Source organism: Coptis chinensis, chromosome 9 (genome assembly GCF_015680905.1).
Source record: "Coptis chinensis isolate HL-2020 chromosome 9, ASM1568090v1, whole genome shotgun sequence".
Lineage (NCBI taxonomy): Eukaryota > Viridiplantae > Streptophyta > Magnoliopsida > Ranunculales > Ranunculaceae > Coptis > Coptis chinensis.
The window spans coordinates 9,065,463-9,137,551 of record NC_141464.1 but is presented as its reverse complement, the minus strand read 5'-3'; the positions used below and the strand labels follow the sequence as shown (position 1 = coordinate 9,137,551).

General features: G+C 37.4%; 1 protein-coding gene and 2 long non-coding RNA genes across 11 annotated transcripts; all 3 read left to right on the top strand.

Annotated features, from left to right (window-relative positions):
- The first annotated feature begins 21,695 nt into the window (after positions 1-21,695).
- On the top strand, positions 21,696-22,712 carry LOC147474694 (uncharacterized). The gene is made up of 3 exons (XR_015207339.1): positions 21,696-22,080; positions 22,238-22,264; positions 22,542-22,712. It is a non-coding gene; the product is annotated as an uncharacterized LOC147474694 (long non-coding RNA).
- A 17,389-nt stretch (positions 22,713-40,101) lies between these two features.
- Positions 40,102-42,793, top strand: LOC147474693 (uncharacterized). Of its 3 annotated transcripts, none has more exons than XM_086584548.1 (4): positions 40,102-40,548; positions 41,574-41,800; positions 41,981-42,163; positions 42,277-42,793. In XM_086584548.1, exons 1-4 carry the CDS (start codon positions 40,161-40,163, stop codon positions 42,670-42,672), a joined length of 1,194 nt encoding a protein of 397 aa, XP_086440674.1. In that variant the 5' UTR covers positions 40,102-40,160; the 3' UTR covers positions 42,673-42,793. The 3 variants fall into 3 exon arrangements, 2 of the variants coding, with proteins under 2 accessions (XP_086440674.1, XP_086440675.1); XM_086584549.1 differs by having other exon boundaries at positions 40,106-40,548; positions 41,574-41,650; XR_015209145.1 differs by lacking the exons at positions 41,981-42,163; positions 42,277-42,793 and having other exon boundaries at positions 40,407-40,636; positions 41,574-41,950.
- Positions 42,794-49,569: 6,776 nt separating this feature from the next.
- LOC147474692 (uncharacterized) lies at positions 49,570-57,419 on the top strand. 7 transcript variants are annotated; one of them, XR_015208215.1, is made up of 8 exons: positions 49,570-50,233; positions 50,513-51,058; positions 51,182-51,290; positions 51,852-51,893; positions 52,249-52,306; positions 52,409-52,492; positions 53,375-53,508; positions 56,609-57,419. It is a non-coding gene; the product is annotated as an uncharacterized LOC147474692 (long non-coding RNA). The 7 variants fall into 7 exon arrangements; XR_015208216.1 differs by lacking the exon at positions 56,609-57,419 and adding an exon at positions 53,613-53,935; XR_015208218.1 differs by lacking the exon at positions 56,609-57,419 and having other exon boundaries at positions 50,644-51,058; positions 53,375-53,935.
- Positions 57,420-72,089: the final 14,670 nt, after the last annotated feature.

The window sequence follows — 72,089 nt, the reverse complement described above, 5'->3', positions numbered from 1 at the left end:
CAAAAAAAATTTAGACAACATAGTTTAAAAAATTTGTTTAAAAACGTAGATCTTTTAAAGTTAGATTTTCGAGACTTGCTAGATTACTATTACTATGGTTTTAATATTTTTTTTTTTTACTTTTTATGAATACGGATTAATATAAGGGAAAACAATAAAGCAATAAAGCAATAAAGTCATAATTCACACCATAGAGACACATGACTAAAAAATCGAGAAAACATGCAAGAGTGGAAAACATGAATTATATTAAACGTGGACTTAGGGTCCAGTACTTACAGCCACACACTCCAAAGGGAGGGCCCGGTTACCTGAATGGTGCACTTACAATTATATAGAAGTAAAAGGAAGTACACCAACAACAAAGGTCAATCCTCATAGACAGGCTCCTATAAAAAGACATCTTCCACATCAGGGGATATTAACTCGTGAAAATGTTTTAACCATTGGCCATTGACTTGAAAGGTACTATTGTCCTTGGAATTTACCAAGGTGATTTCCCCGTAAGGGGTGACTTCAGTAACCAGAAAAGGACCAGACCAACGGGTTTTTAATTTTCCTAGGAAAATATGCAAACGGGAGTTGTAAAGCAAGACCTTTTGACCAACTACAAACTCTTTACACAAAATTTGTTTATCATGAACACATTTTATGTTTTTTTTTTTTTTTTTGATTGGCAAGCGAGGTTGTTAACGGGGACCCCTACCCCTATTATTAATCATAATAAATTGTGTTTACAATCACTTCCTCACATACTCTCTTCCTATAGCATCATCATGTGCTATTTTGATTACATTTTCTGCTAATGTGCTAATTACAATTTCATGATAACTAACATTTGGGCAATTTGCCGCTATTGCATCTGCTAACATGTTTGTTTCCCTGTAGATATGTTCTATAACGAAATATTCCACTCCTGCTATCATATCATGGATATTCTTTATCTGCCTTCTCGCTCTCCATGGGTATTTCCTGGTCTTTATAAATGCAACCACATTTTTCTGAATCCGTTTGGGCTTCTATTCTTCCTATATTCGGCCCATAGCTAACTTTGATTCCATGTTCTAATCCTTGTAATTCCACCAAAGCTATATTCGGAATTCCGATACACCATCTTATTTGCTGCCACCACTACGCCTTCTTCTTTCATCTCATTATTCTTGCTCCCCATTGTCCTCTCAATCCTTTCACACTTCCATCCGTGTTTAAGGTGTAATTCCCTGCCACCGCCTTCTTCCATTTTGCATTTCAAGCTTGTATGCTCCACCACCTCTACCCGCCTGTTCAGTCCTCTTCAAACTTCGCCTCCGGTCCTTCCTCCATTGTTATCTTCATCGCGTGTACCTTCACTTTCACCTCTCTCATTATCGCTTCCACCGCTGCTGCTCACTACTCGCTTTGTGTTAAAAAATCCTCGAAGTTTCTTTCCGCCAAACCCAATATATGAATCCTGTAAATATCGGTTTGAGCATCTTGCTTTCCCCCTTCCCCCTTACTGCATTTTCATTATCCAATTCAATTCTTCCCGCCAAGTTTGCTCTCTTGTCTTGTGATAGCCTGCTCTCATCAGCAATCCCTCCCATACCACTTTTCGCGATATCAAGCACGGGGAAGAAGAGGTGCTTCTTGTTTCAACTCGAAGATTACCACAATACACACGACTTCGATTCGACTACATCCCATTCTTTTAACCTCTGCAATGTCTTTAACCCATTTTTCAAGATTACCACCAACTTATAAATGAGTACCTTGGTATTCGATTAGTGAACCACACCAACCCCAACCGGTTTACTCTTTGCTTTTTGTGTGCGAGTCCCTCATATGTGTCTTTCATGGTGTAATTTCCTTCCACCGTCATGAGTCAAACTATCTCATCATTCCCCTTATGCACCTTGACTTCTCTCTCTATGTCTTGTACTAATTAGTGTACACCGCACACTCGAACCTTTGTGGAATCTGCTGCCCATCTTCTATTAGACATGCAACCTTACTATTCTTGTGGCATTACGTGTATAGCGAGCATTAGGAAACTTATCTTTCAATATGCCCCGAGGGATGCCATGGATCACTCCATAGCCTTGTTTCTTCCCCTTCCCCATCCCAAATCAAATTGCCATCCCTTTCGCTCTCGACCTTTCCTTTAAGATGTTTCTCCAACTCCATGAACAGTCGTTTGGAATTTTAATATCCCATATATTCCTCCCTTTAATCTTATTCTTCTGTATCCATCTCACCCACAGTGTATTCTTCTTACTTATTACATTCCAGAGATGCCGTATGTTTGCTGCATGATTCGTAGTTTCCAAACATCTTATCCCAAGCCCTCCCTCACTATATGGTAAACATGAATCCTTCCAGCTGATCAAAGCATGAGATGTGTCCCCATCAGTCCCTGTCCATAGAAAGTTTCTACATAATCTATTGATTTCATCTATTGCCCTTTGAGGCAAGACAAACGATGATAACCAATACACGCTCAAGTTATTGAGCACTGCTTTCAACAATTGCAATCTCCCTGCATAAGACAAGAATTTACTCCTCCATCCTTGAATTCTATTTGTTACCTTTGTGATGAGAGGCATACAATCTGTAAATGTGAGTCTTGTGGTGATTAGCGGCATTCCCAAGTACTTCATTGGCAGCACCCCTTCAGAGAATTGTAATGTTTGTGTTGCTTCCTCAATGTTTCTTTCATCCATTCCTGTAAAGAATACTTGGCTTTTCTGTACATTTACTTCTAAGCCCGAGCACCTTTTAAAAACCTCAAGTGTGGCCTTCAGTGTGTTTGCTGTTCCCAAATCTCCATGCATGAATGCTATCAAGTCATCTGCAAAGGATAAATGGGTTATCATAGGATCATGACATTTATAATGAAGTTTGTAATCTCCCCTAACCACACTTTGCATCATAAGTTCTGAGAACAACTCCATGACCATAACAAATAAATATGGTGACATTGGATCCCCTTGCCTTATTCCTCTCTTGCCTAAAAAATATCCATAAGGCTCCATTCAAAGATTATAGAAGAAGCACGATTAATGCGAATACATGCCATAACCCATCCAATGAAACTAGCTGGGAATCCAAACCTTGTCAATGCAAACTCGACTGTTTCCCATCTCACTGAATCATATGCCTTTTTCAGATCAATCTTTGCTGCCATTCTCGAAGGTTCCTCATCTCTATGATAATTATGTAATAACTCATGAGACAATAAAATATTATCTTGGATGCTCCTTCCTGAGATGAACGCTGATTGATTTGGAGATACTACATTATGCATAATATTCCTCATTCTACTAGTCATGACCTTAGTAATGCTTTTATACATCACACTACAGCATGATATTGGTCTATAATCACTCAGCGATGAAGGACTCAAATTCTTAGGGATAAGAGTTACACAAGTCGAGTTTACCTCCTTCAATAGCATTCCAGAATTGAAAAAGTTCTTAATGGCCTTCACAAAATCATCTCCTATTATTCTCCATGCAGATTTGAAGAAGTGTGATCCAAATCCATCTCCCCCTGGTGCTTTATCACTATCAATTCCAGCCGAGCTTCCTCCTATCTCATCTCTTGTTACATCTCTCTCCAGCTCCCCTTTTAATTCTGCGTTTAATACATATCTGGGCTGTATTTCATCAAACATATTGAAATCTGGTCTTGTAAGGTTTCTTGGACTATACAACTCCCTATAATATTCTACACATTCTCTCCCAATCTTATCCACCTCTTCAATCATATTCCCACTTCCATCTTTAAGGCATGTTATCTTATTCGTCATTCTTCTTGCCTGCATAGACTTGAAGAAATATGTTGTGTTGTTATCCCCTAGCACTATCACTTGATCTCTTGAGTTCTGTTTCTTCATAGATTCATCATTTAAAGAAGCTCTAACATATCCTGTTATAGCCTCTTTTTCCTCTTGCATCAGTGTTACCTCCATTGGTTGTTGTTGTAACTTGGTCTGTACCTCATCTAGTCTTTTTTTCTCTTTCTCTAACCGAACCTCTACTTTCCCCACTCTTTCCTTGTTCCATTCTATCAAAGCTAGCTTCACATACTTTAACTTCCTCATGAATACATACATTGGATTCCCAACCACCGGAGTTTCCCATGCTTTTCGTATCAATTCCATGTACCCCTTCCTCGTTAGACCAGAAATTAAAGTATCTCGAATGTTCTTTTCTTCTTATGCCTTTGAACAACTGAGTACACCACCATGGCTGAATGGTCTGATGTTGCTCCCGGATTTAAGAACCCTGCCTCCATATCATTATTCTCATCAACCCATTCTGAATTCACCATAACCCTATCAAGTTTACACCATACTGCTGTCTTCTTGTTTGTTACTCCATGTGAGAAAATTACCCTTTGTATCTCAAATCTACCGCCAATTTGTATTCGTGCACTCTAACAGATCTACAAAATTCTGCGGTCTCTTTGGTAATCCCCACCTTCTCTTGTGAATTCAAGATGGAGTTGTAGTCTCCCATTACCGACCATGGCACTGTATACTATTTGACATACTTATTATATCATTCCATGTTTCTCTCCTCCCTATAATCTGTACTCGCATATATGATGGTAACCACACATGTTTTCCCATTATTCAAAGCTAACTCCAAGCTTATATACTGTACCTTCCTTATTATATTAATAATAGCACACATCGTTGGGTCTAAGCATACCAAAATCTTTCCTGCTTCACTCAACTCATAGTTATGAATCACTTCCCAACCAGCACATACTCTATCAGTGATCAGTCCCATGTTTTATGTTAGCTTTATAATCCTTTGCAAGATCATAAGAATCGCTACGGATTTCTTCAAGCTCATTTAATTGCAATTTGCGCTTGACACCTGCCTCATCAAAATTGAAGTTAAGGCGTTTTATAGCCCACATAGCATGGTGCTCCAATTTAACGGGCAAGTGAAAAGGTTTTCTAAACACAAGTCTAAATGGAGATATACCTATAAGGGTTTTAAAAAGTAGTCCTATACGTCCATAAGGCATCAGTTAGACGATTAGACCAATCTTTCCTATCAGGATTTATTATTGTTTATAATATTTTTTTAATTTCCCTATTAGAGACTTCTACTTGGCCGCTAGTTTGTGGATGATAAGAAGTTGCCACCTTATGGGTAACTCCATACTTTTTAACTAGAGAAGCAACAACTTTGTTGCAAAAATGTGTTCCGCCATCACTAATGATGGCTTTAGGAATGCCAAACCGATAAAAAATGTATTCCTTAACAAAAAACACAATTGTCTTATGGTCATTGCTACGGCAAGCCATGGCCTCTATCCATTTAGATACGTAGTCCACGACAACAAAAATATAAATAATACCGTGGGAAACAAGAAAAGAACCCATGAAATCAATGCCCCATACATCAAAAATTTCTACTACCATAATGGGATTTAACGACATCATCTTACGTTTAGTGATTCGCCCCAGTTGTTGGCAATGAACACACATTTTGCAATACACTTGGGCATCTTTAAAAAGGGTAGGCCAATAAAACCCACATTGAAGAACTTTAGCTGCTGTTTTCATACCACTAAAATGGCCACCACACTCTTTGTCATGATAGAACGATAGAACCTCATTATATTCCCACTGGGGAATACAACGACAAATAATCTGATCCGCACAATACTTAAAAAGGTAGGGCTCATCCCAGTAGTATAGCTTAACTCTGGCCAAGAACTTCTTACGTTCATTTCTTGACCAAACATCAGGAATAATATCAGAAGCTAAATAATTCACAATGTCAGCATACCATGGTGCAGAAAAAATAGCATAGAGATGCTCATCAGGAAAAGAGTCAGGTATGGACTCAGAATCACTATCATTGTCATTTGTTAGTCTAGATAAGTGGTCGACAACTACATTTTTGACCCCTCGTTTATCCTTAATTTTTAAGGTGAACTCTTGCAGGAGAAGAATCCATCGGATCAATCTCTGTTTAGCATCCTTTTTTGCGAGAAGGTACCTAAGGGCTGCATGGTCCGTGTAAACTAAAGTCTTAGTACCAACCAAATAAGGATGAAACTTCTCTAAAGCATAAACCACAGCTAAAAATTCTTTTTCCGTAGTTGTATAATTTCTTTGAGCATCGTTTAAAGTTTTACTAGCATAATAAATAACATTGGACTTATCATCTAGTTTATGTCCTAACACAACACCAATAACATAATCTCTAGCATCACATATAAGTTCGAAAGGTTTAGACCAATCGGGAGGCTGTATAATCGGTGCAGATGTTAAAGCGGCTTTTAAAGTTTCGAAAGCCTGTTTGCAATTATAATTGAAATCAAAGATGACATCATTGAAAAGCAGATTAGTTAAAGGCCTAGCTATTTTTGAAAAATTCTTGATAAAATGCCTATAAAAACCTGCATGGCCTAAAAAGGCTCTAATGTCATAGACAGTCCGTGGCAAAGGTAGAGATGCTATCTTATCTAATTTGGCCTTATCTACTTCGATGCCATCACTAGATACAATATGACCTAGCACTATTCCTTTTTTAACCATGAAATGACATTTTTCCCAATTTAAAACCAGACTCTTCTCCTCACATCGTGTCAAAACCTTAGACAGGTTAGATAGACAGTCAGTGAAAGAGTCTCCATAGATAGAAAAATCATCCATGAAAACTTCCATGAAGCGCTCTACCATGTCACTAAAGATATGAAGCATACACCGCTAGAAGATACCAGGAGCATTATAAAGGCCAAAAGGCATTCGTTTATAGGCATATGTTCCAAAAGAACATGTGAAGGTAGTCTTTTCTTGATCATCAATATCGATAATAATCTGAAAATAGCTAGAGTAGCCATCTAAAAAACAATAATAAGCATGACCAGCTAGACGTTCGAGCATCTGATCGATAAAGGGTAAAGGAAAATGATCCTTTCGTGTCATAGCATTTAAACGTCTGTAGTCAATATAGATCCTCCATTTCATAGGGACTCGTGTGGAAACATATTCACCCTTAGCATTACGCACCATGGTAACCCCTGATTTCTTAGGAACTACATAAATGGGACTTACCCATTCGCTATTGGAAATGGGATATATGATACCCACATCGAGTAACCGTAAGACTTTTTCCCTGACCACCTCTTTCATGCCAGGGTTCAAGCGACACTGAGGTTCGCGAGATGGCTTTGCATTATCCTCCAAATGGATACGATGTGTGCATACATTAGGGTTAATCCCCTTAATGTCGTCTAAGGACCAACCAATCGTAGAACGATGTTCCCTAATCAATCGTGCCTCTTCATCAGCAGACAACAGAGAAGATATAATTACCGGATGACTACCATATGGATCAAGTTGAATATATTTTAACTCAGAAAGAAGAGGTTTAAGCACAGGGGTAGGAGGAATGTCGATAAAGGCTTCTGGAGGTTCCTCATCGTGAACAGTGAAGACTTGTTTAGGTATCAAATCTTCAAACTCGGTAGAAGGAGCTACAGAGTGATCTACGATAGGTGTAGACTCGGAAAGGGCATTGACTTCCTCTACGTAGGAGTCATCGTCAAAATCTGAACTTCCAAAAGAAAGGAATTTATGCATCTGATTTTCTGGAAACGTGTTATTGAAATAATCTTGAGGTAAGCTCTCGATCATGCTAACCTCCCCATCTATAGACAAATCTGATAACTATTTCATCATTTTAAAAACATTTTTCTCAACAGAAAGATGACCAAAAGACATGAACATCGAACCATCACGACAGTTTATAAGCGCGTTGGCAGTTGCCAAGAAAGGACGCCCTAAGATGATAGGAATAGAGTCGTTAGCAACTTCTGTATTAAGGATAACGAAATTAGCTGGATAGTAGAAATCCTGAACCTTAACAAGCACTTTTTCAACAATACCCTTAGGATACTTAATATACCGATCAGCTAATTGCAACGTCATTTTAGTAGGTTCCATCTCCTGTAGACCTATCTGTTTATATAAATAATAAGGGAGTAAGTTAACACTCGCCCCCAGGTCTAATAGCACAGTCGTCGTATGGGTATCCCCTAAGGTGCATTGTACAGTAGGACGACCAGGGTCCTTGTACTTAATGATTTCATTATGTTTGGATAAAGTTGAAAACTGTTTAGTTAAAAAGGCATCTTTAGGAATACACTACTACAGAAAAGGTCATATACCACTGTGTTTTAGAGTGGTAAAAAGCCTTTTACCACTGTTTATAAACCGTGGTATTAGCTGGGGTGGTAAATACTTCTGGCAAAACCGTGGTATAAACTTATACCTATTAACCACTGTTTATTCTAAAACCGTGGTAATAAAATTTTCAAAACCGTGGTTATTGCCCATTACGAAGTACTAATATTTCAAGAAAATGTGGTATAAAATCACCGTATTTGCCAGGGTTCTTCCAAAACAGTGGTATATACTTTTTTTTTATTTAAAAAAAATCCCTAATTATTTAAATATTAATTCCAATTTCCAAATCACCTAATCAAATTCCACTTCAACACATATTCAAAACATTATGGTCCACATGACTAATTCTAAACATGATCTGAAAGCAATCCATTCCCAATTGAAAATCCAAATTCTAGTTTATATAATCAATACAAATATATTATAAAGAGCCTCCAAACCAATTTATTCCATCTTGTCATGTATTCTAAAAGTTATTGCAATGAAAAAATGCCAAAAGAAAAAAAAATCTCTATAACTTCACCAAGACCATTCTCCTTTGTGTTGGCATTCTCATCTCAAGAACATTCAGCCAAGAATAAACAAAGCTTGATCCCCCTATAAAAGAAATAGCTGTGATTAAAAAACAAAGAATTCATTCAAGGATCAAAATAATTAAGAATGGGTAACATATATTCATTCAAGGAATCCCCTATGGACTCTTTGACCAACAAGCTTACAAAGAAAATGTAACATTTGGCACCCTTCTAACAAATGAAGGTCAGTGAAGGCATGTTATGAATAAATATGATTTAAGTATATAGAACCCGGATAATATAAGCATAAAGAACCCAGATAATACCTTACACAAATAGCAGTGATGATCATCAGATTGGAGATCGAGCATGCATTTTTTTTTTCTTTTAGTCTTCTTTCTTTTCCCTCCTTCATCGAATTGATACCCTACATAGCACGCCCAATGACAACAAATTGATCTATCAAGCTAGGAAAAAACTTACCAATGTGAAAAGATTAATTTACCGTGCTATTCATCTAGAAGATTTTAAAATACTTTAGAAACAAAAGTAGCACTTCTACAAATCTAGGTCTGTCCAAAAGCAGGGGAACATGATAAAGTATGAATCAGGCCGACTTACTTGTACTAAGTGAAATTTCAACCTTCAAAGAAAAATTGTTTTATATTCCTATAGCTCAATACAGACATTCTTTCCACCAGCTTTTTAGTCCACATATAGGGATAACCAAACCTAAAGAGCCAAGAAACAAGAGGCCTATCATAGGAGAATGGAAGTGGATGCTCCAAAAAAAAGATGGCATTATTGGCAATATATTCTCTTTCCGTTTCATTTTGCATTTCAAGAATGACCAACCACTACCTATCAAACCAACCAAGGTAAAGAGATGAGCTGCACTAAATGAACCCGATATATAAACAACCAAAACATCCACCAAACTATGTGCCTCACCAATATACTTTATGTAAAATGAACTTTCCAACTATTTAGAAGTAGTACTAGAAAGTTCACCTTGCCACATAGCAGTGGATCCAGCATGAGCCTCAGACTGTAAGGGGCTAATTTGGTCATAAGCACAACAAGAAGAAAAAATATATATAAAAAAAATACAAAACAATAAACAAATAATGATAAATTGCAACGACATAACTACACGGACACGTGGTCGAGCCACGGTGCTTGTAGAGTTAGTATACTTCAGAGTGAAATCTCATGTAAAATTTCCAGTTAAAAGAAATCTTACATTTTTCTCTTAACCATAAAGAAACATATTACATGCTCTTTTGAAAGGAGGATTGCCGAGATCGTATTTAGGAATTTCCAACGACTGTACCAAGACCAAGACTTGCTTACACCATATTCATGCATCACCCATACATCAAGACACCGATCCACTAAAGAAATCAAACAAAGCTTTGATTTAAATGTTGTCAAGCTCATAAGGAAATCACAGTTGCTATATGTAGGCAATAACAACTCATACAATTCTTTTGTCCAAAAGCCGTAAGCAAGAATTAGTTTATTAGAAACATCAACTGTACTACTTGCTAACCAATGAAGAGCACCATTATGAAATAAACTCGGAGAACCATGGTTAAACCTTTAGTAAGGAATATTTTCATGGATTCTTCTCAACACCTTAGCATCAAAGGAGTACCCAATGACATTGACGACGTTAACATCAGCAAGCTCTAGCACTACTATGTTGTAATTATGTACTTAGCCATTGTACCAAAAACCAAAACCAAGTATGTCACTGATCCGCCGAAAATAGTTTACACCATTGTGACAAAAAGAAAAATAACCTAATAAGTTCTCAAAAATGCAAGGATACTAAGAATACATCAACTGAAATTTCCTTACCTCATTAACAAGTGAACAACCATCTCAAAAGAAGGTTATCTATCCGTCCTCAAAGACACCCACTATCCTCAAGAAAATCAGGTGGCATTTCAGTTTCACAACAAGATCAAGGATCTTCATATAGAGCTGAATCTTGATTTAGAAAACCAACTTCTCCCACACATATCAAATTTCTTCCGAAATTACCCAACACCAAACTTTAACCCCAGTGGTGTATCATCTCTTTCATCTTGCTACAATAGCAGAAAAATAGTTCTGCTTTCTTAGGAGCCCTTGTACCTGCATTAAGCACCACCAATCATTCAATTCAGTAGTGTTACACAAAATACTAAAATCTGGACATGCATGTCCACTTAAGTTTTGTTATTTACTTTTAAGCAATAAATGAGTACGGCATACCTTCATTTGATCAAGAGCAGGGTTCGCTCCAAGTGAAAGATACCACTTTTCAGGATGCTCCTTCACCCATTTTTCAGCCCATGTCGTCTTTCCAGACGCCGACAATGCGACCATCATAATCAATTCACAATATTTGGCATTGCCAAAAACAGGTCCCATTACAACATTTTCATGGGCAAATGCATAATCCCAATCCTTAAAGCCTACATCAGGAAGTCCATCTTCAACACTGAATTGCATCTCAACCACAACGTTCTTCAACAAAACATGCAGAAATATAGCAAACTCCCATTCTCTCTCTCTCATAGGAGAATCCACCACTCCTATACCCTTTACACCAGCATCAAACTCTTTTGCAATACCCAACCATATACCAATTCTTACAAATCTCAATCGAAACTAATAACCGCAATAGTATTCCTAACACCAAATCTCTCACCATAATTTAAAAACTTCCTCGCATTCAAAAACAGTAGCAACAAAGGCCATTTATTACAATAATATACCTAAAATTTCAGTCCAAATATTGCAAAGAACAAGTTCTTTAATTTCAATAATAGGAACGACCTTGCAATTTAGTCAGTAATGTTTAAGAAATGAAATCAATGAAAATAAGAACTTACTTGCATAAAAAGAGTAACCTTGCAACTTTATCCATGAGAGAGAGAGAGAGAGAGAGAGAGAGAGAGAGAGCAATCTTGTGCAAAATAATAAACTCGACTAGGAGAAAATAGGGAGAGATCAAGCAAAAATTGGGGAGTAAAATCCTTAGCAACGATTTTCAGGAAGTTGAAAGAGGGAGTTTTAGACTTTTAGCGAATAATTTTTGCCCATTTTTTTCCCAATTTTTATTATTATTATTTTTTTAACGAGTGGTTTGGGTAGACTGACTATTATCCACGGTAGGTGTAATGGTTCGAAAAACATAAACCACCTTTATTAAGAAACAGTGGGGTATACGAATATTTAAAACCAAATTAGGCGATATATTGTAATACCGTGGTATAAGGCATCTTATATACCACTGTGTCATGAAAATAGTGGTATTAGGTTGTACCAAAATTAGAAACATGAATTGTACAGTGGTAAATGACTATTAGCCACTGTTATTAAGAGCACAGTGGTATAAATCATTTGTCCAACCGTGGTTAATGACTATTTTTGTAGTAGTGATATTTGTTTTACGCCTAGTAGTGCACAACTCTTTGAGAAACTTAGCATGGTGAGATAACATTTTAATCGCTTCAAGAAAGGGTAGGTTTATCGTTAGATTTTTGAAAACTTCTCTAATCTCATCAAAATTCATATCCTTGGTTAACATGGCTAATCTATGGGGAAACTGTGGTTTCTCTCTATATTTTAGCATATGGATCAACAGGATGTTTAACCTTGGCCTTTTGTTGCTTAGGTTGTGGTTTAACTAGTACTTCTATAGGGGTAGGATCTTCAGTTTCTAGTTCGATATCTAGTAAGTTTTTATTTGTTATGACTACTGGTGGTGTAACAATGGGCATAGTTACGGCGTTATCAACCACTTTGCCAGAACGGAGAGTGGTGATGACATTTAACTCACCTACGTTTTCATTGTCATTACTAGTATTTCCATTTACCTCAAAGGCTATGTTTGGTATTTTAAGATTAGGTATAGCTTGACCTGGAAACACACTTTTTGGTTGTACTTTCTCTTGGGTTAACTGCTGTAAGAAAAGTTGGATGGACTATAAAATCTATTGTTGGGTTTGCATGAAGGCGTCGAAACGATCCAGTTATGGAGGAGTGGTTGTTACAGGTGGTGTGACAGGAACTATCTCATGTTGATTATTAATGGGTGGGTTGTGATAGTTATTATTAACCGGAATGATACCTCTATTAGCATTATAATTATTATTGTTATAATTATTATAATTATCTTGTCTTTGTCCTTGTCCTTGTCATGGTGGAGCTTGGCTGTAATTGTTTGCTGGCCTAATAGTTTGATTATTATACCCTGGAGGTGTAACTTGTTGATTATTTCTCCAACTGAAGTTAGGATTTTGTCTCCAAGGGGCGTTAAGAATAGGATAGCTATTAATGGAGCAAACATTATCTGGTTTTGATGGTTGTTGTTCATAGGCGAGAGGACAATAGGAGTCGGGATGCTCAGGACTCAAACAGAAATTACATGGAATAAAGTTGACATTCATAATAGGGGTAGACTTTTGTTGAACAGAAATAGCTTTTACCTAACTTTTTAGTGAGAGATTCGATTAAAGTGTTAATCTCAGGATCAGATTTAATCTTAAACATATCGGCAGCCTTAACTGTTGAAGAAGAACTAGCGGAGCGGAAGATATCGTCACTACCGCCCCCCAGTTATTCTTACGCTTTGTTTGATCTTCTAAAAACCTATAAGCCTCTAAGGCTCCTTTATTGAGGAAACTACCCCCATTCATTATATCAAGAACCTCTTTATGATGATGTAAAAGCCCCTTGAAAAAGGCACGAACTAACATATCTTTCGCAAGGTTATGATGTGGACACTCTATAAGAAGATCAGTGAAACGATTCCAGGCCTTTGAAAAGGATTCATGAGGATTCTGGCGGAAAAAATGAATCTTGTAAAGCATTTCATCTATTTTCAGAGGTGGGTAAAATTGTTCCATAAATAATTGAACAAGTTTAGCCCATGAGTCCACAGAATTAGGCGTTTGGGCAGTTAACCAAGACGCTGCCTTATCAACTAGGGTGAAAGGAAACACCCTCAGTTTAATTTGTTTTGCGCCTACCGTTGGGTGATGGAATGTGGTAAGAACTTGTTCAATCCTACGCATATGCTGATAAGGCTTCTCATGGTCTAACCCATGAAAAACTGGTAACAAATTAAATATATTTTGGGGGATTTGAAAATCCCCCACTGGGTCTACAAGAACGATGCAAGACTTAGGGCTATCGTTAAGGGCTTTGTAAAATTCAGAGAGAGGAGTCTCCCTTTCTTCAGCCATTGATTCAGGTGTAGTGTGTGGTATACTAGATAGGTGTGTGCGTTGACGTTCAGGATAGATCACGTTAGACGTTTTTTCCTTACCTGACCTTAATCTCATGCAAGGCTAAGTCCAATGTTAAAGAAACCCGACAACAGTCAAAACAACCCTGATATGCTAAAATAAATCCTCTAATAGGAGAGGCGAGGAGTGGAAGAAAGAGTACCTGAATGTCTTCTTGCTACGCGTTTGAATAGCGTCTTGTATACGCGATTTCAGTGTATTCAAGAAGATATCAACACTAAATAACTTGAACAAATGAAAGTTTGAACTAACCTGTGAAATCGGGCTTATTCAGAAGAGGGAGCGGGGCGCGCTTGGAATTAGCCTGAACAGGGTGCGGGGCACGCTCTTGCCTGACTCGAAGTCTAGGCGCTTAAGGGCGGGTCGTGCTCAAAATTTTCCTATGAAGGGGCGGGTCGCGTTCTTGCCTTTTCAGCAAAAAAATTTAGTTTCTGAACCAAACAAACACAGTTACATCAAAACAATGGTGGGTGGGTTTAATGGGATTTGTGTAGGATTAATAATACTAAAGGAAATGAATTTAAACAAAACGAAGATGGCAGCGGCGCCATTTGATAATTGTAAAAATGATAGTTTTACTTACTCTTAACTAGTTATGCTATGAATAAGTAAAACTAAATGATGTTTACACTATATGATCAAAGTTCTACTCTCATGAATCAGAATATAATTGGAGTAGAGAATTCGTTCCACTCCTAGCTTGTTTAGATGTAACGTTTCCTAGTTTATGTAATTCTAACAAAAATCGATGAGAGTAATGAAATGAAATTATGCTAAGACGGTGATTTAACTAATTTAGATGTTATGATTTAAACTACGACAATTCAATACTACGATGTGAATATGGGAAGGAATTAGGGGAATTTGATTCCACCTTGATTTGACTTAATAAACTAGCATAGAATTTGTTGTAATCCTAATCTTTACGTTTTTCTGTAAATGTTGGGTATTCTAATCCCTAATTTTTCATGGCAATCTCTACCAACTAATAATTAGCATGTGAAGCAATTACACCCATTCTCATGGTGAACTAATTACTTTCTAGAGTGGAATAGATTATCACAACTATATCTACACTAACACAATCAAGTTTTCATCAAAGCTTCCTTAAACCTCTCTAATGGAGGTTTAGCTTTGATTCATTAAACTATCATTAATAAATGAATAAGAAGAAGACATCCTTGAAGAAATGTAAAATTACTTTATTAAATCTAATGAAAAAGAGTTTAATGATTCAAAACTGTATTAAAAACTAAGTACTAACTAATTAATTAAGTCTAATCTAAATTTATGGATAACTAACTATATCTCAAGAGTGATGCCTTAGTCCTCTTTATATAGAAAAGGGCTAGGTCTACAAATTCGTGCATGGGCTTTGGAGCCATGTTTTGGGCCATAAAATCCATCCCAAAACTTGATTACTTTGGTCCAAAAAGGGTTTCTTTGCTGGAAATTCCTGCAACAGATGTTTTGTCAACCTTTTCTCCTCTGATTGGGTCAAGGCTAGGACCATTTGAAAGCTCTTTCCGAGCCGGTCGTTTTGACATATGGTAGGCCCAATTCCAAGGTCTGAGTCCGACGATACGGCCTTTGGAAGATTTGTTGATTTTTATGCGCTATTTCTGCCCGCGTTGACTTTGATTTTTCAGCTTTTACCGGGATTTACAATGGATTTTTCTCCTTGATACTTGGCCTTTAATCATAGAACTTCTTAGCCATCAACCTTTGCTCTTTTATCTCACAAAAGAGACACATTTCTGCACATAATTGACTCCAATGCCTGAAATACATTAAAGCACGTAAACAACACTAATTCTTATTTATTAATCACATAATTGGTCTAAAAACAATATTGTTAAGGGGTTAAAATTACAGTTTTGGGCTCTTATCAGTCTCCCATGCAGCCCGCATGCTCACCAGCTCTTCCTTGGCCTTGCTAACATCATTTTCGCCATTGTCAGCACGTTGGACGGTATGTTTCAGCTTATTATACCCAGCAAGGAACTACAAATAGAACATCAATATTATATTTGCCAGCAAAACAACAAGAAACCAGACCAGATGAAGAGCTTACCAAACAACACGCCATATCCATGGTCCCCAGAGTCGTCCCCAAATCTTCATCTCCAAGCTCTTCTTTATCACCATCCAACACAATCCCTTCTAGAAGACAAGTCGCTATGGGTGCCGAGTGAAAGCTACAGTCAGAACGTTTCACCATACGTTTCTTCCCTCTTTTCCCAGTATATAAGAACTCACTCGCCAGGTCACCAGTACGTTTCCCCAAAGACTCAGTCGCATCGTTCTCACTAGCAATACATTTTCCTTTGCCCAGTACACCACTGTCTTCCTTGTTCAGGTCGTTTCTACCCATATAACTAAGAGACCTGAACACTATACCTTAAGTTTGCTCACGTGAACCAGCATTAAAGCGACCTTCACCTTTGGATCATTTGCTGCTCCTCGAGCCAGAAGCAACCGCCTTCCGCTTACCACGGTTACATCGCTAACGAGGCACAAAGTCAATATCATCCATCACAAGGGGGGAGGCTTCCCTCACCCCTCCTTCATCTACACATTGCCTGGGCATTGGGTATTCTAAGGACAGCCCAACGTTTAGTAAGTTAACAAGAAAGAAAGAACAAACAATGAAAGGCACTAACCTGGAGTGATCAAGGAACTTGCACAAGAACCTTGGAGAAGTTGTTTGAAGACAATGCATAACCAACCCCTTTGAACTTCTCACAAAAATTCGTTTTATGTTCCATTATGTCCATTCCCAAGACATGCCCTAAATGTATTGAAACGCCAAACGGCGCGCCACCTGGCGACTACCATGTTTGGATCTCCAACTATTCGTATCCCCACACGTGCTAAGGTCCTCTATCAGCAGAACGCTTGGCCATGGGAAACACTTCATATGCACAAGACATTCCCCCGACCTTTCAGGTTACTTGGCCTTAATACCTATCACTATTTGGACCTACAACACTAGGACCGATTAAAAAGCAAGACGCTCAATCAGGATTACAAGCTAATTAACCTCATCAAATCTTACCAGGGTAAGCCTACAACGCTAACCAGGTATAATAACATCAGGGAAATTGCATTCAACACATCACATAAATAAGCAAGAAGCAGAAGCATGCATTTCATAAAAGCAAAAGAATGAATTGCCCGACCAAACTCAGACCCTAGTTTGTCTACTAATCGAGCTGCTGAGTCTACTAAGGAAATCCAACTCGGTTAGCCACCATTCATCAATCCATGAACTCCCCAGAACAGTCTGGGAAGCCAGGTCGTTCGAAGTACAACAAAGAAAACCTACTAAGTAAGGAGAACTGCCCAGGTTATCCCAGGAAACCAGCTCTATTGTATCACAGCTTACAAGATCAGAATAAGCAAAAACATTCACAACCCTCCATTTCAAGTCAAGAAACAATAGACAAATTTTCAGTAGACAAGGGATCCAGGTCGCCTTCCGTGGTATTCCCATCACCAGCAACAGTTGAGGTATCAGCAACATTAACTTCCACAGGCACACCAGGAGCGACCTCTTCAATTTGGGACTCAATGACCTCCAGAGCAGGTGCAGAGAAGATAGGAGCATCACATGCATCTCCCAGTTCGTGTACCACTGGTGTATTGGAAGCCCCGCATTCATGCTCCTTTTTGAAAGCTTTGTACTCTGCCTCCAGATCAAGATAATCAGCATCCAAAATGTTGTAAGCTTCAGTAGCCTTCTAAGCGATGTCTTTACAATGCTGGGCGTAACCAGTCACCCTGTCAAGCTCCGCCCTCACAACATTAAGCTCCACCCTTGTAGCATTAAGCTCCAACTTCGTTCCTTCCAGCTTGGTGCTCATCATGATCTTTTCCAAAAAAATGTTCTGGTGCTGTGTTTTTAGTCCCTCGAGCTCTTTGAGGTCAATCGCATGTATGTCCTGGATATTCCTCAGCTCCTCCTTCAGCTTTGTTACAGACTCCTTTTCTGATTCAACAATCTGAGCAATCTCCTTCAACTTCTGGTATGTACTCACGAGCTACACACACAAAAATACAATAACAGTCGATCTGTGAAATGCAAATACAGAATTAATGAGTATGTTATGTAGAGCGTCACTTACCAAACAGTGAGCAAGATCCATTCGCCTAAGATTTTTAGCAAGGTCCTTGGAATCCATATCCTTGCGGTTGCTATCCAGAGCCATCTGATCAATCATACAGGCCGCAATCTTACACGACTTGTAACTGATATCAGTTCGCTGCACCGACTGGTCGTCCACATACACCACTTGGCGATCCAAATCGTCATCAGCCACGACAAACTTCCCACTCGACTTACTCGGGACCTTCAACCTCACCGTTGAGCTGTGGTCTCGAGGTGCTGGTGGCTGGCTCTGACCGACCCCATAGGTCTCCAGATCTAAGAGGCTTAGGTCGGGTGCAACCCTCGACCTGGAACTACGAGAGGTCTTACCCCCAACTCGTTCACTACCAGAGGCACCTCCAGCGTCGGAGCTGCCCCCAATCACAAGTGTCGCAGCCTTGGCAACCTTAACAGCTCTCTGCTAACTTGTATCAGCCTTCCTCTTCAGCGAGCTGCTTCGTGTGCGAGGAATGAACTCGATCTCCTCCAAGTCGAAGGAACCACTTCCAGACCCTCTACCCCCTTCAGGTCACCTACTCAACCCACCAGCCCCAGAGGCTCCAACATCACCTGTAGGTCGCTTCTGACCAGAACAATTTTAGTTCCTTTCTTCCCTAGTCACCAGCTCATTCGCGTTCCTCTTCATTATTGATTCACTAGAAGCTTCGCAAATCACTTGACCTCGAGCCCTTTTATTCTGACTTTTCCTCTTCTCCCTGATTGCACGACCTCCTCTTTCTACAAAGTAACTCGCTACTTCAGGTAGTTTCTCCTGCTTCTGAGTTCGGGTTAGCTTTGCAAATGACTCAATCACCCCACGTTTGGTTCGTTTTTTGATAGCGACCTCTACAAAAATAGTAAAGAAGCAGTTCAAATATAAACTCAACAGTCAAAACATCAAACCAATAAGACAATACACTAATACCCACTTGAAAAGTTACAAACCCTATTATTCACACCAAATCCTGTGGCACAATAATTCCCAACTACCAGCAATGGCCTTCTCTCCCAAGCCTCATTACTTACACCATCCAGCACGCTAGACTTTCTTGTTCGTGTTTCCAAACTAAAGTTGTGAGCCCGAGATCGCTTCACAGAAAAGTGCTCATCAATATGAGCGACCCCTATACGATATTCATCACTCGCATTCAATAGGTCGAACACCCTAAGCAGCAGCTAGGTATTACCCACGAACTGGCGGGGCGCTTTCCCACAAAAGTTCAAAAACTCACATGCCAACTTTGGGAACGATATCCTCATACCAGCTCTCAGTTGCCCTTCGCAGACTACTACCCCGTAGTTTGCCAACGTGTACCTCGAGCTGAACACGTTCACTGTTTCTCCCAGTTCATGTATCTCCAAGTTGCCCACATTGATCCCATAAACTTCTCTCAGATCGGTGAAAGCCTTCACCGCATGTTTATCTACAACCCTAGGGGGCAGCCCACTAGAAGACGACCTATTGTCGCGACCTGAAGTGCTAGCTACAGTAACCACAGAATCAGATCGTGCATCATCTTCATCCTCATCCTCACTCTCACACCTCACTGACTTTTCTCTCACCTCCTCATACTCACCACAACTCAAAGACACTTCTCAAATCTCCTCAGATTGAGTATCGTCAAAGTCATACATCTCCTTTTTCTTAGCAAATACCAAACCTAAACAAGAACAGCTAAATCTGACCTAGCTACTAGACACACAATGCTAGAACAGAAGAAAAATGAAGAGCAACAATGGCAGAAGCACTAACCTGAGAAACCCTAGCTTGTATTTTTGCTGGAGGAGAAACAAAAAATGACTTTTCAGATTTCCAGTTTTGGTTTTATACAGCCGATCCTTCAATTCCCGAGGCATATCATGATTACACCCTTATACTCTAGACGACAAGCCCTACAGATCTGTCTTTTCAAAATCCTAGAAAATGAGGTAGTGATTTTTCTATTCGCAATTGCTTAGATTCTCCCACTTGCCAACTACCATTTCATATCAGTTCGTCATACAACACGAGCTGACCTCAGTAGCACGGTTAGTATTTCCATTCATGCCGGTTTACTTCCTCACTCATGCTCAACATGCGCCACTGTTTTCTCTTGGAAGATCTCTTCAATGTACAACACGACCTACTGAGAGGGGGCTATGTGAGGGAGCGATATTCTCATTCAAGTATATTAGGCACGTGTCCAGCATAACAGAAATACCATACCAATTTCATGCCCTCGTCCTCCGAACTGGCTTCAGAGCGACTCACATCATCAGCTTAAGCACCCGATCTATGAGATCGCTCCAGAGTAGCTCAACTCGCACATCCTCATGCAGAACGTTCCATCTAATGACATCATCCTTCTTCTAGATGCAATCATTACCAAAGCCATACTTACACAATCTATTACTGCAAAATACGAACCACTGTAACCACTCTCCATTATTACATAATTCCTACCAACACCATCCATACACTCCTTCTCAATCTCAGCCATACATTTATACTTGTCAGCATACGTGTTGGTTTGTTCCTCACGCTCAGCGGCTATAAATACCATATGTATGAACTACGCCAGACCTGATTCTACTCCCCCCCCCCCCCCTCAGAAGTGAGAGATAGATATGTAGGTAGTTCACTCAGAACGAACTCGGTCTTTCCAATCTGATATCCCCATCTCCTCCACTTTAATCACAAATTGTAAAACCAAGACTAAATAACTCCTTTACAAGGGACATAATCAAATATTTCGACCTTCCCATACAAGTTGCATCCCAAAGATTGGGTATCACTACACAAGATTTAAAAAGAAAAGACAATACTACCAATACTATTGTTTTGTCCTTTTGTGAGCATGCCCACCACGCATCGTTGAACTCCCCGTAAGCGTCGGATCACATTATCACAACCCATAGAAAAAAAAGGGTCCCAAAAAAATAACCATTTCTTCACTCTTTCGTTCTCTTAGTCTCTCTCACAAAAATAAGAAAAAACCCTCGCTCTCAAAATCACTCTCAAAATCTTCATAACATTTGATCGATGCTCAAATCGCTATCTTCAGCAAATCACTCTCTTTATCAAATCTACAATCTCTTCAATTAATTTCAATTATTTGATTTCAACTGTCCTGGTTAAGCGATTTGGTTTAGATTTTGACGCTTTTTAATCTGTCAATGATTAATTCATATAATCTACAAACATGTAATCAGATTTGAAATTATTTAAACAGAGTAGTATTGTAATTAGATTCGAAATTAGTGATTCATTGATTTGTCAGTTGGTTTTGCATTTGGTTATGAAACCTAGATGTATAATTAAAAGTTTAGAAATTAAAAATTACCAAATTCAACATTGTGATGCTATTGCTGAGTATTATTTGTTAGGCAATCATGTTGTGTAATGTTGTAATGCTATTGATGATGTTTAGTGGTGGATGTTTTTTTGTTTGGTGTCTTGACATAGGAGCTTTGGGGAATATCTATTTTAAATAATAAAAAAATTAAGTGAAAGTTTTGTGTTTGGTAACTTGTAATCTGTTGATTTTGACAGCAAGAATTATCTTTATCATACTCCATCAACATAAGGCATTTGTATTTCTTTGTAAAGTTGGAGTATTTTTTTGATAAATTGCCTTAGTAATGTGGGAGTTGATGAGGATCACTCCCCCTGTATTTGGTAGCTTTAGAAAGGCAGTAGATGACTTGTGATACAAATTGTTTCTTTTAGTATGAAGGCATGGCTCCTAATTCATGTAGGCTTTCAGGGTTTTTGAATGTCTAGCACAGTTTCCTTGATGTTTTATTTGTTGATATAATCATGAGTTCTTTGTCATTCAACACAGACGCCTAGCTATTACAATTATGTACTTATATTTGGTTTACAATGTTGCAGCACAATGCAGAGCCTAGACTGTTGATCTTCTTGTGGAGGTTTGCTCCATGTCCTTACCAACCCATAATTATCATTTTTGCAACTATTATGACTGATTACTTATCTAATGGAGTACAGGTTGGCAAAGTGTTCTATCTCACTTTTTCTTTAGTCCTATATCATTGTGTGGTATCTAAGTGATTTTTTTTTCTTTAGGATATGGCAGACCTTCAGATGATAGAGGTATACTTTAATAATTTATTCTATGTAAGTTTCATTGAATCTGTGTGCTTGATGGAAGAATTAAGAAGAGTTAGATACAGGTATTGTGTTTACCTGTGCTCATTGATATTGTGCTTGATACTGTTATCCCTTTATATTAGTTCCTTTATCTAAATTTACTTATGTTTGTAAATGCTATAAATGTTGGTGGCATGGTGTTGAAATCATGAATTATATACATTTAGATATCGTTTAAAATTACATTCGTTTAAAAATTGCATGTCTCTTGGATGCATAGGAAAATGATGTATGTGGGACTTTGTTACAAGCAACGAAGTGACCTATATTAGAAACATGATTGAACCATTTTTAATAAGACGAGGTAGATAAGACGAAGTATCTGGCAGTACTCTCACTACTCGACCATAAATGACTGTGTTACTGGTTGGTCAAGGGAGAATATGCAATAGGGGTGGTGGAGGTCAAGGTGTTGCAGTAGTTGGGTTTGACATGCAATAAATTAATGGTTAATCAGTAATTGGTGGCTGATTTTAAGGTGCATCATATGATACATGTCACTTGGTGATCTAGGATAATTTGTGGATGTCACTTGACATGTAGAGTATATTGTATAGGATAGAATCTTTATGGATCTACCAGTTGAGGTATGGTCATTGGCGAGGCCTTCAAGCAGGAAGTGATTCAAAGCCAGTATAGTTGCCTATGGAGGTTCTTTCTTTTTACTCAAGTCCTTTATGTTTGGGATGCTTGCACTTTTATCAAGGTTCATGTATTATTTTATTTCAAATATAGGTTTGTGAGATTGTCGAGGGGCAGAGATATTTTAAAATTTTGAATGAGAAGCAGGTGAATGCCATGTTAAGAGCATCTTGTCAACATCCCAAGCTAAGGGAGGACAATATCGAAATGGTACGCACCACACTAAGTTTGATACCAGTAAATTTTTTTGTTTGTACTCATCTCTTCTTTGATAATTGACATGACTTTCATACGAGAATTGTTGTTTGAAATCTGTCTTTTCTTAATCAGGCACTGTAGTTGAGTCAATGATATGTCATCCTTCGGAATTTGATTTTTACCTGCGCAGTCATGCTCTATGTTTACCAATTTCAGGGTGTCAAGTTTATAGCAATTTATTATTTGCTTTGTGTAGCTCTCTGTCACTATTAGCATTTTCCTGGCTTATGTCTTGGGACTTTTCTTTCCTTGGAGAGCACTAGCGGTTATAAGTAAGAATGTGGAAAGCTTAATCTTGAGGAGGGTTGTTTTGTTTAAAACTCTGTTATGACTTATTGTTAATACTTCACAGTTAATACTTATGATCGGCTAGGTGCTGACCTCAATATGCTGAAATACTAATAATTATTCTATTGTTGTTGCTGCTTATTATTTGTAATGCTAAATGCCTAAATGTTCAAGTGCCATATATGTTTATATCGTTGTTTTAGTGGAAGAATCCAGATATTGAAAGGAGTTTTCTCATTTGGTTTCCATGATTGGTGGTGAATCTTAAGTTCGTGTTTAAAATGCCTTTTCTCCTACTGTTTATTTTTGTTTCAGTGTGGTGACGTTCTTTGAGTATCTTGCTGATGCACGATTTTGTTCTCATACGAGGCCGTTGGTTAATTATGGATAATTTTTTGAATTGGAGAAGTAGCTGGTTGACTTTGAATTATGGTGTTTGGTTATGTAGTTTGAGCTTCTAGTTATTTTGAGAATGATTATAAAGAGACACTCTAAAAAGGTTTATCTATTTTGGTTTTCTTCAATGCATTGTGATAAATATGTTCCTAGAAACAATAATATTTTGCCTTTTGGGCTTGTTAAGTGGTTGTGGGAGCATGGACCCATTATTCACTTTGTGTAGTTTATTTTTATTTTTATGGAAGGTATATTTGGGTGTATGGTTGTGTTTCTAAAGAGATTTTGGGCCAAGGAAGAATGGATCCAATTATCCTGTACTGGGTGGGGGGTTTTTTTTTTGGCCATGATTCAGTACATTTTGGTCTAGGGACTTTTTTGGTCCTGATTCGGCCTTTTAAAAAAAAAAAAACAGTTTTCTAGCTTTACCCCCCCCCCACAAGATCACACCACATCCAAGTCAACTGTTATCTTTTTGGTCAATGCATGTAAAAAGACTTCATTACCCTTTGCCCTTTTAATAGTTTTCTAGCTTTACCCCTTAACTTAAGCCAATTAGCTTTATCCCTCCAGTTCTTTTATTTAGAGGTTTATCCCCCCCAGAACTTAGGCCAATTAGCTTTACCCCCCTAGTTCTTTCATCTAGAGGTTTTGCCCCCCAAGACCGCAACACATCCAAGTCAACTGAGTTTGACCGTGATGTTTTTGGTCAAGACAAATGAAAAGACTCTAATGCCCTTTTTAGGTATAATTACATAAATACCCTATGACTTTGGCAAATACAAAATTGGAATTCAAATCATCTAGGACACATGTCATGATCTTGTCAACTCTATCCGACGGCTACCACCAATCCTTATCAAATGACATCCACCCTTAACATTATGAAATTACATAATTAACCTCATGGTTGTTAAAAGCTACATGTATGCTAGGAGAAAACCAATTGTCAAAGGGCAATAAAGTCTTTTTGTGTGTTAGTGGTGTATGGTTTGGAGAAGATAATGCTACAGTGATGGTGTATGGTCGTCAGATAGAGTTCACAAGATTATGACATGTGTCCTAGATGATTTGAATTCTAATTTTGTATTTGCCAAAGTCATAAGATATTTATGTAATTATACCTAGAAAAGGGCATTAGAGTCTTTTCATTTGTCTTAACCAAAAACATCAGGGTCAAACTCAGTTGACTTGGATGTGTTGTGGTCTTGGGGTGTGGAATAAAGTTAATTGGCCTAAGTTCTAGGGGGGTAAAGCTAGACAACTATTAAAAGGGCAAGGTAATGAAGTCTGCATTGACCAAAAAGATAACAGTTAACTTGGATGTGGTGTGATCTTTATGGGGTGGGTAAAGCTAGAAAATTGTAAAAAAAAATGAAAAATGACACACATAAAGTGTCGTAGAAAAAAAAAACGACTGCAAAAAAAAGGGTTAGCATACGACACCTAAAAATATTTTTTTTTTTGAAAAACAACGCATCTGTCATGTTTTTTTTCAATAGATCTGGTGTAGTATATATTCCCTACTGCTTTAAAAAAGATATGTCGCAATAATCGAGTGGAAAGATGGCCCCAGAGGCCCAGAGAAAGGTATTTCATTTGGATGTGAGATTTATGAGAGTTTAAGGCATACATTTTATGTGTCAAAGTTTTGTCATAGTTAAGGAATGAAATCGATCTTATATTATCATATTATATAACAAGTATCAACTTATATTGTAGTACAAATATGGCAAAATATCTATGATACTGTTGTAGTTTACAGTTCATCAGGTTTTGAATTTCCAAGAGATTAGTTGGATACGTCACAAATTTTGGTATCTTTTATTTAATATATGCCATTTTTATATTTATTGAAAGGTGTGGTTTTTAATATGTGCTTTTAATTTTCCATTTGGCTATATTTTATAGATTCAAAAGCTTAACAGGCAAATACTCGATTTGGAAAAAATTTAAGAACGAAAAATGGACGACCGCATGAAACTGCAAAAGCAAAGATTGAGAGTCTAAATCAAGAACGGGATAAACTTTGCAATGGTACACTGAGTTGATACTGATGAGACCCAAAAATTTGTCCATCATCGTGTTTTTTTGTATGGTATGTAATATTACCAGTTCAACATTTTGTAAGTGAAACCATATATTTGAATATTATAAGTTGAATATATGATTTTTAACTGGGTTGTGAAAATTCATTCAAGACAACGAGTTGACATTCAATACAATCTCTTGCAGCAAATGAAGCTAGATGGCAATTTGTGAAGAATATCCTATTTAGTTAAGCATTCAATATACCTTATGTCATGGGCAAATATCGTCAACCCGATATTCCAACCCGGATATCGTGACTAACTCAAAATATTGATATAACTGTCGGTATTTTGCGCATAAGTTCATATATTACAGGAACAAGTGGGAAGAAAGAAGGAGAAGAAAGGGAATGGACACGCGTCAGGATAGGATTGGACACTACTATATCTGAAGGACTATATAAAGTAATGATCAGGAGAAAAAAGATACATTCGATTCATTATAGAAATACTTGTAAAACTAGAGCGAAATAGAGAGAGAGAGAGAGAGAGAGAGAGAGAGAGAGAGAGAGAGAGAGAGAGAGAGAGAGAGAGACTTTGTAACCACCATTAATGATGAATACTAAAGCTTGAGTTTCATTTATTTCATATTATAAATTCAATCCAAACCTATTCAATTCATAGCTGATCTTAGAAGAAGATACTTGATCACTACATTGGCGCCGTCCGTGATTCAAAGACAAGAAAAGATCTTTCTTTTCTTCTTTCTTTGAAGATCAAATCCAAGGGTAGAAGTTTTGAGATACATAATAATTGGGTGTGTTTAAGAAGATTATGTTAGATCAGTGAAGTTGTATAAGGAGATATTCATTTTCTTGTCAAGATGCCTCCAAAGCGTACTACAGCAAGTAAAACAATGATGGTTAATGAAGGGAGTACTTCTCAAGCAGCATCCAAGAATGAGGAAATAAGAACAATGCGATCAGTAAGTAGATTGTTGGAAGAAGTAGATGAGATACATGAAGAAGAGGTATCTTTAAAAGCCTTGTTGAGAAGGTTAGAAGATTTGGAAAAGCAGAACAAAGTTTTAATGGTTGAAAACAAAGCTGTGAGAGAAGAAAATGAGAAGTGTGCAGTAGATGATATGTACGAGAAAGATGGCGAGGAGTCGAGTTCAAGCACTCCAGTGGTGAGGAAGAGTCATATCGAGGAAGTGAGAAAAAGCCACCTCGAAGAGGTGCAATCAGTAGCGAAATCGACACTAAAGGTGGTGCAAGAGGAAGAGGCAAAAACACCAATTATGAAGGAAATGGTGCAGGAGATTATGCAGAGGCAATTTAAGGACAAGCTCCTGGAAAAGGTATCAGCCTCGATTCGTAAATTGGCAGATGATGTAAGTAGAAACCCATTGAAAAAGGAAGTAGAGAGGCTGCCATTACCTCCAAAATTCAAGAATCCATAGTTCACCTAGTATGATGGGACCACTGACCCCCATGGACCATCTTTTTAGCTATTGACACCAGTTCTCAATATATCACAGAACAAAGTATTGGGATTCCGTACTATGTCGATCATTTTCTTCGAGCCTTAAAGGCAAAGAATTGAAGTGGTTTTGTACAATACCTGAGGGGACCATTTCATGTTTTTGTGAAATCAAAGAAAGATTCCTCACCAAAGTCATCAGAGGGTGAAGCCGAAACAGGTGTCGGTTCTATTCCAGCTGAAACAAGGGAAAAAGGAGTCTTTGAAGGATTTCTTGGCGAGATTCAAGGCCGAAACTCAATCGGTCGAGAGGCTTGATGAGTTTGAAATGACAGCCGTCATGGCTTTCCAAACAGGTGTGATACCTGGATCATATATGCACAAATATCTCTTGCGAAAAGAAGTTAAAAGTCTACAAGAGTTGTATGACAAAGCTGACAGAGATATTAGAGTGGAAGAAGGGATAAATGCAGCCACTGTGCAAACTATATTGCAAGTGTCGGAGACTGGAAAGAGAGACAAAGATAATGGAGATCGACACGAGAGTCGAGATCCCTCGAGGTTAGATAATAAAAGAACTCAAGAGCATTATACAAATCGGGATAATCAACCACAACAAAGAAGGAAATATGAAAGGACACTGAAAGAAGAGCTAGATCCCAGTAATTTTATCGCCATCAATACCACACCGGAAGATATATTAAGGAAGATCACAAAAGAAGATTTCGTGACCTGGCCAAAATACACTCTCAGGGAAATAAAGGGCAAGCCTTACTATCAATTCCACAAGATTGAGAACCATGAGACAAACAGATGTTTGTAGTTATTAAAGTAAATTGATAGACTAATGAAGGATGGGAAGTTGCGAGAATTCAAGGCTGATGTCAGACCCGCAGAAACAACAACAATACACGATAAACCCGTTGGAGTAATAAATATGATCTACAAAGGGGAAATACCACAGAAGAAAATCATGAGAGATAAAATAAGAAAGATTTCAACGGTAAAAGAAGTGCTCGAGGTCAATGTCGAGCCTGTTCCAATAAGTCAGAGTCTGGTATCGGCTAGCATCCCAGAAGCAATTATGTTCGTACCAGATGACCTGTCTAAGGTGATGTTGCCGCATGATAATGTATTATTAATCACTTTGCGTATCTCTGGATATGGTGTGCAAAAGATACTTGTGGATTGTGGTAGTTCTATGAATATTTTATTTTGGAAAGCATTCATAGGCATTGGTCTCGATGAGACTCATCTAAAGCCATCACAATTCAGTTTGTTTGGATTTAATGGAAGCTCTACCAAGTCCGTGGGGAAAATAAAATTGCCAGTTCGAGCAGGACCTCAAACAGTGATGACGAAGTTCATGGTCATAAAGCATCACTCCGATCACAATGCAACACTTGGTAGAAAGTGGATACACGATATGCGTGCTGTCCCAATTACATTCTACCAGGTAATCAGATTTCCCACTGTGTATGGCTTGCACGAAATTAGGGGGGATCAGTCGGAGTCAGAAAAGTGTAATTTTGTCACTATAAAGGGGATGATGAAGGGAAACAGCCAAGACACTGGGGGCGTCTTGGAAAGCTCTAAGTAGCAGTTACAGCAAGCTTTACCTACTGACACTGATATGCAGATACATGAGCATGTAAAGTTCACACAAGAGCTAAAGTAAAATGAAGAACCCTGGGAAAGAAAAACAATAGGAGAAAGTGAGCGTCATACGTTCATTGGTCACAGAAATGTCTGCCACTATAAGAAATGAGTTGATGGTCTTTTTGAAAGAGAATCAAGATGTTTTTGCATGGTCAATGTCGGACCTTACCGGTATCGACCCAGCTATCTGTTCACACAAGTTGAATATAGAAGAAAATGCAACTCCGGTCTATCAAAAGCATCGAAAGGTTAGACCAATGTACGAAGAAGCGGTGCAAGATGAGATATAAAAGATATTAAATAATGGCATAATTAGAGAAGTGGATCATTCTTAATGGGTGGCGAACATAGTAGTAGTCCCAATAAGGATGGTAAAGTTCGAATTTGCGTCGACTTTACTGATGTAAATAAGAAGTGTCCTAAAGATCATTATCCAATGCCAAGGATAGATTAGTTGGTTGATTGAACAGCTGGTTTTGAATTAATTAGTTTTTGTGATGGATATTCGGGATATTTTCAGATTCTAATGGCTATTATAGATCAATTGAAAACGGCGTTCGTCGTTAATGGAGGTATATACTATTTCATCATAATGTCATTTGGGTTGAAAAATGCTGGAGCTACTTAATTATCAAAGGTTAGTGGAGAAAATGTTTAAGAAGCTCATAGAACTAATTGTCAAGGTCTATATCGACGATATGATTATAAAGTCCATGAAAGCTGAAGATCATGTGAAGGACCTCGATACTGTATTTAGAATATTGCGAGAATTTAACATGAAGCTTAACCCAGAGAAGTGTACTTTTGGGGTCAGCTCTAGAAAATTCTTGGGGTATATTGTTACCAAGTGAGGAATCAACGACATCAACGCTAATCCTGATCAAATACGAGCACTTCAGCAAATGCCAGATGGGGGAGAAATGCTGACGCTTACAAAGCCAGATGAGGGAGAAAGTTTGCTTCTCTATTTGGCTGTGTTAGAATTTGTTATAAGTTAGGTATTGGTAAAAGTTGAAAAGGGTGTTGAAAGACCAGTGCATTTTCAAAGCAAAACAATGCTCGAGGCAGAGACATGATATTCGACACTGGAGAAATATACTTTGGCGCTATTATTCTTGTCTCAGAGGCTGAAGCCATATTTTCAATCACACTGTGATCGCTATAATGAATCTCCCATTAAAGCAGACTCTGGCGAAAACTGCCAAATCAGGAAGAATGTCGAATTGATCAGTACTAATAAACGAATTTGTTGTCGAATACCGAAATCGAGGATCGGAGAAAAGTCATGTACTGGCCGACTTCTTGGTTGATTTTCTATGTGAGGATACTAGTTGGGGCATGGAAGAGGAGGAGTTCTCAATGTTGCAAGAGCCCGAGGATATTATCGATACAGATGATCCATGGGCTGGAACAAATGGTTGGAAACTATTTGTCGATGGATCATCTAGGAGTAAAGGATGTGGCATCGGGGTTGTATTGGTTACACCCAAAAATTAAAGGCTAAAAATAGCAGTAACGTTAGGATTCCATGCATCGAACAACGAGGCTGAGTACAAAGCATTAATCGCCGGACTCGAGATGGCCAAATCTCTCAAAGTGAAAGAATTATCAATTTTTAGTGACTCAATGCTCATTGTCAGCCAGATTAATGGAGGATATTCAGCAAAATGTTATAACATGGTGGATTACTTGAGTTTTATAAAAACTAAGTTGAGGGACTTTAGTAAAATAAGGTATCAACACCTCAATAGAAATGAAAACAAGCATGCAGACGCCCTAGCTTATGTGGCAGTGATGCTAGAAAATACGGAGGGTCGCACTTTGCACATCGGCATCCAAGAGAGGCCAAGCATCGATGTCGACGAACTAGAGGTTATGAAAATCGGCACATTGGGGGCGTCATGGATGGAAGCATATATATCATACTTACTTGAGGGTAAAGTACCTGAGGACAAAAATGAAGCTAGAAGAATCAAGTCAGGAGCACAAAGATATGTATTGATTGATAATGAGCTATAACGAAAGAATCTAGGAGGTCTGCATCTGAAGTGTATAACACATGAGGATGCACATTTAATCATTGCAGAACTCCACGAAGGAGAATGTGGAAACCATTCAGCTGGAAGATAATTGGCAAATAAAATCACAAGGCAAGGATATTTTTGGCCCCAGATGCGAAGAGATTGTCTTCGTTATGCTAAAAAGTCCATACGATGCCAAATACATGGAAAGGATATACACGTTCCAGCTGAGTAGTTGCACTGTGTATCAAACCCATGGCCTTTTGTGCTATGGGGCATGGATATTGTCGGTCCTCTAGCACCTATAAGAGGTAAAAGATGATTCATGCTCGCAGTCACAGACTATTTCACCAAGTGGGTAGAGGCCATAGCCTTACAACACATAAAGGAGCAAGATGTGATAAATTTTCTTTTTGAAAGAGTAATATGTCGATACGGGTTGTCATATGCCATTATATCAGATAACGGGCCACAATTCGAAGGAGGAAAAGTAGAAGCTTTCTTGGAATCATACAAGGTGAAGCATTTCACATCTGCGCCATATTATGCTCAGGGTAACGGGCAAGCAGAAGCAACAAATAAAACCATTATGGATAATATCAAGAAAAAGCTGGAAGACAAGAAAGGTCTCTAGGTGGATGAATTAAATAGCGTTTTATGGGTTTATAGAACGACACCTCGAATTGCCACGGGTGAATCTCCTTTTACATTAGCTTATGGCATGGAAGCAGTAACCCCATCAGAAATGGTGGTATCGACATCAAAAACCAAAGTCTTAATGAATGACCAAAATAATGAAGTAATGGCAGCAGAAGTCCTCAGTCTCGAGGAAACAAGAGATCAAGCAAGATTAAGGCTCAACACATACCATCAGCAACTCAGAAAAGCTTTCAACAAGAAAGTGAGAGGAAGACATTTTCAAGAAGGTGATTTGGTCTTGAAAATGGTTACTCAAGAAACTAAAGAGAAAGGGGCTGGCAAACTAGCAGCAAGCTGGGATGGGCCTTATATCATTCACAAAGTGGGAATCAATGGAGCTTACTACTTAAAAACGGCTGAAGGTGTAATATTACCAAAGCCTCAAAATGTAAGCAATTTGAAAGAATTTTATTAATAAAGAATATTCTAAGTATCATGATGTATTTTTTCAAAGTTATGCATTCAATAAAGAGACTGTTATTTCCAAAAGCAATATCTATACAAATATCGTAGATCCTTGTATCTCTAGAATTATATGTTGATAACAGGTCAAACAAAAATCCTGGTGATCTGTAGATCCTCATCTCAATACTAAGTCAAACAAAAATTCTGGTGATCTGTAGATCCTCATCTCGATACTAGGTCAAACAAAAACCCTGGTGATCTGTAGATCCTCATCTCGATGCCAGGTCAAAAAAATCTAGTTCTTGGCAACAATGTCGAGTTCGGGTAAAAAAATCCAGTTCTTGGCAGCAATGTCGAGCTCGGGTAAAAAAATCCAGTTCTTGGTAGCAATGTTGAGTTCGGGTCAAAAAATCCAATTCTTAGCAGCAATGTCGAGTTCAGGTAAAAAAATCCAGTTCTTGGCAGCAATGTCGAGTTCGGGTAAAAAAATCCAGTTCTTGGTAGCAATGTCGAGTCCGAGTAAAAAAATCCAGTTCTTGACAACAATGTCGAGTTTGGGTAAAAAAAATTTGGTATTGGCAGAAATGTCAATATGAGGTCAAGATCATGATGAAAATCCTGGTATTGGTAGAAATGTTGATATCAGGTCAAGATCGTGATGAAAATCTTAGTATATGTGGTATCGTAGGCTCGATACCAGGTCAAAGAAAAAAGAGGCAGACGCCTAAGGTATGTAACAATAAGGAATATTTTCTTTCTTATTTTTCGGTTCCAAATATGTCAGGGGAATAATATCGAATTTCAAATTTGTTCTTTTTAAATACTTGCAAATTCCATTTGATAGAGTTGCACTGAAAATTTGGTGTTTAAGCAAAAGTGTGTGATAATAATTCATTAAAAAGGGAAAACATAAGCAAAATAGGGTTGTTACACATCGAATATAAAACTAAATAACATAAAGAAAGCATTAGTCTTCATCTTCATCGTCATCCTCGTCTTCATCGCCATTTTCATTCTCATCATCACCATCGTCACCATCATCCTCATCATCACCGTCAGTCAAAGACCCATCATTATTTTTTTCATAACAATATGGGTCTTGAAGCCATTCATCTTCATATTCTTCTTCTTCTTTGTCTTCTTCTATTATTATTTCTTATTCTTCTTCTTCTAGCTCTTTTTCATCATCGGAATGCTCGGTGGTAGGACAGTCTGACCAGTGTGACCATTTTGGAATAACCATAAAAACAACAAGAATAGTAAGAAAGTATGAAATGAGAGACATTTTTTTTGCTTAGGATTGGTTGTTTTCAATAAGAGGATTACAAAAGATAGTTTAGAATAATGTAGGTGAAGGTCTTTTTATAGTAGTAAAAAATTATTAAAATGAAGGAATTTAATGGTGATTAGCAAGAAAACGAGATAGTTTAATGGTGATTAGCAAGAAAATGAGGAAAGTTAATGGTGATTAGCAAGAAAATGAGGAAAGTTAATTAGCAAGAAAACGAATAAATTTAATGGTAATTAGCAAGAAAACGAGGGAATTTAATGGTGATTACTAAAAAAAACAAGGAAAATTAATGAAAAAGTAATTCTTGGTAATCTGTGCGTGGGACAGTTTAAGGTTTAAATGATAATTCACTAAAATTTAATGGCGTGGTTAATTCAGTGCATGTTGGGTTTTGAGCTAGTTGGTTGAATTTATTTGTTATTGGTAAATATGAGTTTTTATATGGAGTAAATGTTACAAGGTCTATTACCAAATTTGTCTTCAAGCAAGGTTACGAATTCGAATCCTGGTATCGGTACCAGGTCAAAGAAAAAATCCTGGTGATATGTAGATCCTCATCTCGATACCAGGTCAAAAATTATGGTTCAAAGACAACGGTATCTATAAAGATATATCGATCTCGAAGATATGATATCAATCGATACTGCTTCTAGTTGGAGTGGTATCGAAAGTCTAAATTCCTTTTCAAAATCTTACTAAGTATCAATTGATACTGCTTTTAATTGGAGTGGTATCGAAAGTTAAATTTTCTTTTCAAAATCTTACTAAGTATCAATTGATACTGCTTTTAATTGGAGTGGTATCGAAAGTCGAATTTTCTTTTCAAAATCTTACTAAGTATCAATTGATATTGCATTTAATTTGAGTAGTATCAAAAGTCAAATTTCCTTTTCAAAATATTATTAAGTATCAATTGATACTGCTTTAAATTGGAGTGGTATCGAAAGTCGAATTTTCTTTTCAAAATATTACTAAGTATCAATTGATACTGCTTTTAATTGGAGTGGTATCGAAAGTCGAATTTTCTTTTCAAAATATTACTAAGTATCAATTGATACTGCTTTTAATTGGAGTGGTATCGAAAGTCGAATTTTCTTTTCAAAATCTTACTAAATATCAATTGATACTGCTTTTAATTGGAATAGTATCGAAAGTCGAATTTTCTTTTCAAAATCTTACTAAGTATCAATTAATACTGCTTTTAATTGGAATAGTATCGAAAGTCGAATTTTCTTTTCAAAATCTTACTAAGTATCAATTGATACTACTTTTAATTGGAGTGGTATCGAAAGTCAAATTTTCTTTTCAAAATCTTACTAAGTATCAAATTGATACTGCTTTTAATTGGAGTGGTATCGAAAGTCGAATTTTCTTTTCAAAATATTAATAAGTATCAATTGATACTGCTTTTAATTGGAGTAGTATCGAAAGTCGAATTTTCTTTTCAAAATATTACTAAGTATCAATTGATACTGCTTTTAATTGGAGTTGTATCGAAAGTCGAATTTTCTTTTCAAAATCTTACTAAATATCAATTGATACTGCTTTTAATTGGAATAGTATCGAAAGTCGAATTTTCTTTTCAAAATCTTACTAAGTATCAATTAATACTGCTTTTAATTGGAATAGTATCGAAAGTCGAATTTTCTTTTCAAAATCTTACTAAGTATCAATTGATACTGCTTTTAATTGGAGTGGTAACGAAAGCCTAATTTTCTTTTCAAAATATTACTAAGTATCAATTGATACTACTTTTCAGTGGAGTGGTATCAAAAATTCAAATTTTCTTTTTAGATATATATGTTTTTAAGTGTCAAAGGCTACTAACAGATATATTGTAAATATAAACAAACCAAAAAGAGCAAAAGAGATCTATTTCATATGGCGAAGGATGTTTAAGAAAATACGGCAAAATAGACAGCTCATTGTATAAATATTACAAGTTGGAGCAAATTTCAGCTCGTGGTGGAGTCTTAGGGTTGACTAAGAACATTGCATCTGGCCTCGAGATCTAAGTCAACACCAGCAAGCATATCGATTCTCTCTAGAGTAGAGGGATCAAGACGAAATGTGTCAAGAATGAGAGATGGGTAGCCTCAGTCTCGGTGGGGTTAGTTTTTTCCACATCATCTTCATTGCTGGTTTTCTCAGTCTCGATAGCCTCTGCTACATTAGTATCATATACGACAACTTCTTTCTCAACATCGAGGGCAGCAGCTTCAGACGGAATATCGCTCTCATCATCATAATCAAGGTTATATTGAGTAATAACATCTGCAGGAAGGTATTGTTTGAAACTCTCCATAGTAGAAACACAATAATTCATATTATGATCAGCTTCCACCAGTTCGAGATCGGCCTTTGCTATTTCGGCCACGAGTTCAGCTTTTTCTTTCTCAAAATTTATTCTTTCTTGTTTGAGTTTCGCTTCCATATCGGCATAAGAGCGCCTCAATCCCTCAGTCAATTCGGTATTCTCGTCAATAAATGTCTTCAGATTGGCATTCATAGTTTGACGAGCGGTTTCGGAAGCATTGAGTTTGGTGATGGTGAGAGCGTGGTTTTTCTTTTCTTCTTCAAAAGAGTGCTCTTTGACTTTTTTCAATTTTTCATTATCTTCCCTAAGAAGGTGGAAGGAAGTCATATCGTTCTCAAACTGACTGACCGCAGCAACTTTAGCCTGAAATCAAGAATACAGAAGATGAATACATTATAAATAATGGGCAAACCGTTATAAGAGTAAAGCCAAAGGTATATACTTACTTTTTCGAGGGAAGAACACAAAATGTGAAATCGTTCAGTAATGGGAATTTCAGCCATCGATAATCGATCTCGAGGAAGAATCATGTTCATAACTAAAGTTTCTCCGAGTCTAGGTGTCGGAGGATCAGAAAATAGAGAAGAAGATTTTAGAACCCTTTTCTTGTTGCGAAAAATAAAATCAGCCACAAAAACTTCAGATGAAGAAGAAGGACCATGAGCAGTGAATGCAGCAGTGGGCTGAATAGTGGCTGGAATAGCTGAAGATTTCGAGAGCACAGAGACAGGTGCAATAGTGGTGGTAGTTTTTGCAGTCTTAGATACCTTCGTAGTTGGTAGCACTTCAGTGGTACAAGGTTCCTTTCTTTTCTTTTGATAAAGGCCAGTATCGACATGTTTTTCTTTGGAAGGAATTAGAGCCTGGAAGAAACTACCACCTGTTGATTTTTTCGTGTTTAGAAACTTGTTGGTGGATTTGTCTTGATCACGAGGAATGCGAGATGCCATATCTGTGTACAATAAGTAGTGGTGATCAAACACATCTTGCAAAAGTGGATAATTATAGAAGGCTGGAACTTCTTGTTTGATTTTGGGAAAAAGATCTTTAATCATATTAAAACCATTAATCATATAATCAAAATAACATCGAGGAGTGTTATCAGGCAATTCAGAAGAATCAAAAGTTTTTCTAAATCCTTTTTCATAAGAACAAGGCTGTAATGAACATGGAGCAACTTTGGAAGGTATAACAGGTTGGGGAGGTGAATGATCTTGACCTCTAAGCACATTACTCTTTAAGGTATATAAAGGAGCGACATAATTGTCGACATCTTGTAAGTCGACATTCGAGGCTGGATTTCCATATTGATAAACACCAATTCTAGCAGTTATTTCTTCATTAGTGCCTTTTAGAAACTCCATTACTCTAGTAAACTCTCCACGACCTCTTGAAGTCGCAGGTTTTAGTACTGAAACATGGGCACAAGGCTAGGCCAATCAGATAAAAGGTACGAGATGGAGTGTCGAAATTTTGTTTCAAGAGATGGGGTCATAAATAACGTACCTTTAAGATTAAAAACACGGTGTACCAAGGAGGGAACAACGACAGAAGCAGATGACTCCTATTGACCAGATATAATGAGATGATAGAGTGGCCATCTAAAGTCACTATATCTCGATTCACTCTTATGATACCCTGTCGGTTACTTCATTTCTTGGGATAAAAATAGCCACTAGGCTCAGTTAAACCATTTTTGTTTTTTTCAGTACGTTCGACAAAGGTATAGTGGCTCTGAGTGTCGATAAGCCGGATTTTTTGGGATCTCCGCATGTCAGGTTCAAGATGCGCATTATAATAGTTGCAAATGTACATTGGTCTCCAAAAATTGCTCGTGCCTTGGCCAGGAGAGATGGTCAAATGGCTCTGTACCTCTCGATCGAGGTCAGTCAAAGAAAGTCGCAAACCAACAGCTAGTTGATCTACAGTGATGATGATTGACTGGGCATCACCACTTTGGCATTTGGTACCTTTCCTACATCCAGCATAGTGTTGAAGAGTGACAGTATCGGGTATCTGATATGCATCTCTAACTAATGCTAAGTTGGGTCTTTTCAGGAAATGAGGATTTAAACCATCACTCCATATGCTGTTGTCCTCCATAATTTCACGCTCGGATTCTGAGGTCACAATCTCGAAAGGATGACATGCTAGGCCATCAACAAGATACGTTGGGCGCTATGCTGGTTTATCAGTTTTAGTCCTTTGTGATGTCGAGGCTGATCGAGGAAGAAGAGCTGGTTATATCTTCAGACTCGATACCTTCATTCGACATATCGGTATCACTAGAAACAATAAATGTTTTATTAGAATTATATCCTTCATCGATACCACTATCGCTATACTCCGTACAATTGTATAATATATTATTTGTTATACACGTATTAAGTTTTCGTGGTAACAATGATGGGTTTCGAGGTGATGATGTGTGTCTCAAAATCATACGTTCTTGACGTCGAAGCCAGGATCATTTCGAGATTGTTCGCCTAAAATTAACATAGTTTTTCTCCTAGCCATACTGAAATAGATCAAAATATATAATTCAAAAATCTAGTTAGTATAGTGGTTGTACAGATAAAAAATTCAAGTTCAAACTCTAACCCTCTTAATTTAAGGAAAAGAACAGACGTGACATTAAGGATAAACAGAATAAAGGAAAAGCGATTATGATAGCAAAATAAGCATATTAAAGTTTTATTCTAACTAACATGTCAAGTTTACAGGAAAATATAATGAAGAGGACAGCGAGTAATTCCAAATCGAAGCTTTTCAGGTTTGTTAATGGTGATGGGGTTTTGAATGTTTTGAGCTTTTTTGCTAATAAGTGAAGAGAGAGAAAGTAAAGGCGAGGTTTTATTTTTGATATTTTGATGTGACTTTTCTGATCCAACAGTAACTGTTTGATAATTTGAATTTTGAATTATTTCAGATTGAATTTTTGGGTTTTTTCCGTTTGTTTCTCGAAACATTCAAAAATTGAAAGTTTCAAGAGGGGGTGATGTCGTAGGCAAATATTGTCAACCCGATATTCCAGCCCGAATATCTTGACTAACTCGAAATATCGACATGACTGTCAGTATTTTGCGCATAAGTTCATATATTACAGGAACAAGCGCGAAGAAAGGAGAAGAAAGGGAATGGACACGCGTCAGGATAGGATTGGACACCACTATATCTGAAGGACTATATAAAGTGATGATTATGAGAAAGAAGATACATTCGATTCATTATAGAAATACTTATAAAACGAGAGAGAGAGAGAGAGAGAGAGAGAGAGAGAGAGAGAGAGAGAGAGAGAGCAACTTTGTAACCACCATTAATGATCAATACTAAAGCTTGAGTTTTATTTCTTTCCTATTATCCTTCAATCCAAACTTTTAATATTAACTTAGAAAACTGGATCACTACACCTTCAACCTTTTAATATTAACTAGAAAAATGGACTGTTTTTTACCAGGGCCGGCTCAACCCCCTAGCAAAATAGGCTGCTGCTTAGGGCCCCGCAGCCTAAGGGGCCCCAATATAATTTAGCCCAATGCTTTCTTTTCAGCCTACAATCGTTTTTCTGGCCCTTATTTAAGGGTTAGATAACGTACATTGGAATCTATGAAATAACGTTAGATAACCATTTGTTTCCCTCGCTTTCTCCAACGTTTATCTTGCGTTCTCTGACCAAAAAATTCCTCGCATCCATTGGCATTTAGCGTTCTCTGACCAAAAAAATTCCTCGCATCCATTGGCATTTGAACTTTGCCTAGGCCCTGATTGTCTTGAGCCGCCCCTGTTTTTTACAGTAGCAAGAACAGCAAAGATTCACAGTAACCATGAAGTAAAAGTATGGTGTTTTGAGAACCTTGCTGCGTTGTCTTAGTTACTGGTCTCACTCTCAATATCAGAATACCTAAACTTGATGTGAGACTTACATCGAATATTGTTCAACACATACATGCTACTCCTCGACCTCTTCTTGCCATCGATTAGCTCTGCTGCTTTAACAAGTCGAGCCTGTGATTGAATTTATGACAAATAATGTGGTTCCGAAATCAAGACAGTATATGTGGATGGATCCTTTTAATTACTGTCTTCAGTTTGGCGAACAAATTAAATATTTGAAATCTTGCAATATTTGATTATTTTGTACTGTCTTACTTCCAAGATAGAAAATAAAATAAAAGTAGACATCAGATACTGGTTCTTATCCATGATAATGTAAACGATTGCGGCCTGCTTTATATTTTATGCTGAAGTACAGGACCAAAAAAGGCCAATTTCTTACCACCTTGTCTATATTAATGATTGGCAATATGATTACATAAGAACAAACAGCATGCCATGTTATTAACGTGAACAAATGAAGACATCTCCTCGAATCATCCGTATCCATGGATTATATTTGTCTTTTACGAATATAAGAAATCAAACTTACAAACAAAATTGTTATTCACAGCAAGGAAGGATGGGCAGTGTTCAAACACTAGTTTGTGTTAAACAAGTGAAGCAGGATGTACCAGAAGAGTGGGATGAGACCATGCCATTGCCTGGAGACATTATTGAAGCAGTAGCAGAAGATAAGGGTGAAGAGTTGTTTATGCCAACTAAAGTGAGATCAGAGTTAAGTTCTCAACTTGGGAAACTCAACAGACAAGTTGACTCTGTTGGGTTAAAGTTAGAAGAGGAGATAGTACACACAAGCTTCAGGCAATTGTCGTGCAAGAACGTGGTTCTAAGTTACAAAGAAGGTATACTATTAGAGCTGTTGATAATGATAGACATGTAGCAGTTTTGGGTGATTGTACCTTGGACCAGTGCACTGAGCTTCGCTTCAGGGTAAGATTAGTTCTTTCTGGAGTTTGGACTTTCGATACCTTTTTTCAATTAATCATCTCCTGTTTTGAAGATGTTAAAAGAACATTCCTGTGCGAAGTTAGGCAAAAAATTAAAAAACGTGTCCAAGATGCAAGCCTGAGTCCCTTTATCCCAATTCCAAACAACATCCATTAAGTAGTAGGATGGGAGAAAAGTACAAATAGGAATGTTTAACATGTTAGCAGTGGCACATTTTTTTATTAATTTTTCCAATCCTGGCTTGGGATAGATCATGGTTAGAAAATCCCCTGCCCACTGGCTGGCATGCTAAGAACAGAATGGTCTATTTTTTTTGGGTGAACTAGTGTTATCCCCTACTAGATGAGCCAATTAGGATTTCTTCCCACTAGATGGGAAATTAGGGTCTTCCCCTAAATACACACAAAATAATTCGGTCAACCCAATTTGACTTTTTTTTTGTGTGTATTTAGTGGGGAGACCCTAATTTCCCATCAAGTAAGGAGAAATCCTAATTGGCTCATCTAGTGGAGAGGTAATATTGGTTAACCCTTTTTTTTTTTTTTTATTTAATGTTACTTATTGAGTCTGATTTTAGCCTTCGCTCAAGGTTTCACAACCTGATCGATCGCCAATAAAATGTGATAAGCATAATATGTACAATGAACGAAACATTTACCAAATGATTGGTAGAGGAGTATATAGGCATATAGCCAAATGCGGAAGAATTGTGCGATTGTAACTTTTGTCAAATATGAAGCACATACTTGTGTATGTATGTATACAAACGTAGTGTACACAAATCTAGATGAAAACATATAGAAAAATAATTGGCTGGGAGTCGTGTCCATAGTCAAATACACCAAGCAAAGAACAAGTATGTATGCAATCCTTGCTTTGAAACTAATAAAACCAATGAGTACGTTATTGTGAAATGCAGAGAAGAGTAGAACTGTAGTGAATGTAAGTGAAAAAGGCTTCAGGAAGAAAGGAGTGAAATATGATTGGAAAAAGAAGGTGGGAATTTACTTGCCTGATCAACGATCTACTGTTGTTAGCTCCATACTCTTTCTACCTCTACCGGGGGAACACACTGTTGGATCAACCACATCAAGATCCATGGCCTGGTTTGCTGCAGCAGGTTCTTCTGGGGCTCCTCTCATCTTTGTAAACATCCAAACAGAAGAAATCGTCACCTCGGCATTCCCATATACCCATCGCTTGATTTTTTTATTTTTTTATTTTAGTGTTGGTTGGATATGGGTTTCACATCTCTAAACTTAAATGTTCAATCTGAAATTTGGTGATTTTTTTTTTTTTTCATTCTGCCACTTTTCTGTATTGAAGGAGAGAAGTAATTCTGTTGGACGAGAAATGACTTGGGGCACACAGCAAACTTTCAACACGACCATCAATATTGTGCAAGGAGTACGTCTATGGTTTTTGCCTGGAGTTCTAGAGATTCCTATTATGTTAACACCAGAGCCAGGTGAAAGTCGTTTTGGAATGGATATCAAACGAACCGAAGAGGTGATTTCCCTCACAAGGAACATACAATATGTTCATAACTACATATAAATAGCTTTCTGAAACCTAGCTTACTAGGAAAACATTATGGACCTGACTGAATTTTATTTATATAGGGTTTCATCTGCGTTCACACGGTGGCAAAAGGGTCTGCAGCTGATCGTGCTGGATTGAGGCAGTTACAAGAGCAAGCAAGTGAGATAGGACACTTGGTCATGATATCCAGACTAGAAGGAAAGAGTCTTATGCCTTCTATGGTTTCTTCTAGTGGCCTCATTCATTGTTGTGACAGTATCGAAGTGAAGGACACCCTTGCATATGCTATTGAGAAAATGGATTGTATCAGCCTCCATATCATGGAATGGGCTGACCACAAAGTTCCTCCTCACGTTCCTCGTGACGTTGGTGTTGCCACCCTCAGGCCTCCAAATGATTCCTCCTCACCGCCTATTTTTAGTCCAACTACAAAAAATAATTTTGATGAAGAACGAGCCAACTTAGGCTTAAGTTAGTCGCCACTATGTATATAAACAACTGAGCTGGAAATAATTTGTAAATGATTTTAATTCCTTTTAAACAAGACGACCCTTTTTTTTAGCCTCAATCAAGAGAATTTATAACATCATTGAACAATTTGACAATGTTTGTTTAAAGTCATGTGTATGTAGATTAGGAGACGATCGAACAATAATATGTTTACTACTAATCGCATTATTGATTATTCTCACAAATAGTTTGGGTAGAAAGGCTTGTCTTATGAGATCGAACAATAATATGTTTACTACTAATCACATTATTGATTATTCTCACAAATAGTTTGGTCATATTTATTGATTCATAGAGATTACACTTTCCTATAATACAAAATCATATAATCTGCATATGGAAAGAAATCAACATGAATATCTTCTGTATCCTCCAACACACCCCCTCAAGCTGGAGTACGTGAAGATATCTATCAAGCCCAACTTGATAATAAAACTATTGAGCAATGAGGGTCCAACTGGCTTGGTGAACATATCGGCCGTTTGTTCTACAAATCGAACAAACACTGGAACAATAATAGCAGCTTTGACCTTCTCACGTATGAAATATATATCTACCTCAATATGTTTCGTCCGCTCATGAAGCACGAAATCTGAAGCAAGCATGATAGCTGAGTTGTTACCGCAAAGCAACTTCGAAGAAGGCCCCACTAGAAATCTTAACTCATCTTAGAGAGAACGTAACCAAAGAAGCTCACAAGTTCTTTGAGCCATTGCATGATATTCAGCCTCTGCAGAAGATCTGGAGGTAACATTTTGTTTTTTTTTCCAAGATATCAAGGGTGACCCAAATAAGTACATAAACCAGATGTTGACCGCCTATTTGTCTTGGAACAGCATAGTCTGCATCTGTATAACAAGACAGTCCTGATTGTCTACCTGATGCATAGAATAAACCCCCCGCTACACACAATTGAGTTACTGATTTCTTTAAAAACAGGCTTGCCCACACATTTTTACAGCTGCCAACTAGTAAAGTTGGTAAAACCTTTGGGTGATGATACCAGAGGTCTGGGGTTCGAACCTCGTCGTATCTATGAGTTACTAATCTCGTTTAAAAACAGACTTGCCAATAAAAAAAAAAAGTCCTGGGCATGACTTGAGATACCTCAGGATATGATAAACAACATCCATGTTAGATGTACGGGGAGCATGCATAAATTGACTAATTAACAACACTAACCGCAAATTAAAGGCTACATCAGGCCTGGTGTTAGTCAAGTAAATCAATCTCCCAACCAAACGCTGATACTGAGATGGATCAGAAAGTAATTCTCCAGACTCATAAGAGAGTTTCGTATTAGGATCCATAGATGACAAAGCCGGTCTACATCCTAACATGCATGTATCATTCATTAAGTCTAGAATATATTTTCTCTGAGATAGAGAAATCCCATGTTAGGAATGTGCTACCTCAATACCTAAGAAGTAGCGAAGGGGCCCCAAATCTTTCACATCAAATACCTTACTCAAATCAGATTTTACTTGAGCAATACCAGATATATCATAACTTGTAACTATAATATCATCAACATACACAAGAAGGAGGGCACGATGTCCAAACTTGTTCATTCGAACGAAGCAAGTATGATCAGATTGGCAGCGGCTGAAACCAAGAGACAACACCACCTGGCTGAAACGAGAAAACTAGGCACGCGGTGATTGTTTTAAACCATATAGAGATTTCTGAAAACAACACTTTCCCAGCATACACCCCCTCACCGTGAAAACCAGGTGGAGGATCTATATAAATAGTTTCTGTTAGATCACCATAAAGAAAAGCATTCTTGATATCCAGCTGATACAGAGGCCAAGAATAAGAAGATGCCAATGAGATCAAAAGCCGTACAAAAAAGAGTTTTGCCACACCCCGAATTTCGACAAAATCGGAAAAATAATATTTGTTCCCGACTCTTCGATTTTCGAGGTGTGATGCACTCTCAACTTCCAAAAAACCCATAACCTGTTTAATTATTCCAATAATTTGAAACCAATAAAAAATATTTTTATATAAACAAAAGTTCTCTTCATTACAAAAATTCACAATTATGATTAAGTTATAAATTTCCTTTCAATAACTCTTTAATTATAACTACAACTAAAAATACAAAAAAAACATTGTCTCAACTAAAATCTATTGCACCTCAAGGGAAAACAAAACATATCATATAATGAGACGCTAGCGCAAACCACAAGCAGCAACCAACCTTCTTCAAGACTAATCCTGTCAAGACTTATCAACTATGTTCATTTTATGAACACACTCGGTAAGCAAACATACAAATTGGGTCAGCATTATAAACAATGCTGGTATGAGTAGCCCTAAAATATCAATCATATTTATACATATATATACATAATCAATAAGGCAGTTAGTTCCTCCAATCGGTTTTAACATCCAACGAATAATACAACATTCTTAAGTACAATAATTAAGGCAGGTAGTTCCTCCACTGAGGCGCCTTAGCTTCAAACCGTACTAAATTAACTGTATCTAATAATATAATAACCAAACTAAAACTTACTCTATACTTACACTGGTGTAAGCCAAATCACAGAGTGGGTCACACCTGCATAAATAATCAATTCAACCCACTCTCCTGCAAAACCATTGTGAATGCAACCTAAATCACAATAAATCATTTATTATAGATTTAACGTACACTTTGATATATCATCACAATTATTATTTAAAGTTTCTTCAAGTGTCTCTAGAATCACATCGTCTCTATGTCTTACTTAGTTTCCCTGGCTACTATAATCGCTCCCCAACGCCGAACATGTACATCCACATGCCTCCCCTCACGTAATAAACCACTCCGTGCGTAATTACCATAAGCGGGATATTGCATACCAGGTAACCCCCACACGAACGTCATTATGTGGGTATTGCCACTATTCGGCATAAAATATCGCGCGTCTCGTTCTAATTTTGCGAATGAAATAATCAAGCCACTATTCGGCTACAATTTCCCTACACATGGGTCAATCAACATCTCATACACCTTATACAAGGGCCAATCATATCACATACGCCCAACACATGGGCCAAATCACATGAGTTGTGGTAGCTTGGTTCTAAGATTTTCGTTAAGTAATTTATTCAGGTAACATACATTTATATCTCATAACCATTTCACTTTATCAAGTGCATGTCAAATAAATTATTGCACTAAGCCACAATATTTAGAAATATCTCAATACATCTCATAACATTATACTACCTCATAGTAGCCACAGTCCCTTGGAAAATATCCACAAATATTATACTACCTCATAGTAGCATCTCACAGATAAAATGATGGAGCGTTTGTATTTATTTCTCAAAGATATTGCATTTAATAGATATCCTAACATACAATATTATTTAACAGAACAACAATTTCAACCTACCACATAATGTCACAATTGCTCCAAACGTACCGCATAACATTTTTATAGTGTTTTAGGAATACTATGTCTCCTAAAATTTCGATCTCGTCCCGTGTCAAAAATTACACCATATCAACGTCAAATCTTTTTTAGATAATGACTAACCAGTTTATACATGCTTCCACAACATTCACTACACTATAACAAGGATTTTCTAACAATTGCAATTTCTCATTTGTAACGTATATTGATCTGTTAGTAAAATAATAACACTTAGAGCATCTTTAGGAGAGCAACCAAAAAAACACCAAAATTTTGAACCAAAAAAACACCAAACCAAAAAAACACCAACCATCTTTAGGAGCAACATCAAATTTTCGACATCAAACTACGCGGTTTTGGATAAACTGCGCCATATAGCCCACGCAGTTTTCCCAAAACCGCGCCACTAAAGCGCATCTGATAGGCCCAAGCCCACGTGGTTTTGCGAAAACCGCGCGGTGTTATGAACACCGCGTGCTACTTCTATATATACATGACCAAGACCGCGCAGTTCAATCACTTTCAACTTTTCTCTCAATTATAAACCCTCTCCTTAGTAAAAAAACAAAAACAAAAACCTACCTAAACTCTTGAAATTTTATATGGATCCTTTTGAACCTTTCGAGGGTGATGATTGGCAGTACACAAACGACATTGGCGATGGAGGAGAAGAACCCGAGGATGTCGTGCCTACTGATAGACATCCCTATGTACTAAAGTATCAGATGAACGACTTCGATTGGCAATTTGCACCCGGTGAAGCACTTGATATGGAAGTTGTGTCTTCTAATACAGAACACGTGTCGAGTGCAGTGGCTAATATTCAGGTAATTAATTAGTTTTGATTAAATATTTTGAATATTATGCATTAATTAGTTGAGTTAGACTAATTAATTATTTATCTTATACGCATTATTTTTTTTTTCATAATATCAACATGTTATTGACTACCGAGTTAGATCGGCTTTACTTGGTGTTAGAGAGTGGTGAAAGGTTATTAAGAGTTTGGATGAGTTTGTACACATTAGAGATAGTATTTTGTATACACCTTTAAGTCTTTTGGTTGATGTGGATTATGAGAAGGCTGATTGGGCAGTGGTCATAGCTTTAGTAGAAAGATAGTGGAGTAGAACTCATACATTTTATTTCCCTTGTGCGGAGTTAGGGTTCACACCACTAGACTTCACCATGATTTCTTGGTTGAGTATCGGTATAGGCCAACCGATACCTTTTCATACAAATTATGAGAATATGGATAGTATGCTTATGAGTTTTCCTCTCTTGGATGCGGATGTTTATGATTCTTCTGGTATTAAGCTATCTCATATTAAGACTGCATATATGGAACCCCTCTTAGATCCTGATATACGAGCGGAGTTAGCTTTAACTGTTCTACCTGGTAGTGAGGGTGTTGATGTATATGTTAGGGTTTTTTGATGTTTTTTTATTGGGCATGTTCTGTTTTCCAATGGTCATTCTACGATACGACTGAGATATTATGCTTATGTATCTGATTTGCATACTATGAGAGATTATGACCTAGGTAGCTCAGTATATGCCACATTGATAACGGCGTTAGATAAAGCTTCACAGACATTCGGAAGTAGAAGTCCTCAAATTGCAAAATTCACAAGACTTTTAGAGATTTGGTTTTATGAGTACTTTCGAACTCTTTGTCCTAACATAGACATGATTGCTAATACTTGCCCTAGATTTGGTAGTTGGTCAGGGCCTCACTTGACTCGTAACAGGGAGCATATTAGAAATAATGTATGTATGGCTCGTGCTCAGATTGATATTAGATCATTGTCATCTATTGAGTGAAGACCTTGGCGTTTGTCTACTGCCTTTGACGATCCAGTTGTGCAGCATGTTTGTGTGTTGTCACGTCACAGAATTGTTTTTGTCACACATGATTGTAAGGTTTGGTACTGTGGCAACAAATGTTGGAGGCAGATGACTGGACGTTATGGAGTTCCATGTGCTCCCATGCCAGATGTTAGTGATGCGAAGTCGTGGGGTAGAACTCAAGTTCATGAAGTTCATGCCAGTTGTGGTCCTTGGCCAGATGCGTCTTCTTTTGTTGTTAAGCAGACTGCTGATCAGTATTATAGATGGTGGAACGTGTCTCCATGGGTCAGTTGTTGCCCCCTGTTGGTCGGGCTAGCAACTTCGAGTTTGTGGGCCTGGAAGGGATGAGACGTGAGCTACGTATTTCTCATCCACCACAGCCGTTTACAACCCACAACCTCTGAATGCATATCATCTAGCTCATGTGTCTGCCAGTAATCCTCAGATGTTTGCCGTGTGTGGACCTGATGGGGAGGCTACTTACATTTCCATTCCTGAGGTGCCTCATGCTCGTTGCCATGAGTTAGAGCCGCAGATTGATCAGTATACCATGGTGAGTTTAGTTATTTTATTTTTCTTATTCATTATATATATAATATGTACTCACAATGTATTTTCTTGGATTTTCAGGCTGAGATTCGGGAAAGATATGAGAACCAGATGTGTATGTTTGATAGGATGAGGACTGCCGTATATCATTATAGCCAATAAAGGGAGGAGGCATATTTTCAGACATATCAGCAATCCCAACGTACGTATGACGAGACTCGAAAAGCGTATGAGGATATTCAGCAGGTGTACACGCAACAACATCAGGGATATGAGGAACTTCAGGCTGAGGTAGTTAACCGTCGTGCAGACAGAGAAGATCTTGATTCTCAGGTTAAGAACTTAGAGGAGCAGCTTTGGAATATCCAAATAGAGATAGGAAAGGCATCGAGTGGTAAAGAGCGTAAGAAAAAAGTTAAATAAATTTTATGTAATATGATAGGTTTTGGATCATTTTGGATATTATATCATAATCATAGATTTTGGATTGCACAATTCTTAATTCCTTAATTTCTTTAATTTTTTCGATTTTAGATCACAATTCTTAATTTCTTCAATTGCACAATTCTTAATTTCTTAACTTCCATGCACAATTCATAATTTCTTAAGTTTTATCCACCACACTTCTAAATTTTTAGAAAAAACGCACGCGGTGTTGGCAAAACTGCGCTAATAGAAGTCTAAGCCCAGGCGGTGTTGACAAAACCGCGCCATAGAAGCCCATTTAGCAGCCCAAGCCCACGCAGTGTTGGCAAAACCGCGTGGTTTACCGCGTGAGTGATATAATACAGCACCAAAGTTGGAACCAAATATTGGCCGATTTGGTGTTTGGTTTGGTGTTTTGATCAACATGTGACTCTCCTGAAGTTGAAAAAACAAAAAATTGTTGGAAATTTGGTGTTTGATGCTAGGTTGATTTCACTCCTAAAGATGCTCTTAGTGTTCCGTTACAAAGTTACTTAACCGTTAGTAAATTACCGAATTATTTTGTGACGAGTTATTAACTAACGGATGTACAAGTGTGCCAAAGAATTTTGGGTTCATTGAAAAATTCCGAAAACTCAGAACACCTCAACACCCGCTTTCTTGTTTATTATTCCCCCCTTTATTTCCTTTTCAACAAAGAGAAGACTTCATTCCACAGTTCCATACTTCCATTAGACCATTGCCGAAAGAAAAAACACTTTTGTACCAGAACCACCATATAGATTATAGAGCACGATGAAATGGCGAAAGAGAGACGGGGTTTGGAAGCCACAGTATTATGCAATTTTACCACCCACCCCTTTTTAGTTCTATTTTATAATTTCTAGACCTAGGGTTAGGGTTTTAGTATATGAGAAATGGGGTTTCTTGGTTTTACTCTATGTTGGCCATTCTCCATTCAATAAACTGTTTCAGTGGTTAATTTTGGAGGAAGTCGTGGTATGATTATTCTCATCAGGTATGCATTGAAAGAGATGAATACTAAACTCAAGATATCCCCTCTGCACGCGGAAAGGAAAAGCGACCGAAAATCCTATGTTTGGAGTGAGTCGATTTCTCGCTGGTTCTTCTTTTTTCTTTATCATGGAGCTAATTCAAAGGCGTGGTTTGGGTCTCAGTTAGAAAGCGGGTTGGAAAACAAACCTGGATCCTATTTCCTCCAAGAGCCCTACCGATTGAGAAGGAGATTAAGTGGAAAACCACTGAGATTGGATCTCTCACGGAAAAGGTGAGGCCTTAATTTTTTTCTTTCTTGTACCTAACCAGAACCATGACCATCATCTTTCTTATGAGACTTCTTTCTTTACTCGGAAGTACTTTCGGTGTTTTTATAGCAAATGCATCCGGGCGTTTTCTAGGATCAGAAGGAACCGCTATAATGACCACCCCAGAATTTCTCCTTCCTTTATTTGTGCTTGTTGTAATTTTCACTATAATTTATCGAATTCTACTTTCGAAAAAAAAAAAACCCGCTAATGTCAGCTAACTAGCTACCTCGAAGTTACAGGGATCTGCACTATGCTATGGTCTTCTTAACTCTGCTCACTCCTCCCTCCGGGAACCAGACCGATCTACCAATCAAATCAGTGAAAAACGCTCTCCATTTGTACTTGGCTTGAATCGTTCATCTTTGAATAGGTAGCCCGGTTAACCAGAGAACCTAGAGGGACTTCCTGCCATACAGGAAAGGAAAGACCTGGGACCAGTACCCGACCCAATCTCGACTAAAAAAAAAGAAAAACAACAAGCACCTTTGGACCCTGACGTGAACGGCAGTTCGTTATTCATACTGGTTATTTATAGAGCAGGTCTTCTGTTCGATATGCTCATACGGGAGAAACAGACTATCACGATTGGGTCGACCAGGCCAGATCATGACATTAGGGACCATTATGGGCGGGAGAAAAGGAATCTCTTGGTTCAGATGGGAATGCGTCTGTTGTATCTGATAGTTCCTCCGGAGCAGACTTAGCAGACTAGTTAAGGAACAAGAGAGGCAAGAAATCCAAGATTCAAAGACTCGTGGTTAAGTTTGCAAAGTATTACACACTAGGTCAGTAACATTTTAATATATTGATTATTTTCTAAACTTAAACTTTCTATACATTTTTCAAGAACAGTTGACACAAAATTACCTACTTATTTTGATTATACTAATGCGTTTTTTATTTTGCAGTGGTATTGCTTTACTTTTTGAGGGGTTTCTACTGCACTTTCTTAAACTAGTGTGTCTACTCCCGTTTTATTTCAGAGTATTGGAAGTTTGGATCCTCTCGGCTGAAGATGTGAGCACACTCAATCTTATCTACTACTAGTTCCATCTTAATTATTTGTAGTAGAGGTTAGTAGCGTAAATTTCATATATATGAATAAGTTTTGATTTTGATCAATCTAGAACTAGTTAAGTATTCAAATACTTGAAAATACTATAGTTAAACAAGCACATCTATTAAATTTGGAATATTTTGGATACCACTACTAGTAGGTGAAAGCACTAAAAGTCAGACAATTTTTTGCCCAAATATCCACTGATAGTGTATAGTGTAAAAACTATTGAAGTGATGCGTAAAAATGACTATGTGCAATTACTAAATGCATATCCTTGTGCTTAAGACACTGTTTTCTTCAAGGAAAAGAACTCGGATGATGAACCAATCTAGATGATTGGACCTGGAGTTCTGTTGTTGCTTTTCTTTTAAGCGTGCAAGCTATCATTACTTTGTATTTGGGTCAAATTTCAATCCTTGGCGAAACTATTGCTGCTTCTTTAAATGTTTGAGTATTGGGATTGATCATTATTTAATGTACAAGACCTACTTAATGCATTTAATTCGCACTGTTTGCAGGATAGTTTAATGGCATCAAGTGGCCAATCTTCAGTCCCTCAGGTGAGGAAAGCCTATAGTTATTGCATGCTTTGACTCGTTTAGCGTAGCTGCATCTTGTGCATCTCTAGACATTCTCTCATTTTTCTCATTTTTTTTTCTCTATTGGTCAAGCTAGGTCAGTGGATTTCCAGAATATAGAACTTAAAAAAAGTTGGAAAAATTACGTAGTTATATGGTTTTGTTAATGTTTACAAGATTTACGTTCGCAATACCTACTATATGCATTGTAGTATATCTTTCGATGTTATCTTAGTCTGATTATGCAGAAGTGTGAGTGCTGAAGATTTCTACCCTCCCATAATTTTTACTCCTTATATTACTTTATAGTTGATAACAACACTCGTGCTATTTGCAGGGAAGATTTTAAAGCTGGGTTGCAAGGCTTTAAGGCTCGGCTTGCCAATTATGAGAAGGTCCGTTTGTTTAAATTCTCATAGTCAGCCTTGTGATATAACTGTCATTCAAAGTTGTATCTTAGTTTGGAGTGAACTAGAACCATACGTCTTTCTTAACAGGTTTATGAACCTGTTGAAGAAGGATCTTATGTCAAAGTGATTGACATGGCCAGTGGGCAAAGTGGGCAGATACAAGTTAGTGTGGTTAGTTGTTCATTTTTTTTTTAATTTCACAACAGAAACATATAGGTGATTCTCTTTGCTTGATCTAGCCCTTAAAGTTTCCATATGTAAAATAGTTGGAAAGTGCTTAAATTTAATTGATCTTACCCAAGATTTTTCAGATGAAGGTATTTATTGACTTATTGTTTCATTCTAATTCATTAGTCATGTTTAGTCCTATTAAAATGTCACTCTTGACATATAAGCTATAAATAATATCTATACAGTTTTTAGTTTAAATTAGAGTAAGCAAATTCCATGAATTTAAGCTGAAGGTCATAGCGGAACTTATACTAATAAGTGCAAGTTCACTGGTTGGAAGTCGAGGCTTCCTTAATCAGGAATTTCTGTTGAAAAAGGAGTTAAATACGTGAATCCACCTAGTGACTCGTACGTGTCTTCTGTAGGAGCTAGATATGCACTTACAGTCTTTTAAATTCTTTTAGTCAGACTTTGAATTGTTGGGAGATATCTCACATGAGAACCTTAATATTGGGCGTAGCCGTGTTAGAGTGATTGGAAACAGAGTCTCTTTTTGTTTTCCAACTTGAATTCAAAATCTCTGAACTTCTCCATTGAATTGATTTAAAATGCGAATTAACAAGTAGCATGACAAATTAACAAGTGCTACCAATCATAATGTTAATGTACTAAAATGGCCTTCAGATTGGTTTTTAGTTTGTATGCAATGGTGATAAGGTTACAAGTAGCACTACAGTGTGGTTATTAAGAGTTTTTAATGCACATGAAGATGTTGTTATAATTTTGTGTTAGCATGTTTATTTTTCCCGAATGAGAAGTTAAGAACTGAGTTCATTTTGTCTAATTTACTTATGTATAGATATACTACTTTTACTTGAATAGGTTGTGGGATGAAATTAAGGATTGACGACCACGCTATGAAAGATTTTATATTCAGTGTTCAGAACAAAGTAAATGATATGATGTTCTCTTCTCCAAGTATGCCAGATGACCAGCAAAAGATCGACAATAAAAGAGTATGCACATTTCTTCTTATAAATCCTACATACCTATTTAGCACGTCTTTTGGTTGTGACTTATTTGGCAATCCTTGACTCCGTGCAAATTGAATTTGTGCTAGAAACTATATTGGATATCAAGAACAACAATAGAAAGGCTAAACAGGATCCTGCTTATTGTTTTTCCTGTTCATTGTTTTTCTTCACTAGGCACCACTCAGTACAATATGAATATATACATTGATGTTTTCTTTTAGTAATGAGAATTTTTGGAACCCAAGTTTGCGAGCGTCGAGATTTTGTGAAAATATAAGCTATATTTGGTTGGCACATGAGCCTAGAGTATTTTGTTGGTTTTTTTTAGTTGCGTTTTAATATAGATGAGTGTAATAATTTGATTACTAGAGTTTACTATTTTACTTGGTTGGCGTGGGCATTTAGAACATTTTGTTGTTTTTCATTAGGTTTTGTTGTGTGAATGAATGGAAGGAATTTAATTATTATATTTTGTTAGAGTTATTGATGAATAGAAGAACTTAAGTGATACATTGTGAAGTAAAAAAAAGTGCAGGTACAGGTACGTGCACCAGTACAGGTGGCCCACATATAAAAGGGCCACAGAAACCAATTTTTTTTTTTTTATACAATGAAAATTCATTAGTAACGGATACACAACCGTTAGTAAAAGAAAATCAAAGTGACGTTTATATCCGTTACTAAAAGAGGATAAACAAATTTGGTAACTGTTACTAATACATTCTAACAGTTATGTATCTATTCCTGAAATTAATTTCAATGATATTTTATAACTGTTAGTAAATTTTGTAACGGATAATAAGTGTTACAAATATCCGTTACTAATATTTGTCATGCTTTTGTGTCAACGCAAAATAACTGTTACTAATATTTTTTGTAACAGATGTATATCCGTTACAAATAGACTGTTATGGTATAGTGATTCTACCATTTGATTAGTCCATAAAAATTTAATACAATTCCGGCCACCACCAACCTCTATTCCTCCACTCTCATCTCAGTGGTTTTGATCCTGGTGAAAAACCCTACCCTTTTAATTAATTAACACACAATTCAATTTTTATTAATTGTCGAGATCACTCCCCAATAGATCTTGACCACCATTAATGCTCTTTCCAAGCTTCCACAACCCCCCATTAAATCAACCAAACATCAACCCTTAATCAACCAAACATCATTTAACCATACCACAACAATAAAAGATCAAACCACAGCAAAAGAGTTCAAACAAAAAAAAAACAGGACGATTCTTGGGCTCGCGCCGCCATTAACAGCCCGTAAGGTTCAACCGTTCACTTGAGTTTTGCAGTTTAGCGAAACAATATATGCTAACCTTTAACATTTTATCAATTCGACAAGATGAGAAAAATAACGACAGAGGAAAACATAACAAAAATTGAGCGGAAAACTTTGACAGTAAAGTTATCTCTGTCTAGATGATAACTACCCAAAACTGTGTTTTAAACCCCGTAGAGACATTATATTTGGGTCAATTATGTGTTTAATAAATGTAAATTAATTGTATTTTCATGTTTTCACAGGTTTCAATAGACAATGATAAAATACACACAAAACCTGCATTTTAGCATGAAATACAACCGAATAAAGCTTGGACTTGAAATCTTCAGTATCAGCTCATTTAAAACTCCAAACTGCCAGCAAAGCTCATGGACTCAGAGAACCATGAAACAAGTTGAAGAATCTAAACTTGAGTCATTAAGCTAGCTAAAAAAGAAATTTTGGTCAAACTTACCTAAATCAGCCCAAAAGTCAGGAGAAAACTTCAAATGGCGATATCTTCCGTCTCCTAACTCTGATTCAAGCATTTGACTAGCTAAAATGATCAGCGCAGAAAACTCTACGTAACAGTATCTAACTTCTAAAAAATGGTCATACAGTTTGGAATATGAAGATAAAGCCAAAGCCTGTTATTATTTAGTCCAAACCCATTACTATTCTAGAGAATATTCAGAGAATATTTAATAGAATATTCTTCGGGATATTATATTTTATTTGTAACTGTTAGATTTATATTAGATGGATTGAATCTAGACCGTCAGAAAAACAATAAATAGAAGGTTCTAGTTTTAGTTTTTCTGATGGAATGGTTAGCATTCCATTAGTAGGAGTAGAGTAGTTTACTGCTTTCCTAGTGTAATAAAGAATTTAATTTCCAGTTTTTAATTAAAATATTTTTAATTTAGTTTTATTTTATGTTAATTAGAATAACAATTTAGTTTTGTGATCTCGGAGTAGAAACTCTGCCTGAGTGAAGATTATATCTGTTAGGGAGAATGTTTCAATAATTATAATGATTAGGACCCAAGTAAGTTTACCCAGAGATGAGGTTCTGAATCGATTCAACGCGCTAATAACGATCGTTCAGAGATGAAGAGTCGTTATTAGGGATAAAAAATCGAGACTAATTTTTTTAACGGAGATATAATTCGCTCAAACGGATTTTTTATTTCCGAAATCAAAGTCTATTTTATTTTATTTCCATCATTTTGCTCACCTAAATCCATTTTCACAAACATCATGTGATTGAATTAGTTTTTGTTTATAAATAAATTTTTGCAATTTCATTGATATGCGAACGAAATGACAAACCCAACCGCTATTTTACAGATAGATCAATGGCGCCGCTGCGTTTTCCTTGAATTTGCAAAATAAATTAATTTGGTCACAACACTTGCATAATCATTTCTATTCCCTCCACAATTTTTCATTTTCCTCTAAAAAAAACCACCAAAAAATCAGCCAATTTGTGGTTATGGGCCTAGCTGGTCGCTGAAATGGGGGATAATAAAAAAAAAAAAAAAAACACGCACCCATCGATTTTTTTCTGTTTCTGTTCGTCTCTCCCCATTTTCATTTTTCACTTCTCCTCTTCTCCTTCTCTGCAACCCTCTTCTCCTCTTCACCAGCATCAATCAATAATAATAAATCATTAATTCCTTCTCGTATCCACCATCAAAACCCATCCCCACCGCCTGTACCACCATCATAACCATTTTAAAATTCTTTCTTGTATACTCGAACCTATAAGTTCTAAATTTCGTTCTTGATCTTCTAATTGCAGATGGAATCCTTTGAAAAACTTTCTGTTGAAACTGTGAAGTGAAGAGCTGTGCATTCCTGCGTCGAGGTGTTGCTGCTTCTTTGCTAGAGGTGGTGGCTGTTATTGGCGAACTGGAGGAGATCGGTGGTGCTGGATTGAAACAGTGGTGTTTGGTCGTGCCTGATCGATGGTGAAGTCGTGAGAAGAGAGTGTGCTCTCTGTTAACAGCGTTGGCATTGCTGAAAAAAGTGAGGAGGTGGTGATGATAACGGTAGGTCGATGAAGAAGGTGATGTGCTGTTTTGGTGGTGCTGGGTTGGTTGTGTCTAGGTTGTGTTGATTGCTTGGTTGTGTTCGGTGGTATTATCATCTCTTATTGCTTGCTGCTACTCCCTTTGTTTGTGGTGTTGTTCGTGAGGTCTGTGTGTGTGGTACTTGCATGACCTGTGAAGGATTGCAAGTATGTACAAAACTGAGGTAGTAGACTAGAGATTGGTGGATGAAGTGAACTGCTTGATGCTAGTGCGTTGTGTGAGAGAGTGCTAAGTTAGTGTAACGTGTGTGCTGATTTTTTAGGATTTAGTGAAACGTGAGTGTGCTGTGTAGTGGGGTTCAAAGTGAGGAGTTCAGTATATATGACTTCGTCATTCACAAGGTAGCGTTGTATAAAAATAAGTCCTCTTAATTAGCTGCTGTAGTGCTGGATAAGGCAGTAGAGTCTGCCCTTATGGTGGGATTGAGATATAGAGTGTGAAAGTTCATTGTGGGGAACATAAAGGGACCACAACATGGGGCACTAAAGAAAGCAGTAATTGCACTTGACTATTTTCAAATGGACGGTGGATGTATAGTTAATGTACACTTTCTTTTCAAATCCAAGTTACGTTCACAAGTGTAGTCAAAGTGGTTGACACAAAAAGAAAAAAATAAAAAAGTTTTCTAGCTTTACCACCCCCTCCCCAAGAACTAGGCCAATTAGTTTTACCCTCCAGTTATTTCATTTAGAGGTTTACTCCCCCAAGATCACACCCATCCAAATCAACTGTTATCTTTTTGGTCAATACATGTAAAAAGACTTCATTGTCTCTTGCCCTTTTATTAGTTTTCTAGCTTTACCCCCCAAAACTTAGGCCAATTAGTTTTATCTCCCTAGTTCTTTCATCTAGAGGTTTACTCTCCCAGAACTTAGGCCAATTAGTTTTACCCCTCTAGTTCTTTCATTTAGACGTTTACCCCCCCTCCAAGACCACAACATATTCAAGTCAACTGAGTTTGACCGTAATATTTTTGGTCAAGACAAATGAAAAGACTCTAATGTCCTTTTCTAGATATAATTACATAAATACCTTGTTACTTTGGTGAAGACAAAATTGAAATTCAAATCATCTAGGACACATGTCATGATTTTGTGAACTCTATCCGACGGCCATACACCATCACTACCATCACTGTAGCATTATCTTCTCTAAGCCATACACCACTACCACATAAAAAAACTTCATTGCCCTTTCACGGTTGATTTTCTCCTAGCATACATATAGCTTTTAACAACCATGAGGTTAATTATGTAATTTCATAATGTTAAGGGTGTGGATGTCATTTGATAAGGATTGGTGGTAGCCGTCGGATAGAGTTCGCAAGATCATGACATGTGTCCTAGATGATTTGAATTTTGTTTTTTTTGTATTTGCCAAATTATACCTGTAAAATTTATAGCTTTTAATTATACCAGAAAAGGGCATTAGTCTTTTCATTTGTAGAAAACTATTAAAACAAAACTTCACAAAAACTCTTTTTGACATTGATCAAAAAGATGATTTTTGAGGTGTGATTGGGGTGGGGTAAAAAAAAAAAAAAAAAAAATAAATAAAATAAATAAAAAATAAAAATGGAGGCACCTATTCAGATTTTAGACACCCTATCAAAGTCAATTAGGCATATGCTAAGTGGTCCAAGTGCGGATACATCAGGCCATTTTAATATCTTCATTGGTGCTCTTGTCTCTCAGGTTACCCAGCTTGATCTCCAAATGATTTTTTCATATACCTGGTGATGCTGTGATTGAAGAGGTCTTAAGATGATGCCAAATAAAAAATAATAATAAGAATAAATAATAATAATAATAATAAAAATAAAAATATATATAAATAACGGTAACTTGTTGTTTTTGTCCTTATATTCGCGTAATAAAGCCCTGGAAGGCAAACTCAGTAACTTATTGGCCTTGTGCCTAATTTCAGCCTGGTTTGTGGGCTTTTACATGTTTGTATATAATTTTTTGAATAACAGATGAGTGGTATTAACCCCGAATTGTCAACTGGTCAATGCCCACTCAAGTCATCTCCGACCCCAAGTGCGTGTAAGCACAATTTGGGAAGGTACGATTTCTTTTATCTCTCATTTGAATCTCCTATCAAAGGGTTATATGCAATTTCCAAGCATGATTAGACTACTTGAACAAAAATCAATCTTAGCCTTTTGGAAATGATATGATAGCATATTTAGAATCGTGGTTTAACGTTAATGCATGTTTAGAACGTATGATTAGCAAGTATGATTAGAATTCAAATTTTATAAATGCTTAATAATTTTGCAAACATGATCAACTTTAAACACATGCATGCGTTTATATCGGGTACCTGAAACATACTTTTAGGGAATCTACTACATACAAAAAATTTCTACCATCACGGTAAATCAAAATGTAGACCAACCTAAGAGTAACAAACCTTTACCCTTGCATACAAGAGATAAATTAATCATTTCCGTTGTTGAGACCAATCTTTCGAATGAGTATCTAAAAAATAAAAAAATGCTAATCTGTCATATTTTACATATCTAAGCCTCATGAAAGACAACTTCTGATGCATTTTCATTTTTTATCTCGACACAGGTGTGTAAAAATACCATTTTTTGGGGGGTACTTGCTAAACCCCCAAATCTTTCAACTATTCCCTTATAGTTGATCTAGAAACATTTCACCTCGGTTTCATCCTGTTTGGGGGTGTGCATAGTCTAGGGGAATCTGACGTAAAAAGACCCCACGTATCTAGTCTCGGGAATCTGACTTAAAAAGACCCAAAGTCTTGAGTATCTGACTTTAAACGACTCATTTTTCGTTACATTCAAGTAATGCCACAATAAGGTAACCGCGCCCTTCTATTTGGAGAGATAGTTGTAAGCGTCGGTTTCTTCGTTCAAATAACTAGTGTATTCCAATTTAGTATCTGATGGGTGGTAGGGTAATGTTTATCAACGATGCGAGTTTATTTGTTAAGCATATTAGCGAATAATCTGTATTTGCTAAATCATTCCACCTATGGGTGCGAATGCCAAGGGTTTCTACAAATCCTTATGCTTGATAAAAGTCTTAGGAATCTGACTATAAACGACCTAAATTATTATGTCTATATATGTGTGTATTTTGGTTGTTTTCTTTGATTGATTTTCTATTTTCAATTTTCTTGTTGCATGCTATAATTTTTTCGGCCGAATTTTTGCTCACGTTTTTCAGGTAATTCCTTTCCCTATCTCTCTTGATACTTTGAGGACAAAGCATCCATCTGTTTGGGGGTGGGAGAGAAACATTTTGCAAAAATTAGACACTTTTAGGTTATTTATTTTTCTTTCTTTTTAAAAAAATTCAAAAATAAAAAAATTAGTTAGTCATATATAGTAATAAAGGTCTTGTTTCCTTTTATGTCATGAAAATTGTCTAGAAATCTTACATTAGCATTAGAATTAGGATTGGTTCTTAGAAACTTATGTTAATACGTACGCAATAGTTTTTATATCTTTTCATGAATATTCATGCAATGAGTGTCAATGACTGTACATAGTAGTAAATTTATGGGACCCACAGTTAGAATACTTAAATTCCAAATCCAGTGAGAATCTAGCCAAAAAGTCTTAACATAAGTGTATCTGAGTAATGACCCAAGGATGAAGCAATTCCGAGTAGAAAGAAATCCCACGTCCACTTGCTTGATCACTATACCATATCCTAGGCGAGAATTTAGGCATTCTTTAGACCAATATAACCAAATAAAAAATATACAAACCCAAAAAAGTGTATTTCCCCTAGTTTTCCCCGTTGAGCCTTTATATTAGCCATTTCATTTTTCAACCATTATTTCTTTACCCATATCCATATCTTATGAGTTTGAGAAATATGATGAAGAACATAAAAGAGAAGAGAAAGACCTATACAAATACGGGAATTCGTTCTATCAGTTGGTGCCAATTGATGAATCTAGTTAGCTGTGTCAAAACCAAGAAAAAGTAAATTCCATGAAAGAAAAGAAAAAAATCAAAGTTATAAACTCCAAAAATAAAATCAAATGGAGTAGAAAAGCCAAAAAGGGCGAAGTATAGAACAGTTTTGAAACAGAAGAACACTAGGTTTTCTCCAATAATTATTTGAAGACCATATTTTCTCTAATTCATTGTTTTGTTATCCCTTCCATTCCTTCTAAACCACTTCCTAAGCCCCCTAATACCTAATAAAGACATCTAGCTCAATTAGGAGTAGGATGGTGTGATAGTAAATAGTAGATGTGATTGATCGACCTCGGCTCCTCTGATTGTCATTGAGTATGTGAGGAAACGTGTGCCCACTGCACACCGGAGTTAACAAAACCTGAGTGGAAAAATATGAGAGAATTTGTGTTTTGACACATACTGTGAGAACCTACTTAAGGATGCTCTCCGAAGGATCCAGAAACGGCCCTGCTTATACATTTCATTGTAAAGTTCACTGCATGCATATTCATATGTAGATGTTTCAATTATTGTACATTTATTAACGTAGGTTTCAAATGAATTAATCCTCGTTCCCCGCTAGTGAGATGTATAGATATTTGATATCTAACTTAGGGAACAAGCCTTTGTTACTGAGTCGTTGTAGTATATGTGAAGTTTGTGGGTATCTTCTCTGGAAAACTATCATGAGGCTAAAACTCGCCCACTAGGGAATGCCTAGTGGTTAAAGGCCTTGTTGCATACGGTCAATGCAATCGCACTCTGTGAAACGAGAATTAACTTAGGACTACACATTTTTGGCCACTTATCTGTTTTAGTGTCTCTTCTTTGCTTGATGACAAGCAAAATGTTGTTTGGGAGTGGTTGTTAAGTACCCAAAACTGTGTTTTAAACCCCGTAAAGACATTACATTTGGGTCAATTATGTGTTTAATAAATGTAAATTAATTGTATTTTTATGTTTTCACAGGTTTCGACGGTCAATGTTAAAATACACACAAAACCTGCGTTTTAGCAAGAAATATAGCCGAATAAAGCTTAGACTTGAAATCTTCAGTATCAGCTCATTTAAAGCTCCAAACTACCAGCAAAACTCATGGACTCAGAGAACCATGAAACAAGTTGAAGAATCCAAACTTGAGTCCCTAAGCTAGCTAAAGAAGAGATTTTCGGATAAAAAACTTAGTCAAACTGACCTAAATCAGCCCAAAAGTCAAGAGAAAACTTCAAACGGTGATATCTTCCGTCTCTTAACTATAATTCAAACATTTGACCAGCTAAAATGATCAGTGCAGAAAACTCTACGTAACGGTATCTAGCTTCAAAAAAATGGTCGTACAGTTTGGAATATGAAGATAAAGCCAAAACTTATTACTATTTAGTCCAAGCCCATTACTATTCCAGAGAATATTTCTAGAATATTTCCTAGAATATTTCTAGCATATTCCCTAGAATATTTCCTGGGATATTATATTTTATTTGTAACCGTTAGATTTTGATTAGATGGATTGAATCTAGACCGTCAGAAAAGCTATAAATAGAAGGGTCTAGTTTTAGTTTTTCTGATGGAATGCTTTCCATCAGTAGGAGTAGAGTAGTTTACTGCTTTCCTAGTGTAATGAAGAATTTAATTTCCAGTTTTTATTTAAAATATTTTTAATTCAGTTTTATTTTATATTAATTAGAATAACAATTTAGTTCTGTGATCTCGGAGCAGAAACTCTGCCCGAGTGAAGATTCTATTTGTTAGGGAAAATGTTTCGATAATAATAACGATTAGGAACCGAGTAAGTTCACCCAGAGATGGGGTTCTGAATCGATTCTACGCGCTAATAATGCTCGTTCAGAGACGAAGGGTCGTTATTAGGGATCAAAAATCAAGACTAACTCTTTTAATGGAGATATGATTCGCTCAAACGGATTTTCTATCTCCAAAATCAAAGTCTATTTTATTTTATTTCCATCATTTTGCTCACCTAAATCCATTTTCACAAACATCACGTGATCGAATTAGTTTTTGTTTATAAATAAACTTTTGCAATTTCATTGAAATGCGAACGAAATGACAAACCCAACCGTTGTTTTACAGACAGATCACTAGACGTGAAATAGAAAAAACTAAACTACTCACCTCTCGTATCGCCAAAACAGAGTACATAGAAAATTATGCGAGAAAACCAATCCTAAGCTAGCTAGAAGATGCACGAATCCGCCCCTTCTCCTTCTTCTTTGTTTTAGGCTGTTTAGTTTTTGTTTTAAGAAAAACCTTATTTTTTCTTTCCAGAGACCTTTCTAAATAATATTACCTACTATATATTATGTTTAACTTTTTTAGAAACTTCCTATTTTACCAACTATCTCTATTCCTAATTATAGAATATTATTTTCCATTAAAAGTTCTCTATTTATTACATACCTTATATTAATATCTTTTGAAAACTTTCCAAATAGTTAAAAATCTCTACACAACATTCAAAATTCAAAATACTTGTTTTCCCTCTTTTCTTTTTCTATCAAAAAGTGAAGCCCACATTTACTTGCCCGTTGACTAAGAAATAAATATTAAATTCCGAAATACTAAATATTGTTATGAAATAATGGAAAAATAATTGGCAAGTTTTGCCACTGGAGCAAATGTATCACCGAAATCTTTGCCAGGAACCTGGGTAAACCCCTTGGTAACCAATCGAGCCTTGTAATGATCCACACTACCATATGCCAAATACTTAATAGAAACACCCATTTGCATTGAACTGTTTTCTCACCGAGTGGCAGGAAAACCATATCCCATGTATGGTTCCGTTCCAGGGCCTCCATTTCATATTGTATTGTAGTAACCCAGTGGGGATCACGCAAAGCCTCAGAAATTGATCTCGGAATTGAAATCACAGACGTTGCAGCCAGAAAAGCCCGATAACAGCTAGATAGTCCCTGGTAAGAAACAAACTTGCTAATAGGATGGTGAGTGCAACATGAAACAATGAGACGGTGACCAGTTGGATGCCTATCCCGTGAAGACTTACGAAGTGGTGGTGGTGGAGGAGGAGTAACATGTGAACCAGATAATGTAATAGACTCATAAACAGAACTAGAATTACCTGGGAAAGAGGCACTAGAAGCAGAGGAGTCTGGCAGGGGTGGAGCATGGGAATGACGAACATCTTCCTGTAAAGGCTGCTCAAGTACCTGTGAATTAGTATAAAAAATAGGTAAATGACAAACAGGGATAGAGTTTTCATTTCCAGGTGGAAAAGAAGAGTCCATAAAGGTATCTTGTTCTTGCAAATAGAGTTTCGGAACAAAGAATGGTGTAATGTCCAAAAAATTCACATCCATGGTATGATAAAACTTACGAGTATGGGGATCATAACAACAATATCCTTTTGAGAAGACAGCATATCCTAAAAATATACACCTAATTGCTTTATCATCCAACTTTGTTCGACTTGGACTACGATTTTGGACATAGCAAGTACAACCAAACACCTTGGGAGCTATCGGGAATAAGACTCTATCCGGATGAAGAAGACGGAAAGGGGTTTTATTATGCAAAACAAGACTCGGTGTACAGTTAAGAAGATAACTAGCAGTCAAAACAGGCATATGCCAATAAGATTTAGGAACATTCATTCCTCGTAAAAGGCAACGAACGATTGCCATAAGACTCTAGTTTTTTCTTTCAGCAACCCATTTTGTTCAGGTGTGTAGGTGTTGGAAAGTTGTTGGAGAAGGCCTTGTTGATTAAGTTGAGATACAAAGGTATTCGAAACATACTCTTTGGCATTTTCATATCGAATACCCCTAACGGTAACACTGTACTAGGTCTTAACCATTCTGAGAAAATTGGTAAATGAAGAGAGAACCTCAGAATCCAAGTACACCTGGTATGATCATCAATAAAAGTGACATAGTAGCGGTGTCCTGACCAGGTAGTTACCGGAGACAATCCCCAAACATCAGAATGAACAAGATCAAATGCACAGGGAGTACGATGCATTCTAGAAATATAACTAGAACGAGTATGCTTAGACAGTGCACAAATGTGACAATGAAACTTATGAGACTTGCAAAGCTTTTATTATTTTGGGAAATAACAAACAAAGATACTAGAAGTTAACATGTACTAAGCGAGCATGCCATAAGTTCAAAGACTGTAAAGAGAAAACATAAGAGCCAGAAGCTGGCAACATAGAGCCTTGCAAAGCAGTGACCAGTGGAGGTTCTCCAAAATAGTAAAGTCCGTCATGCTCATACCCATGCCAAAAATCATCCTCGTACTCCGGTCTTGGATAAAACATCAATCAAAGAGAAAAATGAAAGCACAATTGAAAATTTTGGCTAACTGACTAACAAATACCAAATTAAGGGAAATGTTTGGCACATGCAGGACAGACTGAAGCGTAATATATGGTGAAAGACAAGCCTTCCCCTTACTTAGAATAGGGGTAGATGACCCATTAGCAAGGCGTACAAACTGATGGACAGTAGATACAGTGGATGTAAAAAGATTAGACTCACTAGTGATATGGTCATTAGCCCCTGAATCAAGAACCAATGTGGGTTTAGCAGAATCTTATCTAACATGAAAAGCAGGAGTACCTGAGGCAGTTATAGCTATAGGGACATTAGCATTCTGGACACGAGAATTCTGAACTATAGTGAAAAGTTGATCAATCCTAGAACTCAGCTGATTAATGTCTACAGGTGCATCTGATGGAGTCTCAAAAGATGCTTCAGCCACTACATCAGTATGAGGATCATGGTTCTTAGAATAGTTCTGAGAACCAATCTTAAATCCCAACTCCGAATGTAGTTTAAAACAACGGTCTTTAGTGTGTCCTGTATTCCCACAATGATTACAAATGAATGGCTCCTTTTTGCAAGTTCTAGCAAAAGAAGCTTGAAACCGAGATTCGGAATTAACAGCAAATGCCCTCTGATCAATGGGAGTAGGTGTCTCTAAAGATGGTGTGACTTTAGTAGTTAAATGACGACGATGTTCATCACTTTCTACCATAGCATAAGCCTTACTCGGAAAAGTACCCAAAATCTGATAGTGAAGGGTCTCATACTCATCTCGGAGACCCAAAAGAAATTGATAAACCTACTCATCTTCCGACGCTTTGTGGAGTTCCTTAGCAATAGCATGAGTCATACCATAAATACTGGCCAGAAATTAAGACTTGTAATGAGCTAACTTGTCCCATCCCTTCTTAGATTTCCATAATAAGCCTTCACCGAGTCATTATTTTGACTAGCATGAGTGGCATGCCCATAAATTTTGTACTTACGGATTTGGTTATGAGAATGTGCATACATCTCGTTCAACCTAGTCCATAACCCATCAACCGTATCATAAAGCATAAATAATTCATAAACATCAGGCTCTATAGAATTAAACAACTAGGTTAAGATCTTACACCAGTCAGTGTCCCATTCTGCCAATTTGGTAGCCTCTGTTGGTTTTGGTACGTTCCCTTACAACTAACCAGTCTTCCCTCGAGCACCAAGAAATAAATTAACTGAGCTTGATATATTATCTCATTCACTCTTTAAAGCTTCCTAAAAGTTAGTTAGATCTTGTATCTTAGTTTTCTTTCTAAAGGTGTTACATAAATTTTCCATAAATTCATCTTTCACGAGCATATGTTTGACTAGCAATTTGATCACACATCTGGTTTGTTTTACAAGTGGGAAATCGAATGTGGTTGGTCTTCACAACTTCCTGGGAAGTCGTATGGGAACATAATTCTTATGTTCTTTTTCTTGGTTTTCTTTATATTTATTTATAAGTGGGATAATACACTGAGAATTGTTGTGAAGCTCATGGTGGTGTTAATACTTATGTTTCAACCCCCACCTACGTGGCAAACGTCCATTAGTAGGGGTCTCTATTTTATTCATTTAATCGACAGGGCTAAAGCCCAATTTGCAATACCATGGATCAATGTACATGCCCATTAACTCATGTGCCTAAGGCTGAACCTTAGCCACATGGCTTGCCACTAATGTACATTGATTTATGTCCAGATTCATTTCTTATTAAAGAGATAATTATCAGTTAATACCAAACTATTTTTCATAAGGAACTACGTGGAAACTTGATCCCTAGAGAATAGATCTTGGGTACATAGGAGCCATTATCTTGGTTCAGTTTCATCTCCCCCAACATCAAATTCCTCTGTTTCTTAGTGCGTTCTTTACCATTGCTCTCGTTGTGTTGAAATAGTTTACTGCCGAAACATAATTGGCGCCGTCTGTGGGGATTTTTAGAATTCATTATCACGTGAAACAATCAAGATGGTAAGCACAAGAAACAGACCAAATACTCAACATATTCCTCCTGCTAATAGGAATTGCAACCCTCGAAATTCAAATCAACCAATGCAAGAACCGTTGAAAAATCAAGTTGCTCCTAGTGGTAGGATCAATTCTCAACATCCAAGTATGAAGCGCCACCGCCTCCGCCACCGCCACTGTAAAAGGCAGTACAAGCGCCGCCACCACCCCTAACAATCTTGCAACAAGAAAACCGACAAGTCAGTAATCCTCCATGCGGTCCATCGTCTGTCCATGTTGATCCTTCAGTTGACATGGATATGGACGTGGACATTACTCTCACACCAACTAACGGAAAAGGTGATAGTAACAGCCAATTCACCCCTAATACGGTTGAACGTGAGTTACGACGAGTCAAAAATTTAAATAGGAACTTGATAAGGAAGCTGGCAAAGAGGCAAAGGCCGGTGGACAATGCTGCAAATTCAACAACATCAAGGCGACCACGAAGGGACGCAGGCCATTCTAGTATATGGGACCGTCTTGAAGATCCACTTCATCATCCTCAGCAACGTGTTATTTCTCAAGCAAAGTCAACCAGTGCACTCTCTAAGAGTAATGACCCATTTACCCGTACTTGTGGGGAGAATCGGATTGGCAGGGATAACTACTACCCTAGACATGTCCGATCTCAAAGGAAAGATTTACCTCTGAGAAGCAATTTCAGGGAAGACCGCCATCCGAGATATGTCCGACATGATTGGGAAGGCGGGCATCCCAGACAAGAGCAACAAAACATAGAGAAGTGGTATAATTATACCGACCACCCGGCCAAGGGTGACTACCGGCCTAGACAGGCTGGTTACAGGGATAGACAAAGACAATCACCGGTCGGAGCTGATCATGCGTACCGCCAAAGATCTCTAACTCCAATAAGAGATAATGGAAGGTATCCTTATCCACAAGGGCATGACCGGGGACATCCAGTTGTTCGAGCCAATACTTTAACTCTAACAGAACAACAGTTGAAAGAGTTGATTGCAAAAGAACTTAACGATAGAGAGTCAAGGGATGTAAGAATGAAAAACTTGACAGCCAATGATGGCGTATTTGATAAGTTTTCGCTCGACATTCAAGAAGCTTACCACCATCCCGACTTCAAACAACCCGATTTTGAACTTTATGATGAGTTGGAAAGAGATCCTGGCTTGCATGTTCTATCTTTCAAAAATAAGTTGGTGTTATGGGGTGGAAATGATCCGCTTATGTGTAAGCTCTTTCCATCAACTCTAAAGGGAGAAGCATTATGCTGGTTTAGTGAGTTGCCTTCAAGATCAATTCACCAATACAATGAACTAGAAAATCAGTTTGTTAATCGTTTTCGCCACAATTGCAAGACGCCAAAGGATGTCGACTCACTTCTGAACATCAAGCAACAACGCGACGAAAAGTTACGTACTATTGTTACTAGGTTTCGAAAGGCAGCATCAAATGTTCCAGAAGTTTCTGATGGGATGCTTCTTTTCGCCTTTAAAGAAGCATTATATTATGAAAGAGACAGAAGTTCGAATTTCATTATAAGGGATCTTTATCACTCTCTAATTAAATATGTCCCTAAAACTCGGTACGATCTGTATGTTAGGGCTGAACAACACATCCGTATCGAGGAGAACCTATCGGTGAAAGCAGCAAGAGACAAAGATATTCGGAGTAAAGATTTTTCTGACAGCAAGAATTCTAAGCCGAAGCAAGAACAATCAGATTAACAACATAACGATGGAAAGAATGACAATCAGAAGCAAGTCAATTTCAATCGTGATGGAAAGACTCTACCTGAGCTAAAAATTGACCCTTTCAATGCCAAGTACTATTATATATGAGAAGTTGAAAAGTGGGAATCTTCTTTCCCCGCCTTATCCACTTTCAGAAGATACCAAAGGTACAAGGGACAAATCCTTGCGGTGTAAATTCCATAATGACTATGGCCATGAGACAGAGCTTTGTCGCTCTTTCCGGGGTCGGATTAAGAAATTAGTAGAGAAAGGACTTTTAAACGAATATCTTACTAAAAACTCTCAACAGGCAGTTGCTACAACTTATGATCATGTCATTAATGTTTCCCATTCTCATGTTGAGTCTCTTTCCAAAAGTTAGAGTAAGAATCAAAAGCGTTTGAAAGTTAGTTATGTTGGTGAGTTTAACCGTGTCAACAAAGTCGATTTTGTCAAAGGAATCCAGACTGAAATTTCTGAAGAAGAGCCCCTCCAATTCACTGATGATGATCTCCTTGGTGTATATCACCCTCACTATGATGCAGTCATAATTACTGTGTCTATAGGTGCTTCTCGTGTTCAACGGGTAATGATAGACATAGGTGCCACTTCTAGCGTCATTTTCAGTGGATGTTATTCTCAGATGCAACTTCGCGAGGGTATGATCATCGCCAAAGACAATCCTATCATCGGTTTTGACGGGACAACATCTTCAACGGTTGGAAGAATTACCTTACCAATCAAATTAATGAACAAAGAAGTTGAGCTCGATTTCTTATTAATAGACTGTCGCTCCCACTATAACGCAATTTTGGGTAGAGATTGGATACATTCCATGGGGGCTGTAGTCTCCACATTTCATCAGTGTGTCAAGTTCCCATTCTCTGGGCATATTTGCAAGGTTTGTAGTGACCAAGTATCTGCCCATGCCTGCCATGACAAAGTAATGGATGACTGTAAAAAATCTGAAGTTCGTGGTAATACCATCCTTGCAAGTGCCCCGCCCAAGTTGTAGTTACCAAGTGGCGTACCCTCCATCTATAATATTGAGAGTCATGTGAAAGGGCTGCCTACAGTGGATCACCTTTTGGAAGTTCAAGTAGGATATTCAACAGAAGAAACCACTTTTATTTCCGCCTAAATTTTGACCATAGAGCAAAAAGAGTTGGTTTCCCTTTTTACGATTGAAATAAAGTTTAACCGGCTTGGAAAATTGAGGAAATGCTTGGGAATAGACCCTTACATTTGCTGTCATAAACTTGACATTGATCCAAGTTTCGGCCGGTTAAGCCAAAACAAAGAAGAATGGCACCTGATTGGAAGCTCAAAGTTAAGGAGGAGATTGATAAGCTACTTGCGGTTAACTTTATCCGACGAGTTACTTACCCAAAATGGCTTGCTAGTGTCGTCGCATTGCCGAAAAAGAACGGACAAATCAGAAATTTGTATTGACTTTACAAACCTTAATGAAGCTTGTCCGATTCATCCGTATCTGTTGCCACGAATTTCTGAACTGGTGGACGCCACTTCGGGTTTCCAACACCTATCTTTCATGGATGCTTATTCAGGGTACTACCAGATATCTTTGAATCTGGATGACCAAGAGTTCGCCGCCTTCATCACCGACCAAGGCATTTTCTGCTACACTGTTATGCCTTTTGGTCTGAAAAATGCCGGTGCAACCTACCAAAAGCTTGTCAATACAGTTTTTTCCGATCTGCTGGGAAAAATAATAGAGGCTTATATCGATGATATAGTCGTTAAATCAAAGCTTACTGGTGATCATCTTTCCGATCTTCAACTTGTTTTTGATAGGCTTAACAAGTATAACATGAGACTCAATCCCGCCAAATGTTCTTTTGGCCTCTCTTCTGGAAAATTTCTGGGATACCTCATGACTCGTAGAGGTATTGAGGCTAATCCTGATCAGATACGCGCCATTATTGATATGCCATCACCAAAAAATAAGAAGGAAATTCAACAGATGTTGGTCGGATTGCTGCTCTTCATAGATTTATTTCTAAATATTTCGATTGTTGTCATCCCTTCTTCCAGACTTTAAAGGGGGTGGCAACTTGGAACATTGATTGTGAGATGGCATTGCAACAACTGAAGAAATACTTGGTCAGTCTTCCTATATTGACAAGTCCTTCAACGGGTCAACCTATTGGCATATACCTAGCAGCTACAACTCAAGCTATTAGTGCTGTTCTTTTCATTGATGATGGTAGACCCGTCTTTTTTATCAGTAAGACTTTAACTGGAGTTGAGAGTCTCGTTATTCAAAAATGGAAAAAATTGCACTTGCATTGGTTCATGCCGCTCGCCGATTGAAACCATACTTCCAGGGGAGGTTGGTTATAGTTTATACTGAGTATCCCTTACGCAAGATCTTTCATAATGCACAGGAATCAAGCAGATTAGCCGAATGGGAAAGTTATCTTAGTGCAGGTTAAAGTTTATAGCACTGTCTTTGAAAGTCGTATTGCTGAAAAAGGACATGCTCTGGCTTCTTTGATAGCTGATTTTCCGATTGATGATTCTCCTATTGATGATTTTTTGTGCCAGGAAAAATCTATGGAAGACATTCTGCCGCCAATAACTGGGGGCGACGAAGACCAACTTGAAAACGCAATTCCTAATCCCATTGACCTATGGATTGTTTACTCAGATGGCTCCCATAATAAATCTGGGTCGGGAATTGGATGTGTTTTTGTTAAACCCGGCAGAGAGAAGATTGAGAAATCTGTGCGACTTGGCTTCACAGCTTCAAATAACGAAGCCGAATATGAGGCTGCCATTTGTGCCTTGGGAACAGCTTTGAAACTGGGGGCGCGAAAGCTCCTGTTATACACGGATTCTCGCCTTGTTGCCAATCAGTTTGGCGGGTCTTTTGAAGCAAGAGATGAGCGTATGACGGCTTATCTTAGTTTGATACATAGCCTTGCTCGACAATTTGATAGCATCTCTATCACTCAAAGAACCCGAAATGACATACATCATGTAGATTCATTGGCTTATTGATAAACGTAAAATAAATAGTTTTACTAATGAATAAAGCGATGAAACTCTAAACGAAAGTAAAACTAAAACTACTTTGTTACTAGATTTATCAAAGATTTCTACTCTCAATCCTATTGAGATATAGTAGAGTAGATGATTCGTTCCACTCCTAGTTCTTTCACATGTAATG

What these genes read in the sequence shown, in the direction of transcription:
- LOC147474693 (XM_086584548.1), top strand. Translation starts at nt 40,161, where the DNA reads ATGAAGACATCTCCTCGAATCATCCGTATCCATGGATTATATTTGTCT. An exon ending in CTGGGGCTCCTCTCATCTTT is followed by an intron (nt 41,801 to 41,980) that starts GTAAACATCCAA and finishes TCTGTATTGAAG; the next exon opens with GAGAGAAGTAATTCTGTTGG. An exon ending in ATATCAAACGAACCGAAGAG is followed by an intron (nt 42,164 to 42,276) that starts GTGATTTCCCTC and finishes TTATTTATATAG; the next exon opens with GGTTTCATCTGCGTTCACAC.